Source organism: Ruditapes philippinarum, unplaced genomic scaffold (genome assembly GCF_026571515.1).
Source record: "Ruditapes philippinarum isolate M1 unplaced genomic scaffold, ASM2657151v2 ctg1358_1_1_1_1, whole genome shotgun sequence".
Lineage (NCBI taxonomy): Eukaryota > Metazoa > Mollusca > Bivalvia > Venerida > Veneridae > Ruditapes > Ruditapes philippinarum.
In genome coordinates, this window is record NW_026864503.1 from 43,239 (window position 1) to 115,327 (window position 72,089).

The 72,089-nt window shown below is 32.1% G+C and overlaps 3 protein-coding genes across 3 annotated transcripts in view; all 3 read left to right on the plus strand.

Annotated features, from left to right (window-relative positions):
- The first annotated feature begins 488 nt into the window (after nt 1-488).
- LOC132725819 (uncharacterized) lies at nt 489-35,954 on the plus strand. Its single transcript, XM_060711006.1, has 3 exons — nt 489-688; nt 26,290-27,068; nt 29,660-35,954. The coding sequence occupies exons 1-3, from the start codon at nt 489-491 to the stop codon at nt 34,447-34,449; spliced, it is 5,769 nt and encodes a 1,922-aa protein (XP_060566989.1). The 3' UTR covers nt 34,450-35,954.
- An 11,137-nt stretch (nt 35,955-47,091) lies between these two features.
- LOC132725818 (uncharacterized) lies at nt 47,092-58,081 on the plus strand. Its single transcript, XM_060711005.1, has 3 exons — nt 47,092-47,304; nt 51,260-52,083; nt 52,627-58,081. The coding sequence occupies exons 1-3, from the start codon at nt 47,105-47,107 to the stop codon at nt 57,447-57,449; spliced, it is 5,847 nt and encodes a 1,948-aa protein (XP_060566988.1). The 5' UTR covers nt 47,092-47,104; the 3' UTR covers nt 57,450-58,081.
- Nucleotides 58,082-64,882: 6,801 nt separating this feature from the next.
- The window catches only part of LOC132725820 (uncharacterized), a 13,245-nt gene continuing 6,038 nt past the window's right edge, over nt 64,883-72,089 (plus strand). The window contains exon 1 of the mRNA XM_060711008.1: nt 64,883-65,363. Coding sequence (XP_060566991.1) covers nt 65,164-65,363 — 200 coding nt within the window. The 5' untranslated portion in view covers nt 64,883-65,163. The remainder of the gene's footprint in view (nt 65,364-72,089) is intronic.

Here is a 72,089-nt window from a genome sequence, read left to right on the forward strand (position 1 = left end):
GAAGAGTACCGGAACAGACATTAGATGTCAAATATATACATTCGTTTTACATTATATCTGTTTCTGTTTACATCTGTAAATCACGTGGTAGAACTACTTTCAATCCTAGCTGAGGCAGTTCCGCCTGCACAATGGGTCCTTATCCGAAGACTGACGGAAAGGGCCGAAACGTTGCGGTTATTATAGCACATGGTACTTCCTGAAACCTTCCACCAAGAAATGAAATCCTGCAAAGATACATAAAAACTACCTTTAAAGTACTCAGAAATAAAACTACATTTACACATTCACAAAAGATATACTTAAAATGTAATCAATCTTACCAATGATGACTTGAAATGGGCCACTTTAAAATTTAAAAGAACTACTTTCTAGACTACGGGCTCGGTCTAATTCCGTACCTGGTCGACACCTAAATCTATAAAACGGCGGCATAACGGCTATACGATTACGAGATTTTAGACTATACATTTAACGTTCAAGTAACTATGGACGCGGAAATAAGGATAGATAGCGAACGTCAAAACTTTGTTTCTAATTATCGTGGTTTTTCATATGTTGGCGAAAAATTAGAGAGTTACACAAAAGAAGGACTAGAAAAAACGTATCAAGATATTTACAAGAAATTAGCGGGTTATCCTCCATGCACACAAAACTGCAGCACAAGTTTTAAATGTCAGTACGGCAAGTAAGTAGAATTTATCTGTTTATAAATTATAAGTGTTATGTTAATATTTCTAATTGCATTAATTAAAGGTTATCTAGATTAGATTATTTTATTGTCATCTTTGAAACAGACGTTTTGATATCTGAAACCAGGTTTCTACCAAAATAAAGAACAGCGAAAACCATAAACTGTTAAATCTACAGTAGTTAAATCTATGATAATATAGACTGGAACGGAGTTGTAATTTTGTTTCAACTGACTTAACTGTAAGAGATAAATAATCTCTACGGTTGTATAGGATATTTAAATCTACTGTCTTAGGATGATAACTTGAGCCAAAGATTAATAACAATGCGAAAATTAAGTAAGGCATATTGAAGCCTTATGAATAAAACACAAAGGAAAATGTCCTATAATCGTTTGTGGGTTGATGGCGCAATAGGCAGAGCGCCATGACTTGTTTTGTTTCAAATTGTTACAAACTGCATGAGATAGATTTTTTTTTGTACAAGTGTTATGTTATAAAGTTAGAGGGAACGTCAAACATCAACAAAGTCAATATTAGAAATGTAAAAAAATATAATGAAGTAAAGAGTGTTATCCTTATATTCAAATTATTAATGTTTCGTAATCTTAGTGTGTTTAAAAAAAGCTTGATTTTTATAATGTTAAATTAAATTTTTGAAAATTAATCGCTTGACATTTAGTAAATTTCTTCACAAAGAGGGGAACAAAAGTAATAGAAAAAAAAGAAGCAAAATAATAGAAATTTTGAAGAACAAAATATATTCCAATGGTTAAACAAAAGACAGACACAGTAAAAATGAACATCATCTTTTTAACATGCCTGAGCGTAGGATTGCAAATCATTAGAAAATGCAGTGACTGATCCACTACGACGGTACACATTCTTATTAGAATTTAACTATTGCACAATTTCAAGTTAAACTTGTGACCGTTAAGCATAATTGAATGTACAAATGTATTTGATTTTAATTCAACTGTCATTGAACAGATTGAATAGTATTATCAATTGTATTATCCCCCGCCGAAAAGGCGGCGTGGGATATAGAAATAGTCTCCGTCCGTCCGACATTTTTGTCCGGAGCATATCTCAAAAAGTATTTGAGGTATCAACTTGAAACTTCATAGGTTGATAGACCTTATAAGGAGTGCAGTGCACAAGAATGATAACTCTACTTTGCATAATGTTTGAGTTATTGCCCTTTGTTATTTTTCAAAATTAATTTTTGTCCAGAGCATTACTCAAAAAGCTTTTGAGATATCAACATGAAACTTCATAGGTGCATAGATCTCACTCAGGAGGTGTGAAGTGTACAAGAATGATAACTCTACGTTTCGTAATTTTTGAGTTATTGCCATTTGTTATTTTTCATACTTAATTTTTATTTTTCATACTTAATTTTTCACCTGAGTGGAGCATTACTCAAAAAATGTTTGAGATGTCAGCATGAAATGTCAAAGGTGGATAGATCTTATTGAGGAGGAATGCTGTGCGCAAGAATGATAACTCTTCGCTATATAATTTTTGAGTTATTGCCCTTTGTTATTTTTCATACTTTTTGTCCGGAGCTTATCTCAAAAGTATTTGAGGTAACAACTTGAAACATTTTAGGTGGATAGATCTCATTGTGGAGGAGTGCAGTGCACAAGAATGATAACTCTATTCTGCATAATTTTTGAGTTATTGCCCTTTGTTACTTTTCAAAATTAATATTTGTCCAAAGCATAACAATAACAATAGGTAAACCCCTATCAATGGACATGCTCTGGTGTGCGGGTAACTAATACCTACACTACAGTTCACGCACTGAGCATGTATATGTATACGATTTAATTCTCACACATTTTCAACAGAAATGTCCCCAAACTATGATACAACTAAATAAAATTTACTTATTCCGTCGACTAACCAGTCTAACTAACTTCAATAATGCATTATATTAGGGAGGAGTTAGAGGTGTGGTTTGCACTCTGAATTGTACAACATATTGGTTAGGAGGAATTTCAACTCAACACTCTGGTTTCAAAACAATGCCAAAGTAAAAAAAATCAGACGAGGTCAGGTGTTTCTAAATGTAAGAATACAATCAAATTAATTACATGGGGCACGCAGAGACACGTTATTATATAGTAACCTTCAGTTGATAGAAATGAACTGCATTAACAGTCTTTGGTATTAAGAATACAATGATTACATTTTTTGGCTGGAAAACTCATTGTTAATGGACCCCCTCCACCTGTAAACCTAAATTGACACACAGAAAAATAAAAAAAAAGTAAACTGTTTTTCAAATGATCAAATCAATAGGAATTTTAAGTGTTAGTGAATAACTTGAAGCTTATAACGAATTTGTATTTTTCTCACATTTTCCATTTATTTTAAAAGGATGTACATTTGTACACTTTTTTTTCTAAATCTACATGAAAATTTATACCGAGCAATTTAAAAGCTCTGCCACCCCAGTTTAGTTTCCACTTTGTTTTAATAGATCTAGTACTATATTTGTGTAAGCCTATCCATATAACATGTGTTTTTTCAAAATTTACCTTAAGTCCAGAATATTTAGAAAATGTATAGAGGGTATCTAAGGTGTTATTCAAAGAAGCTTCTGAACCATCTAATAAAAGAGAAGTGTCATCAGCGAGCTGAGATACTTTATATTCCACATCATTTATATTGATTCCTTTAATATCTTTAGAGTTTCTTATCTTAATTGCTAGTATTTCAGCACACAAAATAAAGATATACGGACTTATGGGGTCTCCTTGACGACAGCCTCTCCTTATTTCGAAGAAGTCAGAGAGAAATCCATTTAACTGTACAGCTGTTTTTACATTTTTCATAAAAAGAGATATCCATTGTTTAAACATTGGACCAAAATTGAAGAAAGAGAGTGTGTTTTTTATGAAATTAAAAGACAAGGTATCAAAAGCTTTTTCAAAATCTATCATCAATAGCATTCCAGGAATCTTATGTTTTTCTGTTTAGTTCATGACATCATATAATAAACGTATGTTCTCACCAATAAATCTACCTTTTATAAAACCAGTTTGATCAGAAGAAATTAATGAGTCTAAAACTGTTTTTAACCTATTGGCTATTGATCCTGATGCTAATTTATAAACAACATTTAAAAGGGTAATTGGTCGCCAGTTTTTTAAAAATTGTCTAGGCTTGTTATCTTTTGGAATGCAAGTAATAATTCCTTGCTTCTGAGTCACTGACAATTCTTCATTTCTAAATCCATAATTAATTGCTCTCAAAACAAAATGACCAATTTTTGACCAGAAAACATGATAAAAATCAGCTGTAAAACCGTCTGAGCCTGGACTTTTGTCATTTTTCATATTTTTTAAAGTGTTTGACAGTTCAGAGAAAGATAGGAGTCCTTCTAGACTATTTGATTGTTATCTTGATAATTTGTATATATCATTTGTATTGTCAAGAAAATCATTAATATTTTTTCCCCCAATAACATCAGCATTACTATATAAATTGCTGTAAAATTTTTCAGTCTCATTTAATATTGATTTTTGGTCATAGATAAAAGACCCATCTATATTTTGTAGGTATGGAATTATTTTACTAGCATAATTATATTTTTCTAAATTACAAAAAAAATTTACTTGGTTTTTCCCCCTCATCTATCCATTGTGCTCTTTATCTTATCATATGACCCCTTATTTTCTCAGTTCTTATACTTTCCAGTTTTGAATGTAAATCAGATAAAGTTTTCTTATTTTCTTCATTTATATTTGTCTCTATGTCTTGAATTTTGGAGAGGAGACTGTTTTCTTCAGAATTTCTTTTTTTGATTTTGTAACTAGAAAAAGAGATGGTTTTGCCTCTTATTTCCATTAACAGGGTTTCTAAAAAAAGTTGATCATCAATACTAAATTGTAAATCTTCATAATTGACATTTTTCAAACAGTCAATATTATATACTGGCACCAAATATTGCAATATTACATCATCTATCTTATCATTAATACAATTTAAATATTCTAGGTCACATAATAAAGAATTATTAAATTTCCATAAACCTTTCCCATGTACAATATTTTGTAAATCAATTTTAAGAATTATAATAGAATGGTCAGATCTATAGCTTACATCTATATCACAACCTCTAACATGTGGTAATAAATCTTCAGTAATAAGGAAAAAATCCAATCTGGCTTGCTGAATTGGATTTGTGCGTCGCCATGTAAACCTCCACCTGTAAACCTAAATTGACACACAGAAAAATAAAAAAAAAGTAAACTGTTTTTCAAATGATCAAATCAATAGGAATTTTAAGTGTTAGTGAATAACTTGAAGCTAATAACGAATTTGTATTTTTCTCACATTTTCCATTTGTTTTAAAAGGATGTTCATTTGTACACATTTTATTAACTCCATTGTTTTACCTAATTGCATCATTTTCCTCGCTGTTTTTTTCACATATTTTATAGAAACACGATAGTCTTATTGTAGATAAAGGTCATTGCTTGATTATATGTTGAAAGGGCCATTTATTTAACTTATCTAAATGTGACATGTCAGAAACTTGACAAGGTGTAGACATCTTGTTGACTATCGGTGATTTGAGAGAAATGCCTTGTTTTTGGTCGAAAACATAATGTTGATCATTAAATAGGTTGATGTTTAATAATACGCATTAAGTATAGGTTAGTGTTTAATAATACGTATTAACAAAAATAATTGGTCAAGCCTGCCGCAGGCAGGCGACCAATTATTTTTGTTAATGCGTATTATTAAATATAAACCTATTTAAGTATCAACATTTTTTTTTTCAACCAAAAACAAGGCATTTCTCTAAATCACTAATAGCTCCGCCCTTTGCTCTACAAGATGTCTACACCTTGTCAAGTTTCTATCAAGTCAAATTTAGATAAGCTAAATAAATGGCCCTTTCAACATATAATTAAGGCGATTTAAATGCACGAACTAGTAACCATAAAGATTATATTGAAAATACTTCAAACATCCCCATATTATCAGACTATGATGATATTTTGTCAAATTCTTTACCGACGCGACATTCGTGTGACTCAGTCATTAATAGGTTTGGCGTTCAGTTATTAGATTTTTGTAAGACATATTCTTTATACATAGCAAATGGTCGCTGTGGTCAAGATTGTGGAGAAGGTCATGAAACTTTCATTAGCAGTAATGGCAGCAGCTTAATCGACTATTTAGTTGCATCAGAATCTGTATTTAATCTTATGTCAGATTTTAAAGTTGGGGACATAACTGAATCGAGTCATTTACCTATTGAAGTTAATCTTTTTAGTACTGCCGTGTTCTCAAATTTACTACCCGGAAATAATAATAATAATAAAGAACGTGTCGTTTATAATTTCAGTGATAAAACAGTAGCAGATCTGAGACAAACTTTAACTTACACTTTCAATAATGCAAAGGTACATGACATAATTTGTGGTATTAAAGATTTCTCAAATGATATAGATTCTGTACTAGATTCCATAATGGATATTTTTAACACATCTAAAGTATGTGTGACTGAAACAAAACGGACGGTTCTTAAGGTATTAGCACCCTAATGCATTAACTCCGCTTTGAAGAGTATTCAAATAGGCTAGAACTACTGTTAACTTCATTGAAAATGAGGGCCATGGGTTCAATCCCCAGAAGGGTCAACTTTAACATAACTTTGTATCTTTTTAATGTTACAATTGTATATGTTATGGGCTGGTGGCCTAAATCAATAAATTCTGTTCTGTTCTGTTCTATTCACTAACATTTAAAATACCTATTGATTTGCTCATTTGAAAAACAGTTCTTTTTTCAGTGTGGGGGGGGGGGGTCCATTTTAAAGCAAAAAATCTAATCATTGTATTCTTGATAATGCAGTTCATTCCTAGCAAGTGAAAGAAAATGATGTTTTGGTTACTTTTTCTAGAAAATATAAAGTTTAAAACAGTCACAATTTATAACAGCCATTTTTCTTAGAGTTAAAAGGATATAAAAAGTTACTATTAATCGTGTGTCTCTGCGTGCCCCACATGTATTATCTGTGTTACAAATTAATTGATTGTAACCTCACATTTAGAAACACCTGACCTCGCCTAATTTTTTTTACGTTGGCAATGTTTTGCTAACCTAGATATTTTACAATTCAGAGCTAACTCCTCCCTTATATACGAATGCAATTTGTTAGACTGGTTAGCCGACAGATTAAGTGAATTTTATTTAGTTAGTACATATTAACCAAAGTTAGACTTAGCAGAAATTTGAAAAATACTACAATGTGATTGGACAAAAAATAATGTTGATCATTAACAAAAATAATTGGTCGCCTGCCTGCGGCATGCTTGACCAATTATGTTTGTTAAAACGTATTATTATACAATTACCTATACATAATGAAAGGAATAGCGAATTCGAGCTGTAACTCAGTCACTGCCAATAATTGACTGCAATAAACATACTTAGCAGCTCCATTGGTCAGACTGCCCATATAATTCGCCGATGTAAGCATAGCATTTATAAATCATACGACATCTGCCACTTTTTAACCAGCAAGTGCAAAAGTACAGCCTGAATCGGTCTAACCATTTTTGACAAACACTACACGCAACGTCACATCGTAAATTTGCATATTAATTAATACGGATAATTGGCTCAGTTCAGTTATGTGTGCATCTAGTAAAAAAACGGCGGCTTCTTTGATATTTTCGGAATAGCAGTCGCACATATACATACTGAAATTCATTTAAATGGATCATGGAACAGTCTGAAGACTCCTACTTTTGTTTGTGTTATATACCGCCGGAAGATTCAAATGTATACAGAATTATTAATTCTCTCTTATATGATTTTGATTCTTTTTGAGAAATTGAACTCGGACATACGGAAATACTGAGACCACGGAAACGTGTATCTAAATGGTTACCTAAATTCACAAACGGGTGAACTATTGGATTACATACCTGACGTTTCGTTTACTTACCTATGAACGATAATCTCGCGTCTATGTTACTTGTGCGAAGAAATTGTGATAAATAAGTTAATTCATTTGGAGCAAAACTATTAGCTATTTGCGCAGAAAATGATTTATGTATATTGAATGGTAGATTAGAAGAGGGGTTTTGTACTTACCATGCATTTAATAGAAACAGATCTGCATCAAGTATTGTCGATTAACTGATTACAGGCTGCGATAGTTATAACACAATCAATGAACTGAACATTTTAGACTTTAATAATTCTAACACTTCCCTCTACCTAGATGATATCCTTAACATGAATAATCCTTATTTCGATCAATTGGTTTCTAGAATATATCACATTGAGCTTAAATTGAATAAAACTAACTCTTAAGACGTTATAACATTTTTTTTTTATATAAACATTTCTATCAATAACAATACTATAGCAACTAAAATCTACGATAAAAGAGATGATTTTGATTTTAATATTGTTAACTATCCACATTTTCTGGAGATGTAACTCATGCTAAATCATATGGGGTATATAAGGCGTGCAGTCGTGTTGATGATTTTAATGAACGCAATTTATTTATTACTAACAAGCTTCTTAAATAAGGTTATCGCTATCATTTATGTATTGTCCATGTCAAGCAAATGTAACTGGCAAGACGAACTTGTTTGGTATGAGACAAAACACACCATTTAGGTTGAATGAAATAGGGCATTTATTCAATGCCATAAATTGCGTAAATATTTTACTAAGGTTTACCATCGTAGTTCAGATTTAGTTATAAAATTTAATGAAATTTAAAAACTCTTTTACGTCTAAGTATTAGCAAACCTGATTTCTATGTTGATGTGGTCAACAAACTTCGTAGGATCATGGGTCATAGTAATTTTTCTGCCGTCTTCACTAAAATTATCAAACGGTTTATTAAAAGAGGTTATGACCCAGTTATTTTAAGGCATACCGCATGCTTGGTGTTCAACCCTTTTACAGTTGGACGCTACGCTTTCCTCTTTTAATTACATCTGACGGACTAAATGGGAGACTCTATGATGGGCAGTTCTTAAAGCCCTTTTGGACCGAATTGTCTTAACGTTCATTTTTTGTTTTGCTTCGTCGGGCCCTTGTAGGTGATTTTCTTGTTGCTCTGCCTTCCTTTAAGGCATCAAGTACTTTGGTAATGGTCATTCAGTCGTACAGTTTTCTACGTATTAACATAATCTTTTATGTGTTTTATTTATTTCGTCATATGAAACCATGACCATTGTTAGAATTTCACTGGGCAGGTATTAATTCTATTTTCCTTTTCGTGAACATGTCGGGACTAAGAGTGAGGTTTGGCGCACCCAAAACCGATTTATAATCCCCAGTGATTTAACTACCACTGACCGTTCCAATACGGTATTCCTCCGTGTTCCTTCACGTGTTTTTCATGTCTGTATTGTTACTTGTTTTGAATGTTTTCATGTTTTGTGATGTCTGCCTTGTTGGATTGTCGTTTACAGTAGGTATTTTCTCAACCCCCACTCCCATTTTTCTACCCCTTTCCCCTTTTCACCCCTACAGCCCTAATCCCGTTGGTTCCCATGTGGACCTGTTTGAGTTTATATTATTTCACACATTACATAGAGGATATTTGTATATTTTATATTTCAGTGTAAGATCAGAATATATTTCACTGAGTGAGCACCAAATGATATATTTCACGAGTGGCCACGAGTAAAATATGAACTTTTGGTTTTCACAAGGTGAAATATATTTCGATCTTACACTTAACTAAACTAATTTTCTTTTTATTATATATGCAAAGAAACGTTTTAAAAAGACATAAGACCTGATACTGAATGAAAAGCGCGCCAAAAAATAATACAACGCGACGTCATTTACGACGCCACGTCATTAAGTTGGTTCCCAGTACTGTGCACAAACAGTGAAATTATCAAATTGATAATTTAACTGTTTAAAATAGTGAAATTATCAGTTTTATATCACTGATATATTTCTATAAACCACCGAAAAACATGTAATAAATATCCCTCTCCTTTCGTCGCCCTTATGTTCACTTAAGTGTTTGTTTGGTGACGTCTGGGTGCCATGCTTAGGTGTGTCGTGGACTGCGTCCTGTTAACTTTGCCTATGCATTGTTGATCTTTATTCTTGTTTTTCAAACGATTTTTTTCGGATCATTGTCCGGTTAAGTTTTCAATGAATTGTTATATTGAAGACACAGAAATTACTTCTCCTGTATGTGATGAAATTATATGGGTTCAAAGTTCGAGTATTTTCACAATGTTTTACACAGCAAAAATAACCTGTTTGATGATATAAATGAGAAACTTTTATCTGATGATTATTAATAATTTATATTAATTAATGTATGAACAATTTTTCTTAGATTATCCAGAATAACTCAGCTCAATGTTTCGGTAAAACTTTTCGAGCAGTTCGAAGTCAGGCAAACGTAAATCACCATGGTTTAATGAGGATTGTAGAAGAACTAAAGCTAATTTTGTAGCTTCGAAACGCTAATTTTTACTTAACAACAACAACAACAACAACAACAAAAATCCTTTTATTTGGTCAATGGTCACAATTACATGACAACAGACATTACAAAAGTACTATACTATTTTAACACATGTGGGTTAAACCAAAATGATTAGTACTATAAGAAATTAAGCGTACCAGTTACTATAAAATAAATACATGTACTGGATATTACTAACAGAATGACGGGATACCAGTGAAAAAAGTTATTGACACCTTTTTCCATACACAAATATAAATATCTTTTATCAACTGTTAATATTATTCGTTTGTTGTTTCTTTTTACAATAAGCAAAAATAATCTAACAGAGATGAAAAAATAACAACAATAATAAAATATGTCATTGGTATTAATAGTGCAGACGATCGAGCCCGTGTTTGTGTCGTATAAGTAGGTTAGGAGAATTGAGTCACGGGTAAAGCGTGAAGAGTAATAAATAATGTTGGGAGAATTAGCTCACGGGGAAAACGTGACGAAATATTAAAGGTATGCCATTGACTAGAAACTGTATCGTAAAGCAATTTGACATAGTAGACATGAGCAAAACAACGATGATTTTATATGATACGTAATTATCAATTATAGTATTTCATGATATGTGAAACGAATAAGCTTAACTTTTTTAGTGTTTCAAAATGTGTAGTGTTAAGAAGTTGATTATACTTGATGACATTTGGATTCTTATAATAATACTCTGGAATCAATTGTTTCCTTTTATTTCGAAACAATTTACACGACATAATTGCATGATATTCATCACTTAGTGTTTGGCATTCTATACAAATTCTTTCATTATATGGAGTATTGTTATTGTTTGATTTTATTAACCTGTCAATTCCATACTCATTATACGGTCAATGCACAGAATATATTAATATTCGAGAAATGTTCGGTAAATTCCGTGAGAGGTACGCAGTAAGATGTGATTAAATTCATCTAGTTTCTATGAATTAGTTACACTGACCGTTATAGCGCAATAGGGTAAACCACGGGTATATAATATCAAAATGTCCTACATCATGTAAGATCGAGACACTGTATGTCAATGGTTTTTTTCTTATTCGTAACCATTTTCAAAATTTTTGAAGTTATGATTGTTCTGTTTTGTACTCTTTTGTAAATACTATATTTTTGTATATAATTGATACTGAAAATTCATTCGGATTATAATCAATAAATGTTATTTCAGTGTCGTAAAATACAATACAAAATGTGACCATTCAGTTTATTAGTTGTTTCATTCCGTGTAGACAATTTTGCAAGCGCTTGACAATTTTCTTTAAAATATACCTAAAATAAAGAGAGAATAAGTCTAAAAAGAATGTCAAAAGAAGGGATCGAACCTCGGACCTCTCATACATTAGGTAATCACTTAACAGACTGTGCTATTGCGGATGTTACGAGAACCTTTATTAAGTTAGTGGGAGTTTCCAAACGTTAGTGATATACTCCATATTAATTCTCGTAAAATAAACGGACAAAACCGAAGTGGGATCGAATATTTAAATGAGTGCTATAATGTATTCATTTTTGACAGGTCAATAAAATCAGACTATATAACGGAGTTATTCTACCGGCAATCTATGATTTGACGTACGAAATTTCAGAAGTGGTAAGTAAAACTGTCTTGGTAAAAGTGTAAGATATTCTTCACGTTTGTGCTGCTGTTTGAAAAGATAATACAGTTTACCTTTGTTTGATACTTGTAATTTTGCATTCCAGTCAGCGATAAACTGATCTACGAGTACTTGTTTAATTAAGACATGTATACTTTTGGAAGTTATGGAAGATTGATTCAAAAACAAATATGAGTGACCAGTATTGTTCAAAATATTCTTAACAAATTCTGACCATCTAAATAGGTGTTCACTATGAACCATTATGTTATAAATAATACTTGAATACTTATTTTGATCGCTATGTATAATTTTATTCCAAAACTTTATGATTTTGCTTTGAATAATTATGTCTATTGGATAACATGTCTGATGCAAACAAATTAAACGTTTTGCAAAACAGAAGAATTTATATGAATTGTAAACGGAAAGCAAAATGTAAATTACATTATACAGAAAACTTAATGGTCACAAATGAGTAAATCGTCCCCTAGAAAATTTTGGAAATATATAAAAAAAAATCAATGCTCGAATTCGAACAACTATGATATGAACTTAAATGATTTTCTGTACGAAATCTGCTGTGATTATAGTATTATTTTTACAATAGGTTTACCTCTTACATTTGGTTTGCTATTTGTAATCATGGTCATGCAACTACATAGTTAGGTTAAGAAGCAGACGCTTGTTTTGGTTGAGTCAATTATGTTTTGTTTATGGGGTGAGTTGTCATACACAAATTAAAAATTTATATGCATTTATTTTTTTCCAATGATTGTTATTATCTTAAATGCTTCTGGGATTGTTGTTTTATCAATTCATTTGTAAATAAGATTGTTATATGTCTATTAACGGAATAACTTTAATGAACACGAAATTAGTTCACACATTTATGTGTATTGTACGTGATGGTTTAAGCCAATGAAAACACATAAATATTATTACAATCAGGCAGAGAAAAGTTTGCAAAGAGTAAATAGATAATCTTTATGTAGCAAACAAACTTTGAATTGCAAGTATTTTTTGATATCTTTTCGGCAGGATAAACTGTCCGAGGAGGGCCAGACATTTTCGTATCGTAAAATGGCTGCCATTTACAGTATCAAGTGATTATCCCAAGCACCACCGCGACTTAGCGCGGGAATTATAATGTAGGATGGAAAATAACTTTTTTCATTATTTTATTGTAATAAATATTTACAAACTGTGTCTTTCGGGTTTTTTTATCAATTGATGTTAATATGAATAAACAATCATATCTCAAATCTGCGACTATGACTTACAATGAAATTCTACCTTTAGTGTATTAAAAAGGTTTTTAATTTCCTGTTATTTTATTCTGTGATTATGCTTCAAAGTAGTCAATTGACCGTGAATTTTCTTTTCATATTTTGATTTCCTTAAAATCATTTTTCTTATCTGAAGGCATGCAACTTTAATATGATGATACATTAATAACATTCCATGAAAATGTTTAAAGATATAAAATATCTCATGCAATGTTTGTTCATTTTACATTGCAACTATAATGCAGCAAGAGTAAAAGTCTTCACAAAAAGTAGTATGCAATCGTACATGTACCTATATTACATACGAATGTATGTAATACTTTTCTTGTTAAAATTATTTTTCAACTATTTCAAATTAACCTCATGGTCAGGAGTGTATGATTAAAAGCGTGAAAATATTCATAGCGTAGAATTGTTAGATTATCATATAACATGTTATGAAATCAAAAGACTATTTCTTTGATAACCCGCTATAAAAGCGGCGATTTTGATGATAAAGATGCCGCCTTTTTTTTATAGACGCAAATAATTTAATTTCTCCATATTTAAGTACAATTTGTTATCATTTATTACATGCTTTTCGGTGGTTTATAGAAATATATCAGTGAAATAAAAACTGATAATTCACTGTTTTAAACAGTGAAATTATCAATTTGATAATTTCACTGTTTTGAATATTTAAGCCCGGTACGTTGTTTCAGTGAAATACAAGCGTTCACAATAATGGAAACCAACTTAATGACGTGACGTCGTAAATGACGTCACGTTGTATTATTATTTGGCGCCCTTTTCATTTAGCACTATGCTTAAATGTTTTTTTAAACGTTTCTTTGCATATAATAAAAAGAAAATTTGCTGCGCCACTCGTGAAATATACCTTTTGGTGCTCACTCGGTGAAATATATTTCGATCTTACACTGAACTAAACAAATATCCTCTATATATTTGTAACGTTTCGTGGTTCTTTGGGCGATGATTTATTAGAACTCAATGAATAATAACTCTCCTGTGTAAAATAAATGTATTATTCCACCAAATATCAAGTATTCCATATAATTTCAACTAAAACACACTGCCTAATACTGATCATAACATCTTTATATATAGGTAAAAACTATTCCTATTGGTCCAGATAAACCTTTACTTCTGTTATGCTGTATTTTTTCATTTGATTATTTCAAAATACAGTTCGTAAACTTATAATATTTTCTTGTTTATGTTATGAAATGTTGAAATTCAGATATATGTAAATTATCAATTAGCCAGACCGCTGACATGTTTATTGCAATTTACGGGTCTGACACATTTATGTTTATTTACATCACATGTATGACAACATAGTTATTATCATTACTTTTATCTAAGACATTTATTTGAAGTTTTCTTATCTGATTATCCGTTTGACTTAAAGAAAGGAATTAACATGCCGCTGGCTTTTGGCATCTAGCGTATAAATCAGTCTAAATCGAACCATTTTGATTGGTCAAAAAGAAAATTTTATAATTGATAAAATACTTTTTCATTGGATAATATTTTCTTGTTTAAGGGTCATTTTTTCATTGCTTCATTATCGAAACCTTTGTTACAATTATTCATGTATTAATAAGAGAGACACAATTTTTAAGAGAAAGATTCAGACAGCCAGACACATAACATGTAATGGTTTACGTTTAAAGTGTTAGTGCTGCGGTTTTCTGAGGTATGTTTTAATGTAAATGTACATATATTGTTGTTTTCAACTGGTTAGAATTGTTATTATAAGTAAGAAAAAAAACTATGTGTTAGGAAACAATAGACTTACTGAGTTGTGTGTTTATGATTACTAAAGGATTTTAGATAAATACTGAAGATGAATAACTATTACAAGTTAACGGACTATCATTACAATACAGAGAAAATTATAACACAGAAACATTTTTCTTGCATATCAGACAGGATTATCTACCGTTTTCACCGGTGCTAGAAAACTCTGTCTTACACCCCCCATGTAAGACAAGTCGCGTGCGTTAAATGACGTCATTGACGCGCGCCTTTTATGAATGAATCGCGTTCTTAGGATGACGTCATTTTTTTCCTTATGAATGAAGTTGTATGTTCATACGCTACTATAAGAAAAAAGTGCGTAATGAGAATATCAGTTTTCATATTTCTGTTCCGAAAATAATTGACATGCAATATGCAAGAAAAAGAATCAAACACTGGCTGTCGGTGCAGACGGGAATATCTAGCTCTCGGGTAACTGTTTAGCGGAAACTCGGCAGAGCCTCGTTACCGCTGTAAACAGTTACCCTCGAGCTAGATATTCCGGTCTGTACCGGCAGCCGGTGTAAGATTCTTATAGTTTGTTAAAAAGAATATCATGGAGACGGAAACATACCTCCCCCTGTACTACCTAAAACCCCCGCACACACTTCCTGTAAATCTATTTAGTCCTAAAAAGTATATTTGTCCAATTAAAATTCGTCACATATTTGATAATTGTGTTTATCCTTTAGCCTGGATCAAGGGTGTAATTGTCATAAATATTATATGTAATAAAGATTTATTTATTTTAATAAGCAGTGAGGCTACAAGAAAATCTCTAACTCGCTTTAGACTTAGTTCACATAATTTGGAAATTGGGCATGGGAGATATAAAGGGATTGATAGACAGAATAGATTGTGTAAATTATGTAATCAAAATGTTATTGAATCTGAGAAACTTTTTTTGCTTTGTTGTAATAAAAATGATGATTAAAGAAGACAAGACTTAGGAAATATCCCATTTGCCATGTCAAATGTTCATAAATTCAAGCAGCTTATGTCAACAAAAATAAATTTAAACTATTTAAGATAGCGAAATTTATAGATGAGTCGATGAAATGTCGAAACAATTACAATGTACATGTATTTGGAATTTCTAGCTTCTTAATGAATTGTTAAATCCTTATCTAAAGTATATAATTTATTGTTTATTAACTTGTATTTTTCTAAACATTTGTTTGATTGTACAATGTAAAATGTAAACATGTTTATAGTTATATTGATGTTAAATGTCTTTGACATATAGTGTATGTGTGTAAATGGCCAAATACATTGTTTATTGTCGATTTGCCAATAAACTTGAAACTTGTTAAAATCAGACAAAATAATTTACAATTAATCTTTTTTGCGATCAGTATTTTTTCCTATTGTTTTGTATACTTTAATTATGACATTAATATCAAAGTCAATCAGATTAACAATTAGTAAGTGTAAACTGAGAAGTTTTATTGGCGGCGCTAATTAATGCACTGGGTTCTCATATGTACTCGATTATGTCACGTATTCTGGCAAACACAAACAAGTAACCTACAACGATCAAGTAAGTTTATAGAATAGAATAAATTTTATTTCCAATCATGGGCCTTTACAGGCATATAATCACATAATCACATAATTTAATGATATTGTACAAGATGTACAGAGCTTAAAGCATAACATAAGTGAAGCTTAATTAACATAAACAAACACAATTGACATAACGCCAGAGAGGGGATCGCTCCGCCCACGGATTCACGTGACCTGGGGTGAGTAACCCGAAGCTTTCGTTAAAATCACGCTTACGAAAGCGTTAGCGATCGCGTAACGAACACGTTAGTGATTTTACCGATTGTTTTTGTTGGATAACCAGAAAGCATCGTTATGTTATCGCTAATCAGTCGTTAGTAAAATTCATTAACGAAATCGTTGTGTAATCGTTAAGGGTATACACAGCATTTTGGCACCACCTGTTATTAGCTTTTCCTGCATAGATTACATTGCAAGTACAAATAATTGTTTTTAAACTGTTTATAATTTGTTTAAAAATTGTTTGTGCAAATGTGCAGCCATATATATCTGTGAACACAGCTGCTTGAAAGAAACAATTGACACTCTGTATGAATTTGTTTGTTTGTTGTTTGTTTGTTTGTTTATGTATGTATGTGTGTGTGTGTGTGTGTGTGCGTGCGTGCGTGCGTGCGTGCGTGCGTGCGTGCGTGCGTGCGTGCGTGTGTGTGTGTGTGTATGCCATACGTTCGCCGTAAAACGAATCTAAAGAAAGCAATTCTAAGTCTTCGGATATACAATACAGAACAGAACATTATTTTATTTTGACATGTACATAGTACATAATCATACTAAATGTGATGATACATTGATAGAAATGCATCAACAATACAATTTCAATACTAATTTTCAATGATTTTTAAAATAAACTTTGAAGATAATGTCACGTTACATTTTAATGGCGTTATATATAGTACGAGCTTCAGAAATTATGCTAGAACGTTATTTCAAATCAACCAAAATTGATATTATAGTGTTGAGGATATACTGTTTTCACCGGTGGTGCTAGAAAACTCTGTCTTACACCCCCCATGTAAGACAAGTCGCGTGCGTTAAATGACGCCATTGACGCGCGCCTTTTATGAATGAATCGCGTTCTTAGGATGACGTCATTTTTTTCCTTATGAATGAAGTTGTATGTTCATACGCTACTATAAGAAAAAAGTGCGTAATGAGAATATCAGTTTTCATATTTCTGTTCCGAAAATAATTGACATGCAATATGCAAGAAAAAGAATCAAACACTGGCTGTCGGTGCAGACGGGAATATCTAACTCTCGGGTAACTGTTTAGCGGAAACTCGGCAGAGCCTCGTTACCGCTGTAAACAGTTACCCTCGAGCTAGATATTCCGGTCTGTACCGGCAGCCGGTGTAAGATTCTTATAGTTTGTTAAAAAGAATATCATGGAGACGGAAACATACCTCCCCCTGTACTACCTAAAACCCCCGCACACACTTCCTGTAAATCTATTTAGTCCTAAAAAGTATATTTGTCCAATTAAAATTCGTCACATATTTGATAATTGTGTTTATCCTTTAGCCTGGATCAAGGGTGTAATTGTCATAAATATTATATGTAATAAAGATTTATTTATTTTAATAAGCAGTGAGGCTACAAGAAAATCTCTAACTCGCTTTAGACTTAGTTCACATAATTTGGAAATTGGGCATGGGAGATATAAAGGGATTGATAGACAGAATAGATTGTGTAAATTATGTAATCAAAATGTTATTGAATCTGAGAAACTTTTTTTGCTTTGTTGTAATAAAAATGATGATTAAAGAAGACAAGACTTAGGAAATATCCCATTTGCCATGTCAAATGTTCATAAATTCAAGCAGCTTATGTCAACAAAAATAAATTTAAACTATTTAAGATAGCGAAATTTATAGATGAGTCGATGAAATGTCGAAACAATTACAATGTACATGTATTTGGAATTTCTCACAGCTTCTTAATGAATTGTTAAATCCTTATCTAAAGTATATAATTTATTGTTTATTAACTTGTATTTTTCTAAACATTTGTTTGATTGTACAATGTGAAATGTAAACATGTTTATAGTTATATTGATGTTAAATGTCTTTGACATATAGTGTATGTGTGTAAATGGCCAAATACATTGTTTATTGTCGATTTGCCAATAAACTTGAAACTTGTTAAAATCAGACAAAATAATTTACAATTAATCTTTTTTGCGATCAGTATTTTTTCCTATTGTTTTGTATACTTTAATTATGACATTAATATCAAAGTCAATCAGATTAACAATTAGTAAGTGTAAACTGAGAAGTTTTATTGGCGGCGCTAATTAAAGCACTGGGTTCTCATATGTACTCGATTATGTCACGTATTCTGGCAAACACAAACAAGTAACCTACAACGATCAAGTAAGTTTATAGAATAGAATAAATTTTATTTCCAATCATGGGCCTTTACAGGCATATAATCACATAATCACATAATTTAATGATATTGTACAAGATGTACAGAGCTTAAAGCATAACATATGTAAAGCTTAATTAACATAAACAAACACAATTGACATAACGCCAGAGAGGGGATCGCTCCGCCCACGGATTCACGTGACCTGGTCAGTAAGAACCTTAGACAAAATACGGTACGGATGTATTTGCAAAACTCTTATGCCACTAATGTTACCAATGACTTTGCCTTATATATATTTTTAAATATATAAAATGTTGATGCTTTGAATTTCAAAATTCCGTTTTATTTAGTTCCACGCATTTTTTTCCTTGGGGACCATATGCCGCTTGTCATGGAATGTTATATTTCCGATCGTTCAGCACGACATTATTGTTGTGCTTGTGGTATTTTAGTTCTATCTATTTGGCATCTTTTTTGTTGGGTGGTTCCAGAATTCTTCACTTGATTCTGTTGAATAACCCTTTATCTTTTGACGTTATATCTGTGATATGCAGGCTTCATAACCTCAGATCCCCTTTCAAAATTCCATTTTATTTTGTTCCGCCAATTGTCTTCTCGTTTAGGACACACACATTTTTTTCCCTTGGGGACCATATGCCGCTTGTCATGGAATTGCACTAACGTGTCACATTGAAGGTTCCATGATAACCGCCATATGAACACATCTGCGGATGTTTCAAAATTAACAATTTTACCAGTTCATGTGAAATGATGAATTCTGCTTAAGCCGGTGCTAGGGGCGTGGACATTAGTTTGCACTTGACAGTACCGTCCATGAACAGGCTCTATCAAACTGAGCCTGCAACATTTTCAATTTTGCCGCGTTGGGCTTTCTTTAGGGATTCTTATTTTACTCTATTTTATTGAATAGTATTATTCTTATTTCACTCTATTTTTTAATTTATAAATGTATTTTGGTATTTAAAATAAGTAAAAATAAATATCTGCATTCACGAATTAATAATTCATGAAACGTTTTGCAAAGATCGTGTTATTTCTTGTTGACTTCAATGAAAATATAAAACTGACAAAATATCACTATATCTTACAAATTCAAAGAGAGACTACATGTATAAAAGTATATGATTATGTTATGATCGTTTTATTTTGAATTTGAAGTAGCGAAACAAAAACAGTAACATGGTATGGCATGATGGTCTTCTCTATAAATTAAAAATGCTGGATAAATAGAAAATTGCTGAACTGGTTCTACAAACATCAATGTGTCGTTCTTTCAGGAGCTCATTCTAATTGGTCAACTGTAAATGGAGGAGTTCCTCAAGGATCTATTCTTTGGCCTCTGTTGTTCCTGGTATACATTAATGATATTGTTGATGATTTAAACTCAAGCATACACCTCTTTGCCGATGATACTAGTTTGCACATAATTGTTGACTATCCAATAGCTGCCGCGACGAATCTTCAATCTGATATCGACAAAATTTCAAGTTTGGCTGATAAATGGCTTGTAACATTCAACCTTTCTAAATCGGAAACTATGATCATGTCACGCAAAACAAATAATCCTTATCAACCGCCACTTCTGATGCATGATCAGCCTATCTCATCAGTAAATAGTCATAAACTTGGTCTTAACTTTTCGAAGTATTGCTCTTGGCATGTACATATTAATTTTATCAAAGAGAAGGCTTGGAAAAGAATTCATATCATGAGAAAACTTAAATTTACACTAGACAGAAGATCACTAGAAGTTATATATCTATCATTCATAAGACCTCTCATTGAATATGCAGATGTAGTCTGGATCAACTGTACACAATATGAAAAACTTGAACTTGATAAAATTCAACACGAAGCCGCCCGTATAGTTTCAGGGGCCACTAAACTTGTATCTCTTCAGGAACTTCAAAGAGTAGAAGTACTTTGGGAATCCCTCGAAAGCCGTAGACAGAATCACAAACTTAATTTGTTTTACAAAATAAAAAAACGGTCTCACACCAGATTATTTATCATCCTTAGTTCCACCATCAGTTGGAGAAACGTCTATGTACAATTTACCAAATGCTTCTGACATGCAAACAATACGTACAAGAACTTCTCTTTACCATAATGCATTTCTGCCATCTACTTTGAGAGATTGGAACTTACTATCAACAGAGGTACAAAACTCAATATCTCTGTCCTCTTTTAAAACGCAACTTAAAGGTAATATAAAAAAATGCCCCAAATACTATTACATATGAGAAAGAAAATGGCAAGTCATGCACACACGGCTCCGAACAGAATGTAGATCTTTAAACCATCACTTATTCAGAAAAAATATGTCCCCCTCGCCAAATTGTCAATGTGGTCTCCTGGAAAGTAACCACCACTTCTTCTTTGAGTGTCACTTCTTTAATGATATCAGACTCAGACTATTTGATGCTGTTTCTAACATCTGTAATTTAATACTTCATACCTTACTAAACGGAGACCAGAATCTTAGCCATGACATTAATTCTGAAATTGTTCTAGCAGTTCATGTATATATACGTGAAAGTAACCGATTTTCATGAGATTATATTCACAAAATAATTTGCCAACTTGACCTATCCGAATGAATCTTCTTTACCTTCTTTCTAATTCTTTTCAATTATTTATATTCTTTGAACAATAGCTAAAATCTTCGTTTTTTTTTCGTTTCAAATATGTTCAAAATTAACTTCATTGTTTCAAACAATATTGCAAACACTGTCATAAGTTAACTCCATTGTACACATATGTAGTTTTATTCATGCTATTTACGTTTTAAACGAACAAATGTCATATATTCTGGATATTCTTGGACCTTATAATATGTAATGTAATTGTGAACAGATAGAATGGAAATAAAAAAGTGGCTTTGTTTAAACCTTTTACTTTTTCAATGCATTGTGTTATAGCCAGAATGAATATTCGTACTTATTATTTCCATATGTAGAAATTTAATAACTTTTTGTATAATAAACTAACTTACTCGTTCTGTCAATATGTCAGTATATTTGGTTACTTAATTAATATAAAGAAAAAAACAACTTTAAATTGACAGACAATTGAAATTATTTCAATCTAAATTACATTGGCACCATTGTCTTAGACAAGTAGCTTGTCTAAGGAAAATGGTGGACTTCGCAGGTTTCTTAGCGTAGAACTGATAACTGATAACTGTGACCCCTGCCAGTTTGATTGACAGGCGGCGTAATGTCAATTAACAAAAGAACAATAACAATCTAAGGCATATTAAATGACAAAAGTTAATAATAAGAAAAGTATATACTAGTAGGCCAAATGTTCCACTATATAGGTTCAACTAGATGTTACTGTGACCCCGATGTCTTTTTGCCTTGTATAAGTAAAGAACAAACTGAGGGTTACTGGTTCATCAATTTAATTTGTAGTGGACACTAGCTTTATATATAATTCCAATTCGGTACATCTCAACATTAAACATCATATGTCATACATCATACAACATACACAGCACATTTACATCACAGTTACATCACATCTACATCACATCTACATGTCACAATGACCAACAACTTCTTTAACACAAAGAGTGACCTCAAGTGACCCTAACTTTAGCAGGGAAACGATATGGTTGAGCAAATAGCAAATGTGGTCCAGGGGACATAATCACACAAAGTAAAGATAAAAAAAAAAACAAGGCCGTCAGAGTTACCTTTCTTGAAAAATAGCCTTAAATAACCTTAAAAATAGCACTCGGTTACATTACCTTCTTTAGAAATTCGATTCTAGATGAAAACATTTATTTGCTACAGCATTAATAGTATTTTCATTCTCTCTAAACATCATATATACAAACGGTTCTGAAATTTTTAGAGTTTTAAAATTTGTACCTTTTCAGATAAACGATAAATTAGTTCTTTCAGATTCATATAGATAACATCTCAGCATAAAGTGTTTAGACAACATTTGCAAATTGTATCATTGACAGGAATGTTTCGATATCTTCCCATTTGTATTTCTAGATTATGGGCAATTATTCGAAATTTAGTAAGAGACGCTCTAATAACAGGATTTTAATAAACGTACAAATAAGGCTCATATATGAAACTTTTTAATTTTTTTTAATAAGTTCCCAATTTTCCAGTGTGTTCTTTATATCATGTATTAAATCGTTCTGCCCATTTGATTTTAAACTCACTTACAGCTATTTTATTAACAAGTTTCGATAAATTCTTACTAGGTAATTACTTTTAGTTTATCTAAAACAAAGATTATATTTGGTACCTAGCTATATTTGTTGTTTGCATGCAAGGTTAAATTTTCTTGAAATGCAGAGTGTATCGATGAAGTTGGTTTTGAGTATAGAAGCCTACTAAAGTATTTTGTTGATTGCGTAAATGTGTTGTAGTACGGATTTTCTGTTTTATCTTATAGTTAAGACCCACATGTCATGCTAATATAATACGTATTATAACCCTTTTAGTAATTTTGTTCTGTTCATAACATTTATCAGGCAGAATGGGCTATTGTTTACGTGACACTTAATTACTAATGACCGGTGGGTGTAATGTGTTGTAATACGGATTTCCTGCTTTATTTATAATTAAAACCCGTAGATTTGCAAAAGATAATTGAGTACTTAGGCGGACAGCTCGTTCGGCCATTAGTTATTAAGTGTCACGTAAACGATAGCCGATTCCGCTTGATAAATGTTATGAAAGAACTAAATTACTAAAACGGTTATAAAATCTATTATTAGCAGTACTTTAACGAACAATTCATTTAATACAATGGCGGACAATGAAAAACTACTTAACTTCGTAAACAACCACTAAAATAAAGTTATCAAATTTATTGTGTAAGCATATCCGTTAAGGAAAGACTTATTGTATAATAAATCATGATTAATTATTCATATCTTTTATATCATATCGTAAAATTGAACTATCCGTAAATGCATAACATGTATTAATATGAATTTCACATGTTAAAAGCTATAACACATGCTCAGATTATGATCTTTTGTTTAGGTGACTTATAGGTGACTTAGAACTAACTAACTAAACCATTTATTTCACAATAAAATCACTTCATGTCAGGAATACTATCTTTTATAATAACTCTGATTAATGTCTTCCAGCTATATTGTACCAGGCCCCTTTAATCTTCTTTAAAATTTTGTTAAGATGCTCAAGACTTGGTGACAAATAATCGGACTGGACTGTAGAGAACGATATTGTTTTTACGAACAATGAAATGATCACAATTATAACAATGTTCTTTATTAAATAGAAATTGTTAGGGTTAGAGTGACTGATGATACTTGTTTAGGACAACTGTCAAAACCTATAGATCCGTTTAGCTGAAATATGCTATTATGACATCTGCCAATAGTGGGCTACTCTGTAAAACTCTGTATGGCTAGGACACTGTAATCCACAGTACTTGATAATAATTCCTTACTTCTGGAGGTACGCCAGTTTAAGATTAGAATTGAGTCACAAAAAAGAAAGACTCTTCACGGTTTACTTATTTTAATTAGTGTTAAACTGTTAATGAATTCATATGCGAAATATTCAAATAACAGTATGGTATGTAACATCAACACATGTTCCTAATTCAGTCTTAAATATCCGATAGCTATTTCTTACATAGACTTCACATAAATTATATTACCGCGACTGCCGTTTAATTTCTATTCAAAACTATCAAAACGTTCATAATATATAAAGTTTGGTCGAGTCAGTGACCCTATTAATGTGAAACAAATTTATAAAGTTCTTATCAATTATTCTTAGACAATAATTGATTAAATGTAAAATAATAATCTAAAGACTATGTTTTATTTTGCCTTAAAAATAAGTAAAATCTGCCGTTCAGAAGAACACGACAGTAATGTAGACTAACCGAAAGTTAAATGAAAACTGACTCAAGTTGATCGTTTTCTGGCCTATTTATACCAAATCTGAGAAATTGAACATAAAAAGGTTCGCAAAATGTTTTGGTCGGTTGACAATGTTCGAAGTTCGAAAACTGAACATTTGACGTTCGGAAACGATCATTTCCATACACAAAGAACGCTGTCAACCAACCGAACGTCTGAACATCAACAATTCTTAGCCAAAGTTCTATGAAAGTTTACGTAAAAATACGATATATTGATACATATAACATTTATAAAAATGACTAGTACCATGGATTGGCTATAAGTTTGTTGCTTTTGATGAAACATAACTTTGATACGGTTTGTTAACTGAGTTTAGGCAACAATTGCTATTGACAACGGAAGTCACAAACCCATAATGCATCAGCAAACAACAACAACAACACCTGTCAAAGTTTATCGAGTAAAATTACAATAAATGTTAGTTTGTAGCTAAATGTACGCTGTTTATAAGAAAATATGTAAATAATTAATGCTTTATAATTATGACATTATTTATAGTAATATAAAGCGTGTGTCCTAAACGAGAAAACAATGGGCGGAACTAAATAAAATGGAATTTTGAAAGGGGATCAGAGGTTATGAAGCTTGCATATCACAGATAAGACGTCAAAATACAAATTTAAAAAGCAGGCAACATATCCTAAGGGCGATTCAACATTATTCAAGTAGGAATATTGGAACCACCTAACTAGAAAATGTCGAAAAGTAGAAACTAAAAATACCACAAGCACAACAATAATGTCGTGCTGAACGATCTTTAAGGATCGGAAATATAATATCTCTGATTGAATGTACGGACTGTAACATTGTTTATTTTTTAAACGCCTTTAACGAACAGGAAAAGAGGCTCAACTGGTCATTTACTTTTATAAAAGTTTCCTAACATAAGGGACTTACGTTTTGCAGATTTACTTTTTCTAGGCATGCATAAATAATGTCGGAATAAGTGAAAAAAATACGTTGGTCTCTAGATTTCAATTTCTTAAATCGTCAAATCTGCACATTTATGAGACAACCTAGAAATAAATCTGCGGTGCAGGGTATGAATAAATAAGTGACTAGATACCGGATCCTGTACCTAAGAAGCAAAGCACAAAACATCTTTTAGAAACTGAACTACTTGTAGTATGAACCGGAACAAAAATCAACTACCTGTCCTTCCCACAAATAATCCTCCATCTGTAAAATTCTATACTGTAACCGGAAAACGCGATACTGTAACACGTTGCCTACGGTGAAAATGGTGTGTGTTTTACTAGGTTAAGTTTATTACACAAAAGAGTTTTCATTTATCGAAATTGTGGACTTTAATGCTTAGGTTTCTGATTCTTCTCGTAGGTTATATATGAAAGCAATATATCATTAGAACATTTGCAGTTAACTGCGTATTGGCTAAACTGATTGCAAACGATTAATTCAATTGTTAAATCAAAATAGATCGAGCACTTGCATTTGATTGATATTTATATATTGTTTACACCTTTCAGGTGGTGCCGAACATGCAGTTGCTGGCGAAATGAACTACTTAAAACTAGGAAATCACCAAATGTACGTTGGGAACTCACACATTCGTGGGAATGGCCTCGCTCTTATACAAATATAATTGAAGTTTATATTCCAGCTAACTGGCCAAATGGTGACATAGACATAAAGGACGTGTCAACTGCATGTTTCATCTGGGAAAACTGTTCTGAACAGTTTAAGATAAAACCGTTCATAATTAAGAACATCCGACAGTTCAGGAATAAGTATTTTGGCCACAACATGTCCATGAAAGCAACTGATTTAGAGAAAACAAAAGTGTTTGATGTTTTAAAGGATCTGTTTAAAGAACCAGATGTGCAAGGCCATATTGATGCTCAGGACTGCATTAACCATCTTTTAAATATTGAGCAGGGAAAACAGATTGAAAAATGGATGATTGCAGTTCAAAATTTACTTGAGCATCATAGGTTTAAACTTGGTGATATTGCAACAAATACAGAACAGCATCATCACATTCTAGAAGACATTCAGACCAGCCAGAACGTCTCAGTTGAAGGGCAAGAAGATTTACGAAGAGAAGTTAAAAACATTCGGACAGATTTTACAATATTCAGGAGCGACTTTAACACGATATTTAAAAGAAATGATTCAATTTTTTCCAATATGGCGAAAGGATTAGACATTATAGTTTCACTACTATTAGTCATTTTTGTCATGTCAGGTATATTTGTCTTCAAATATTTTGAGTACGAAACAGAAATGGACAAATATCATGATCGAGGTAAGTTAGATATAAGAAATATTTGTACTGGTTACTTTTCATTTATATTAATAATTTAGACTGTGCTTTCTCGTTTTTCTTAAAACATTCATTCGTTGTATTACATTTTCTCACTAACTTTATCTAATTTGTTTTGGCTTTAGTTTGTATTTTTCATTATTTTGTATTTTCATTTTCGGATGATAATTATGCACGGTTTGTTTGAAGCATATTAATTAATAAAGTAACATCGAAAATAGATCTTCAATAGCACTGTTCCGACTAATCCTCTGGCTTACGAAAGAAAGTATATTATATCACATTTTAGGCAATGAGTCAGAATTTATAGAATTTCCATGGCAATGTATATTTTCTTTCATATTCTTCTTCTTCACTTCCTTCCTTCAGTTCCTCCGTCCACAAAACTGGATCCCGTGATAATGTAAAAAGTACTGAAAATATTTTTACTTAATTTGATTACGGAAACATAGTAGCCTGAAAGTTATCCACATCCTTCTCTTTTCTTATTTTCTTCTTATATTTAAAAATTCGGTTGCTATGGCAACATATAGACTGAATATATGGCAAATTTAACACAAAACTGGATCCTTTGATAATGCAAGAAGTACTGAAATATTTTCATGCAACTTGACAAATGGGTAGCTTGCAGTCCGGAAATTATGCACGACTTCTTCTTTTCTCTTTGGTTGCTATGGCGACAAAAAGAGTGAAAGTATGGCCTTTTAACAATATTTGTGATGACATACTGAACATATTTGTATGGAACTTGAAATGTTGATGAATGGCAGTATGGAGATTATACGCATCATTGTAATCTTAACTTTAGAGAGTATATCGAGAGCTGTCCTACTCACCAAGCGTTTGTGACCTCGTCAAGATTCTGTTTCAAGTTTCTACGCTTTTTAGCTCGAATATTTGCAGAATACTCGAGCTAATGTTGTCACCAATTTGTCAGCTTCGGCGTCCCTGTGGTAAAGGTTATAAATGTAAGCTGGTATCTCCATAACTACTGAATATGGATTGAAACTTCACACAGTTGTTCTCTGTGATTATCTTACTTGATAAGCACAAGTCCCATAGTTCTCATTTGCTTTTTTGCATATTTATGCCCCTTTTTGACTTGGTTAAGTTTTTACGTGTAAGCTTGTATCTCCATAAGTACGGAGGGGAACGGATTACAACGTCTTACACTTATTCTCTGTGATTGAATGGTACAAGTACCGTAATTATCTCAATATTTTTTGTATAATTAAGCCCCTTTAACAACTTAGAATTTCTTGGTTAAATATTTTCGTATAAGCTGGTATCCCCATAACTACTGTAGGGTTTGTGCCTTTTTGTGACATTTTTTTTTTTGCATTCATGATAACCAAGCAGTAATTTACTCTTAATAACATGCCTTTGTACCTTTTTGTGACAATTTTATGTATTCATATAGGTAAGCATTATTATACTCATGAAACATCCTTGTGACAACTCTTTCGAATTGTCGAGCGTTGCTGTCCTCTGACAGCTCTTGTTCAGTTAAAGTTCTTCATTTCTAAAGGTAATTACTGCAAACTTTAAATATATGCTTCTGATCATCAACCGCATCATATGTGACAAGGTTTACAACTCTAGCACACAAATTATCAGAATAACCCCCGTTGAATTAGGAATTTTCATGAAAAGAATGCTTTTTAAACTTCTTTATATTTCAAGATCTTCTTTATTTGTCTTGTTTGTTTGACGAGTGCAGATATTATATGGGATATTTATTCTACCAACATGTTGCGTACAATTTACTTCATATAACATCAATAAAATAATAATTTATATTTCCATTTGTTTTCGTTGTATATAACAATGCATTTAGTATAACATTGTTATTTCTAAAGAAAGCGCGGTTAGTGTGGCAGTTGCATGGTATAAGCGGTTACCATAGAAACTGCCGTTTACAAAAAGAATCAACAGATCAACATATTTTTTTCCTTTTTTATTTCACAATAGGATTTTACCTTTTATCTCAAAAATATAGAAAATTATATGAAAGCATTTTTCAATATCTTCATTTTTTTACAGAATTCATGTCAGTTTTTTGTAGAAAACTCATTTTGTAAAGAAATGTGTTCAGATGATTTATTTTTTCCAAACAGAATGAAAAGCTAACATTTTCTATGTATGAAATCATGTTTGCTATGTGTATAAAGTTGCCCAATACTTTTTATTATCAATAAGAAAGCTTTTTTGACAGTTTTGAGAAATACGGTTACCTTACCATGGAAACTGCCATTTTACAAAAACATCGAACACGTCCACATAAATTTTCCTTTTCTTTTTGAATTCGTCATTAAATATCACCTGTCGTACAAAAAAAATAAAAAAATTCTATGAGAGCATAAAATTTTCCAGAAAATTTAAGAACTCTACAGATTTAAGATCTTGTCATGTCATGTCATTCATTAAGTCATTACTTCATTCATTCATTCATTCATTCATTCAATGGCATAATTGAATGACCAATGGCCCTTCAGAATACTGCTGGGGTTCTCACCGGTGAGGGACTTAATAATTGCCTGCAATACAATGATAATTGTTTTTCTTTGTTGCAGCATGCATGTCAGAACAGTACAGTGTACCGTTTTCTCAAGATCTTCCACTCCTGGGTTATTTGAATGAGCACAAGGCACTTGTCGGTCGTCAATGGTTAATGGAAAGTTTGCACCACGATCTGTTCAATTCTAACAACAGTAAAAACCATGGTATTGTACTTGTTGCCGAAATGGGTTACGGTAAATCTGCATTTGTTTCAAAACTATTATGTCCGGGGTCGATGAATATAGCCAAAGATATTAATAAACACATTGTTGCATTTCATGTGTGCAAATTTGATGTACAAAGTACTCATTTGCTAGAACGATTTATACGCAGACTTGTTGGATTTTTCGCAAAGAAAAGTGCGGAATATGGTAACATAGTATCAATGTTTCCCGAGAGTCACATTTTGTTTAACAGAGATAGTTGTAACAAAGAACCAGAAGCTTGCTTTGACCAAGGCGTCACTATACCACTGAAACAGTTATCTAGTGTCACAGATACACCATGGGTTATAGTTGTAGATGCCATTGATGAGTGTGGGCGGTCTGGAAATAATCCAGTTTTAAACCTTTTGTCAGACAGAATTAGACAGCTTCCAAAATGGCTCAAGTTTCTTATTTCTTCCAGAGATGTCCCACAACTAACAATGCTAAGAAAAATGAAGCTTAATTATCTGTACTCAAATGACTCAAGAAATAAAGAGGACTTAAAGACTTTTATTGAAAAATCATTTCCAAAACATACTCACAGAGCCATGATAAGCAATCTTGTTTATAAAAATGAAGGAAATTTTGTATATATCATCCAGGCATTAAAATGGATTATCGATAACAATGACAATGAAACCGTCCCAGACTTTCCTGCAGATCTAGGCGAGATTTTTGATATCAATTTTGGTAGACAGTTTGGTTATACATCTTATATGATCCCAAAATTAATATTGGAGATCATTTGTTCCACGACGAATCCACTTTCAAAATCAGAAACTTTTGCCATTCTAAAATCTTCAAACATTTCATTGACAATAGACGAGTTTGACCTGTATTTTAAGTCCTTAAGCTTCTTCCTAAGAGAGGGTGAAGATGTTGGCATATCTCACAACGCTTTATATTTTTGGCTTATTGATAAAAACAATGAAAATTATCGAATTTCACTTCAGAATGGCCATACTCTTATATCTAAATATTTGTTTAGTAAAATGTCTGACAATAATACGAAGAATATTGTTGATTTAGCGATTCATGTTGCAAACTCTGCCGATATGTCTTTAAGAAAACTGTTTCTCTCATCAAAGTTTTTGATAAGTAACGAGGTACTTAACGACTCTATTTTACATAAATTGATTTGGAGAACGCCATGTGTTGAGGCACTAGAGCTATTGATACATCATTTCCCTGATGTGAATGCTTTTAACGAAGGTAATGTCACACCGTCATTTGTTGCAGCAGCTAAAGGACATACTGACCAGTTAAAACTTTTATTTAGCAAAGGGGCAAATTTAAACTTTATTGTTAAAGGTCAAATGTTGATAAATTCTTATGATGTATTTAATAAGTTAGAAATGATGAAATTGTATTTTTATTCTGGGTACAGTCTATTGCACATTGCATCACAGCACGGCTATACATCAACTGCAATATATATTTTGGCACAGAACCAATCTTTGGTTTATGTAAGAAATACTTTGGGTTTGAATGCCGGTCATGTTGCATGCGAGAATGGACATTTAAATGTGGTCAAAGAAATGAGAACCCTTCATACTAAAGTATTCTTTTATGAATGTATGTATTATGCGTCTAAAAAAAATCATAAACATATTGCAGAATGGCTTGTGTCAATTGGATTTACGTTTGAATGCATTTCCAACCAACGTTCCTTTGAAGCTTTTCAAAACATAACAAAGTTAGATCATTTTCATTTGATTGAGCATAATATTGCTACTTTTCCAATTGATTCTTTAACATTACACTTTATTGTGCCATTAGATATTTGGTGGATTGTTTTAAAACATAACCCACTTATGATAGCAATCAAAACTGGTTCAATGGATGTAGCTAAATACTTACTCAATACGTTTTATGAAGCACGCAAGTGTTATGACGCATTTGGGTATACTGCGGCGCTTGCAAGTGTACGCTTTAACCGTACCGAGCTTTACCCTTTATTAAACGACGAAATAGCTTCCGACAGATGTGGAAAAACTCCAAACCATTTAAATGATGTAGAGGTTATACAGACGTACTTATTCGAAGGATGTCCAGAAGGTGGGTCACTATCACATGTTGTCGCTTTATATACTCAAAGTGACCAAATTTATGTTCATGTTATTAGAAATAAACTCGATGTGAACTGGGACCATCCCGATAACTTTGGAAATTACCCGATTCATTATGCTGTTGCCAATCGAAATTTTCTTTTTATGTTTTTGATTGAGGAGGGCACATTATTATCAAAAGGTAACGCACATATTTCATTGATAGATACGGTAGTGTCAAATGGCTCAACTGCATATCACACATCCGCTATTTCTGGCCAATTCATAAGCATGCTATATCTAACAGATTCTTTCAAGAAGCCAGTTCCAGACATTAAAGACAACAACGGTCGTGGGATACTACATTATTTAGTGTTAAAAAAGTTTGATAGTGTTGTGAGCAGACCAGACATGGAAATGCATGCGCAATCATTACATACTCTTCGCTATTTGCTGGAAATATCAAACCATTCTCTTTTGACGCGTGACAGTTTTGGTAGAAACATATTACACTACAGTTTTAGAAACGGTCATTGCCAAGTAGTTTCATACCTGCTTGAAAATCAGGAGACGCACTTTTACACTATGTTAACAGATATAGATCACGAAGGAAATAATCCATTTGACTTTGCTTTGAAGAAGTACGAAAGAAAGAATTACGTAATGATGGTACCAAAAGATGATTTGTTTTCTGACATATACTTCAGTTCCGCAAATATCGAATCGAAAGACTTCCTGGACATTATGTCATCATGGGAGCTTACAATGCAATACTTGATATCAAATTTATCTGCTCAAGAATACCACCTCTTCGTTGAGCCAAATTTGAATTTTATAATCGAGAAAAGTCCTTATCTTCTAACTACTGTATTGGCATATCATAAATATGTAAATGTGAAAAGTTTGCAACGTTTAATTGTTGAAAGTGAGGTCAATGCTCTGACAGGTTATATGCATTTTGTCATTGCCCGCCATAAACCATTAGCATTCATTTCATGTAACCAACCATTATCATTATCACCTTTGCATTATGTTTTACTTACGCATGATCATAGAGTTTCTGTGTTTAAAGATTTGCATGATTTCCTACACATGATTTTCAAACAAAATAAATCGTATGCGTTTGAATGTCCCGATGAAAATGGATTTAACATATTTCACTATTCTTTAATCGGCGGAAATGTTCAGTCAGCCAGAATTCTAATGGGAGCAAATATTTCCATAACAAATGAATACGTAACTTTAAAAGACGTTTTCTTGATGACTATGCAAGCTCGTTTAAAAAGAGACGAACGTGATTATATTGAATACAATGACAAACCGTCCGATCAAATACAGCAAAAATGCATAGATAAGTTTCTATTAAATTTTTTCTATTCGAAATGGAAATTGTTTAATCATAATTTCTTCTGTGGGAATAAAACCAAGGAATTATCTCTGGTGCATTTGTTTGCAATTAATGGAATGTCTCTAACGATGGCAGCTGTTGCACAAATGTTTGGGAAGGAAATTTTGAATTGTCAAAGTAGAGACCGATTTACCCCCTTGTACTTTGCAAAACTATTTCAACATGACGACATTGTGTCTTTAGTTGGTAAGCAGTACGGTTTTACACGTCCAACTGTCCAGGCAGAAGAATGGTTAATCTGGTCTATGTTAAATAAGTTCCCACAAACAAATATTTCTGAACCATTATTTCATTTTTTAAATTATTTGCCCATTTCTCCACATTCTTCAAGACTCTTATTGAAAGAGTCAACTTTGGTTTCTAATAATTTTGAAAATTCATTTCTAAACGGTGCCGGAGATTTTTCTCACAATTGTGATAAGGTATTAGTTAAGCTTTTATCATCCGATGTACCTGATATTTTATCTAATATATATCTTTTGGAATCATTATATTTTAACGAGGGATCGGTTTCTTGTACTTCACGAGAAGCTTCACTTATACAGAACAACAAAATGTTTCAAACGACCATAACACTTCTATCCTCTTTGAAATATATAGAAAACGGATGTGATGTTTCTAAAAAGCTTGTTAGACCATTTCTTGTCAAATGCTTTCACTTGAACAAGTTATTAACAGAGATGAAAATTATGACAGTAAATGATTGTATCAACAAATCGAGTTTCAGTTTGAAAGGAGTTATAAACTATCAATTGATAATTTCAACAAGGAAGTTATGCTTAAAACTACATCGATTTTATAAAAGTGTAGCTATTTCTTTTTTGATACAGTATGGAAAAACATTTAAAATTCGACTACCAGAATCATACAAATTCATGCTATTAAGAATGACAGAGCTTGAATTCAATGTTGAAGAAAAATTTAGTGTGTTATTAAAACTTCATCCACTTGTTGCTATAAATGACACTTCTTTATATAGGCATAGATATCTAAACATTGTAAAGTCAACAATCGCTTATAAACATTTAAAACCTCGTCTTGTTGTAGACAAATTTAGTATGAAAAGTTTGTTTGACAAGTGTAAGATTGAAGTTGATGTTATTAAAAGTGTCCTATTGAAACCTTTTAAAGATTTAGACTAGTTATATCAATTGTAAGGATCTGACATTCTAGCATTATTCTGAAATGTACTTACAACAGAACTTATAATGAAATCCAAGTGGCATTGTGAAATCCTATAGCTTCATCTATTGTTGACTTCTACAAGATAAAGATTCACTTACCTGATTGATCTGAAGGAACACTGTATTGACACTTATTGACTTTGCAATTTAGCTGATAGAAATGTTAAACTTACCTTATTGTATAGCAGAAAACTGATTTTCTCTTTATATTTTCTGTGTAGCAGACGTCCAATGCCAGACATCTTTGAAATCTGTCACTTCATACTTTATATTGAAGATTTCTTATTGTTAATATCAATTTCAGTCAAATTCAATTCACGAACGTAATTTATGTAAAGTTTATGATTGATTAAGGTCAGAAATCCTTACGTATTCACTACATGTTTTTGTATATTAACGATTTTCGTATCTAAATCTTATATGAGTTTTCAATATAGCCGCCATTGAAATCCAAGATTTCAGATTCAGAAATCCGGCCGTCTGTCCATTGGAGGATTTCCGGATTTCTGTTGTTTCATTGGTGGATTTCAAACATCGAACCTTATAAAAGTCGGAATCCAACCAATGTCACTTCGGTCTTGACCTCCAAGTAATGTAAATAAAGTTTTAAAACCGCCAAAGTTCAAATTCAGTAAACATCTTACAAACGTTATTGTTATCCAAACTTGTAAGTTGGTATGTACTTAAATCCAATATTATTAACTCACTAGACACTGTTGTTGCCGAAATACTTGTTATAAACTTAGAAAACTGTATAAGAATTGTATTTATTTTCCCCATTCTGACATACGTTTACACAATATATGATAATATGTAATAACTAGTTAAAACATGGCAAAATTTATTGACTTTTAGGTCGTTAAAATAAACAGTGATTATTTTCTTACTTAATCTTTATAGTTGTTCTTCAAAATTATTATTTTTAGAAAATCGATGTTCTGTGCACGAAATAAGTGATAGTGTTGTTAATTTGTAAATATTTACTTTATGATATTTTATCAGAGTTGTTGTATACATGTAGTTGTAGCATAGCCGTTTTCTACTTTTCAGGATTTTTTTTTTCAAATTTAATTGTTCACTTCATGTCATTTTATCTTGATCGATGCATTTGTAGTGATGTACATACACTATTTGAAATTATTAAAATATGATAAACAAGATCAACAAGGAAAGTGCCGCGTTCAGTAAATTAAGCCTCTTATTTACATGTTTTATTTTTATAATATAATGATCATGAACCGCAATGATTGATTCGTTGGTTGATTGATTGATTGATTGATTGATTGATTGAATTTAAATTTAAGCTCTTTAGTATTTCGGATCATAGCTGTTTTTATAAGAAACAATTGTATAATATGAAATGTATTTATAGAAAACAAAAACTGCAACACCTACATTATCTCAATATTACATTGTATTTTGTATTACCTTATTTTATAATTGAATTTATTGCTTTTTTATGTATGAACATGTTTTATGTAATTGTACATAAATAATTGAAAAAGAGTGAATGTATGGATTTTTACTGTTCCGTTGTAACGAAAAAAAAAAATTTACAATAGCATTGAATTTAAAAATAGAAACAATTACTATATGAAATTCAAAATACTACTTTGTTTACATTTCGATACTTTAAATTCACATTCAATGTTACCGTCTTGACTGATTGATTAATAAGCATCTTACATGCTCCAAAACCAATATTTAAACGTTATAATACTCATCTTTGCCCTAATGGGAGAAAATATTTCCATAACAAACGAAGATGTAACTTTAAAAAACGTTTTCTTGATGACTATGCAAGCTCGTATAAAAAGCGACCAACGTAATTATATCACATGCAATGTGCAACCGTCCGATCAAACACAGCAAAAATGTATAGATAAGTTTCTTCTAGAATTGTTTAATTCGAAAAGAGATCGTTAAATAATCACTTTTTTGTGATAATAAAACCATGGAATTATCTCTGGTGCATTTGATTGCAATCAATGGAATGTCTCTAACGATAGCAGCTGTTGCACAAATGTTTGGGAGGGAAATGTTGAAATGTCAAAATAGAGACCGATTTACCCCCTTGTATTTTGCAAAACTATTTCAACAAGACGACACTGTGTCTTTATTTGGTAAGCATAACGGTTTTACACGTCCAACTGTCCAGGCAGAAGAATGGTTAATCTGGTCTATGTCAAATAAGTTCCCACAAACAAATGTTTCTGAACCATTATTTAATTTTTTAAATTCTTTGCCCCTTTTTCCATATTGTTCAAGACTTGTATTGAAAAACCCAACTTTGGTTTCTAATAATTTTGAAAATTCATTTCTAAACGGCGCCGGAGATTTTTCTAACAATTGTGATAAGGTATTAGTTAAGCTTCTATCATCCGATATACCTGATATTTTATCTAATATATATCTTTTGGAATCATTATATTTAAACGAGGGATCGGTATCTTGTACTTCACGAGAAGCTTTACTTATACAAAGCCACAATATATTTCAAACGACCATAGCACTTCTATCCTCTTTGAAATATATAGAAAACGGATGTATATAACATTTCTCTTATGTATGCAAAATATAGAAAACGGATGTGACGTTTATAGAAACGTTTGAGACCATTTATTGTGAAATGTTTTCTCTTGAATAAGTTTTTAACAAGAATGAAAACTATGAAGTTAATGATTGTAAAAACAAGTTTGGAGGGAGTAATAAACTATCAATTGTTAGTTTTTGCCAAAATCTCCATCGATTGTATAAAAGTGCAGGTAATACAGTGTGGAAAACATTCGACTACAAGAATCATACAAATTATGCTTTTAAGAATGACAGCGCTTTAATTCAATTTTCAAGATAAATTTTGGTTGTTATTAACACTTCATCCTCTTGTTGCTTTAAATGTCACTTCTGTATATAGTCGTTGATATTTGAAGATAATAAAATGCTTATAAACATTTAAAACATCAGTTTTGTAGTAGAATATCCTCTTACCAGTCTAAAATTGAACCCCATGTTATTGAAATCCAATTAAAAGACCTTTTTGAAGATTTAGAATACTAGTAGTTATAGCAACATAGGGTAATGTACAATAATCATTAAAACATGAAATTTATTGCCCATAATAATTCAACAGTATTTTTTCTTACTCATCATGATCTTAAAATTCATGGTTATAAATAAAATCTATTTCAACGTGCTTTGTGCTGGAAATTTTTTATTTTATTATTAGAAAATATGTATTTTGTGGCGTCCACTTTTGTTCGGGCATAATAGTGGTTATAGGGGCCATTTAGTTATCATATATTGAGGGATTGTAACACAAATGGTAATTATTATGACAACATCTGTGAAACTTAAAATTTAGGCAATATATGCAAGGTCAAAGTTACCGAAGATAATGAAGTATATCCAGATATTGTGCAGGGCATATCTCTTACATGAATAGAGGCATAATTATAAAACTTTAAATTACATACTTTGCGAGTCAGTTTGATCTATTTGGCTACGCAGCGTGCCTTAATTTGTCAAATTATGTTGAATGTAATATTCTTTTTAATTTTATCTTAGTACAATGCATATTCATTAGGATGACTCTGCAGGGAATGAGCGGCCTGAAAAAATACAGAAATGGTCTACTTAACAATAAAAGGGTAATGAAGAGTACTTACTAGGAAAATTACATTTAGGTGTAGGAGCCCAAGTAAAATCTTGTAGAATTTTCATAACCCAGTTACTATAAGGGGAAGTTCATGATACAAATTGCCATATTTTTGTCAAGACTGCAGAGGAGTTCAAGAAAAATATAATTTGCCTTTGTAAAATGGTGTGTCATTGATTTCTCATGGTAATTGTTCAGAGTCTAGAGCAGTGTTTTTGTTAGATTCCTGTTTAGTTTCTCTCGGTGGCTTTTGGAAAGGAAATCGTTTCCATACCATTTTCTATTTTTAATTTAATAAAGAAATGTGCAATATGGATTGCTGGAAATGCTGTTTTCCTGTATTCACTTCTATGAAATTTTCTTTAATATCGCCGGTCAATATGTGATCTTCCGGTGAATATCACATCATATCCAATGGCATAATAGTCATAAATCGTAAATTCTAACACGACCCGCATTTTTCCCTATTGAACATAGAAGAACAGAAAGTGTGTGTTATTATGCAACAGATGCACAGTTTGACGTTCTATATTTAGACATGTGACGTAATCATTATACACGTGACGTAACCACTAAAAAGCCGACGCGCTGAAAATAAGTACGGAAACAAATCAGGCGCAATTTTGCTTAACTATCAAGTAAGGCAACATTTATTTGTTGATGTCGTGTTAGAATCGAAATAATATATCCAAATCAGTGATTTTATCGCTTGATAACATCACGGTTTGTCGTTCGGATGCGCATCATTATATCACTCGGGCTACGCCCTCGTGATATAATTCCTCGCATCCGAACTCCAAACAGTGATGTTATTGAGCGATAAAATCACTGTTTGGGATACATTATTTCTTAAGTAATAACAACTTTTCTATTTGATCAGGATAACGTTTTTTTCTCAAACTAGTTATGTACGTTTTACTGGAAATAAGATTTTAAGTTTTGACAATTATATTAATGAATTAAAATAACAAGTACTAGTATTTGTAATAGTAGTTTTATATGTAACCAGAAGTAGTCAATCACTTAATTATTGATAAAATTGTTTCCAGACCTTTGTTGACTGAACAGTAAGAAAGGTCTAGACGGTCTTGCCGAGTGTACCTAATATTTTAAAAGAAAAACCCCGTCATGTAATTACAGTAATTACAGTATCATATTTAAAAGCAGCTTTTTTCATTCCAATAAAATCTATATGAAATCTACTTTTCCTGAATTGTCATTTTCAACAAATAACAGAGTTATAAAAGAGAATGTTATAGCTAGTATCTAGAGGTTTTCCCGAAAAAAAAACCCACAAGAAATCTTCATGCGGTGGCTCCTTGTGTATCTTAGGTGCAAATTAAAAAACTATAATTATTTACATATTTTTCTCAAAAATTCAGACTTAAGAACATGCAAGCTATAGTAAAAAATCTCTGAAAAAAATCTAAAAATAAACTGTAGGTTTCTGTGCATTTCACGTTCATAATTCAAAATTCATGTTTCTACAATTTCAAAGAAGATATCAGTCTTCACACATAGCTTGACAGCTTCTGATGCAGTTTTAGGTATATATTTTATAATAAACCTTTCTCAGAAATCTTCAAACATGCAACATTGATAAATAACAATATTTGAAATATGGAACTTTCACTTAATAATTATATAAATGACCAGGACTTCCTTTAGATTTGGTGGAAAACAACATGTCATTTTTTCAAAAGTGGAAGAAAAAATGGGTGTGGTAAACTATATGATTTTAAAAGATATTTCCAGATGGGAAGAGGTCTGTAAATTGCCCTTACTTTAAAATAGAAAAAAAAACTGACAATGTTTGATACAAACCGTTATAAAAGGGTGATTCTTACTGGTTAAAATGCTTCCTCATTAGCTCAACTTTTTTCAAATAAAAAAAACAAATACAGGTATCCTTGCAGCCATTGCGGCGTTCCCGTTGCCGTCCGCAAACTTTAACATTGGTTATATCTTTTTAAGTTCTTGGTAAACTGACTTCTTACTTGGCATCAACAACCCGTAGGACAAGACCTTCAAGTAGACCAGACTAAACTTGACCTTTATTCATCAATGACTTTGACCTTCAAGGTTAAATGTCAAAATTTTCTGCCATAAGTGGCTATAACTTTTATGCCCCCACCAGTGGCTGGGGCATATAGTGTTACCCCGTTCCGTCCTTCGGTCCTTCCGTCCTTTCGTCATCATTCTGTCATTCGTCCTTCTGTCATCAACAATTTCCGTTCATTATTTTAGTAATGGTTGCACGTATTCAACTCAAATTTGACATATAAATATATCATAGGAAAATACAGGTCAAGTTCAAATTTGGTTACGGTCCAATTATTTTTGGCAGAGTTATGCCCCTTGATTAACTTTTTAGTTTCCGTTCATTATCTTCCCAACAGTTGCACACATTCAACTCAAATTTGACACATGAATACGTAAAAAGAATGTCACAAGTTCAAATTAGGTTACGGTTTAATGATTTTTTGCAGAGTTATGCCTCTTTCACTTTGAAAAAAATAATTTAGTTTCCGTTCATTATCTCCGAAACATCATTGCACATTCAACCCAAATTTAAGATATGGATATGCCATAGAAATGTCCAGGTCAAGTTCAAATTTGGTCATGGTTCTATGATTTTTGACAGAGTTATGCCCCTTTAACTTTGAAAAATAGGAAAATGTTCAGTTTCTGATCACTATTTTACCGACAGTTTTATATATTCAACTCAAATTTAATATGTGAATATGTCAAAGGAATACGCTGGTCAAGTTTGAATTTGGTCATGGTTTGGTGATTTCTGAACTTTGAAAAAAAATGTTTCCGTTCATTATCTCCCAAACAGTTATACTCAAATTTGACATAAAAAACATCTGACATGCTTTAGGTCTTTCATATCAGTTGACCTAGACAATTTAAAAAAGTGACCTACTTTATTGTCCTGTGCTGTACAGCTGTAATATTTGAACCATGTGCATAGTGTAAGATGAAAAAAAAACTGAGCTTCGATATTAGCTGACCTATTTAATTTTATCAAGATTTTTACTAAGTAACTAATTATTTTGTCCAAGCTTGGTCAAAATGTAAGGCGGTTTCCCTTTGGCGCCAAAGTTCCAGGAGATGCGCTAAACTCGTAGTGCAAGGCATTTACAATTTGATGGTCCTGACATAATTGGATCTTTTTCAGGGATTTGATAATCAAAGCTATTCTCTTTAGTTTTGGAGGAGAACAATTGTCAGCTTATTCAAGAAAATGGCAAGTTACATCCCCTCTGTTATCTATCGATGTTTGCAATCAAGAAAGGCACACCAAGACGGCTTCTTACGGTTAGTTGATTCGTAACTTGTAATATAGATAAAAGAATATATGGAAACGAAACAATAGTCTAGAAATCTACTCTGCTGTCTTATATAATATGATTTGTTTTTTTAATTTTATAGCATAAAAGAAAAGTAGTAAACAAATAGAGCTTGTATCTGGGACAAAAAGATACACTTTTACATTTTTAGTCCCACCTTGAATGAATGCCACAGTCGCTGTTTGACAGTTAGAATATCATGGAACGTAACTAAAATATCAAATAGAACAAGAGAGGTTTTACGCACGCGTAAAATGGCTGCGAAGGAATAGTCAGCTGTACGCTGCATACTTTTAGAATAACCGAAAAAAATACTAAGTAGACAAATGTCTGTTTAGATATGCGCAGTTACTGAAATTAAAGGAGTAGTGACACGAAAATTTAAAGTTCATTACGTCGAACTAGTAGTACTCGTTTTATAATTTGACATGACGCGTATGATTTGGTCAGTCTCGTATTTTGCCGCCAGGAATCCGACAGACAGACAGAGCAGTCACGCTCGCAACAGTTTATCCTAAGGTCTTGGATATTCATTAATTTTATCCCAATAAACGATATATAAACATTTAATCTGCAAATAACCAATGATAAAATTTTAGCATAAACATAGTATACATGTATTAGACATCAAAGTCATCAGACCCGTTATCAAATCTAACCAAAATAAAAAAAACACGTGTGAGTTCACTTTATTATATAAAAGGCTACTTTTAAAGTTTTTAATCTCGCACTTCAAAAAAAAATTACGAAACTTTTAAGTGGAGACAGCACACTCTGTCTGAGATGTATAGACGAAACGTGTTTTTGCATGATTTAATTTTATTAATTTGGTTTCACGATATTAAATCTCGGTAAACTACAGACAGATGCAAAGTTCATTATTTGTATACGGAGATAAGAAAACATTGTATTTCGATTGGAGTAAAATGTAAATCAAAAATGTTTTGCAACAAAGCAAGACATTTTGAATTGGCCCTGAAGTGTTAAGCTGATAAATGAGAATGTTTTTATGTAATTGTGTTTTTACTGACGACTCGCAAAGTAAATCGTGTCATTCTGCAGTATATAATGCCTCTTGTTCAAAATCCATTAGAATAAAAACACACACGTTTTGAAATAGTAAAATTAAATATATAACAATTTTTGGGATATTATGATCGGGAAAATAGAATTAAAAAAAACCCGATAAATCGATTGCGTTGTTTTATTTCGTCTGCTAAGATAAGTTGATCAGTGCAAAATATATAATAGTATTATAGTATTATTTTATAGATAAAGAAAATTATCGACAATGAAGAGATGATGTCATTCATTTTTAATATGGTGGCAACGACAGTTTACTTTTGCAGATTTAAAAAAAAAAGAACGGAAGACAAATGGGATGAATCACTTTTAGATCTACGTTTAAAATTATCGCAAACAAACGTTATGTACAATTATAACAAGGTTCTTATTAAAAAAAAATATGGATCTTCCATAACGACAGTGCTGCATCTCCCTTGAAGTCATATCATGCATGAAGATAGGAAAAAAAGTTTCCACTTAAATGTTACATGCGCAAAATCCTTAAAATATAACGTAGATTACAATAATTAGAATTCCATCATCAAATCCGAGTCAACGCATTCCTTTTCTGTTCTTACAGCACGCTAGATAACAATGAAAGTTCTATGATAACCGCCATATGAAATTCAAATGTTTTAAAATTCATAATTTCAGCATTTTCATGTTTAGATGTTGAAATCTGCTTAAGCCAATGCCAGGAGTGTGAATGGTAACTTGCACTGTCCAGTACCGTTCATGAACACAATGAGTCAATCAAACTAAGTCTGCAATAAATTTGTCCATACTGTAAAGATCAAGGAACTTCCATTAATTTCAACTTTATGCCATGTCTTGAATAGAGTGGAACCTAATTTTGAAATTTAAATACAGATTCTATATATTTAATTATTTAAAAGCCTATTTTTCTTAAAATAGAGATGTAGATAATATAATATTATCTATGTTTCTGCATAAACTAGATTTTCATGAAATATATTATATTAAGTCTGAATGTTAAATATAGGTGTAAGTAAAATAAGGATACAAGTGTATTAAAATTAACTATGCTTACATCGGCATTAATTTCATTGGCGGTTTACACTTTGGTAAGTCATTGCAGGTGTTGAACAGGAAATTAAGAGGGGTCAGGAATTATGAAGCTTATGTATCACAGACAGGCAAAATAAATTCGTAACATGAGTATATCTGAAATTTTCAGTTAGTATATGAAGACGCTGGGTATGTTTAGTTTTACGGTACACCAACACAGTATAAGTCATATGACACCGAAACAGAAAAGATAATTTTGGCTAACCTCGGGTGTTACAAACTTCAAAGCAACACCAGGGGTCAAACACCTCACCTGCTAGAGGTTAGAGATGCATTGACTCCAGTTATTTGAACCCATTTAGTCTTCTCTTACAATCACGCAGGGATAAATGGTCTGCAATTCTTATACCTCAACCATTAAAGGCAATCCATTCGTCACAAGGGGTACCAATACACAGATAATTTCGAAGGCGGTTATAAACTGTGGAAGTAATCATTTTAAGGACGAGCGCAATGTCCGTAAGCATAATCAGCTCCACTGAAATAAATGGTTTCCTTAGTAACGTTCAGCTACTTTTTAAGCGTTACGACTCGTTTATCACAAATAATGCGATACGACGCAGTCTGTTATGATCAGGATACAGAATGATCATACTTGATCACGAGGTATATATTCAGTCTGGCCAACCATATACTGCATCTATCAAACATATTGATGGCGTAGGTGACAACCTAATGTTGCAACGTTATATTGTTTTCATTATAGTTTCATTAAAGTGATTTACTGAATTATAACCACCAAAGTAAGTATCCAATTTTTTTCTCTAAGTTATTTCTCATAGTGCTAAATCATCTGTATTTTCTAGAAAAGTCTGACTTGACTTAAACATGAGTAGGGATATCGATTTTGAAAGCGTCGCAGTCTTTTCCTCATACTGTTTGATGTTATCTCTCAAACTGTACAAAATGCTATATACAGTTGACAACTGAATGTGTCAATGAAAGAGCATCGGTCAATATTCGTACTGAGTCGCGTTTAGTGGTATGTTTCATTTCATTTGCATCTTTCCATTAATTATCATTTGTGTCAAGCCTTCTTTTTGATTTCTGTTTAATCCGGTGCTAGGGGCGTCGATTAAACCGAATGTTTTGCTTTCTTGGTTGGAGAAGAATGATTTTTCCTTTTCAGTAGTGGAATCCGACATAACGTCTCAGTTTCAGTTTGCAACAAATAGCATCACTGTAACAGGTCTGTAACTAAGAATACGATCATGATGGAACTTGCGAAGCATGATTGTACAAATATGGATTAAATTCCTTTGTGATCTTAACACACGCGCCTTATATCCATGGTATTGAAGTTCACACCTACGCATGGTTTGAGCGACTTTAACTAAGAACATAACGTAAATATTACCTTTTCTACACCCTTCTTCACCTATATTTATTTATTTGGCATTTGAATTATTTAAAAGAAAATTTGTTTCTTTGTTATACGTACTTAATATAAGTCTCTCTCTATCTTTCTTAAAAAGGTTGAAATTATGCAACATGTAATCAATCACCTTTGTTGAAATTTGAAAAGTATAATATCTTAAGATATTTGAAATACTATGTCATCTCGGCTATATGTATAATATATATAATTTCACACTTTTACATTAAGTATTAAATTACAATCTTTATGCTATAAGTACGTTTCGCACATTTTATTTTTCTCTCAAGCAAATCTAAGATTCAAATATGAAACTTTCTGTTTCATTACAAACAATTGATACTGAAATGAATGTTAAATTGTTAGAACCTATTTATAACCTGGATATTCTTTCGTGTTTGTTTTTTTCGATAGGCTTTTCGTTTCGTTTTGTTCAGGTTATTATGAAAGGTGTAAACATTCTATTTGATCCATTAGTCATACTAAATATTTTACTATAATATATATTTTTTCTCACCAAATTGTAACTATATATTACTATTATCCTAAAAATGTAATATAGCCGTTTTCCATTATGTATTTGTATATGTTTATGTATGTATACTGCTGATGTTTCCCGCTATTGTGGGACTTGTGCATTTTGTAAATAAATTGAATTGAAATTGAATCTTTTGCAAAAATCGCACTGACATAAAAACTTAAATATCCTATATTTTCATTGACGCATAAAAGTTAAAAAACGATCAAACACTTTTGAAGAAACGTTAAAAACAAAAAAACTAACAAATTACAATAGTGCAGGCGTGGTCTGGCTAAGCCTTTTCCTGGACGGTATGATTTCTTTTTTACTTGGAATATGATATATATTATACGGGTTGACCTATAAACGTGACGATGATACGACATTACGCTCTAAACGTTTAGGCTAATTTCAATTTTTTTTTATATTGTTCATCCATATGGATTGAGTTAATGGTAGAGTTACTTTCTGTTAATATTGAAATTGGATACCTGCGCGATTCAAACGCGGACGGACGAACCAGATCAATTAAAAATAGCCAGCATCGTTAAGGACTTCAAAAAAGTAACACAAAGATAAAACGAGGAATTATATTCCTTATTATTTCAAAAAAGTGGTATTATATAGCTATTTTCATTGGACAGGAGGTAGATATAAAAATTCAGGAAAGAAAATTGAAAATAAACTCTTTATTGATACTGTCTTAAGCAGTTTACAATTTTTGTTAAACATTCAAGTGTTGGAATCAATGATCCTGATTAACTAGAAAAAAAATATAAAAACATTTTAGATGAAATTTTGGGCAACTTCAACAGGCACAATCAAACCGAGCTTGCAACATATTCAATATTATGTTTTTAACAAATTTAAACAGAAGATTTTCATTAACTTAACTTTGAAGAGCAAGGTCAATTAAAGGTCATTGTCACTTCCAAATTATTTCATATATCTTTCTTCATATGGTCACAAGTTTGCTTGTTCGCTGTTTGTTGTTTATTTTGTCAGGCAAACTTGACAAATTACTAGGATGCAGACAAACTAAGAACTCAAAAGATTTAAATTCATTCATGTCCTACACAGTCGTATAATTGATGGGCCAATAGAATGTTGCAGAGGTTCTAACCTGTAGCTATACGGGACTGTAGCTATACGGGATGCACTGTCCCCCATCTTTCTGTCTGTAATTGATTGCTAAATTGTCCATGTCGTACATGAATCACTATAAGCATTGTCATTAATCTTAAAACTTCGTCGCCAGCATTTCAAACCTGAAAAAAATCTTCAGGTACTGACCTAGGTTTAAACCCCTGGCCTCTCGATTGCAAGGCAGACACCAATTCACGTCGCTTAAGGGTTAACCCAACAGCAATTCTGTTGGAAACGGCGTACGTATACCTGTTATCAATAGAATAGTAACATTGTTAAAAACAACACTTACACTTATTAACTAAATGCATTACAAATCTATAAAACGGTTGCATAACGACAATATGAATACGAGGTTTTATACTATACTAGTATGTTCGACGTTGAAGTTTCGATTTCAAGCAAAAATGGACGCGGAACTAAGGACAGATAAAGAACATCAAAACTTTGTTTCCATTTATCGAGGTTTTGCATATGTTGGTGAAAAATTGGAGAGTTACACAAAAGAGGGACTGGATAGGACGTATCAAAACATTTACAAGACATTGGCGGGTTATCCTCCATGCAGACAGAACTGCAGCAGAAAGTATAAATGTCAGTATGGAAAGTAAGTAGAATGAATCTGTTTATAAACTTTTAGTGTAATGGCGTTGAGATGTAATCTTAATAATAATATTGCACAATCCTCCGTCTAGATTATGGGATTTTAATATCATCTTTAGGGAAGTATTTTTTTCTGATAAAGAAACACAAAATACATATATCTTTTGAAAGTGGATCGAAGTTTAAATTTGTTTAAACTTTCTTAACTGTACGAGCTGAATGTAATCGATCGCTGCATAAGATGTTTACTAAAGTATGTGTGCATAATGCGTAACAAATGAAATGCAAGAGTACTTTGATATGTAGTACTGCTGCTTTTATATATACGAAAAAACATATCTGGGGCAATATACTCCTAGATGTAAATTTGTTTGAGTCGTTAAATTAAAATAGAGACACAATAGAAACTTTTTTTTATTCATTCTAATTATCCTTATACATGACGACCTCCAAGGTACAGACATTTTTTTTCTAGTGCATAATTCATAAATTGTTCATAGAGGTTTACTAGGCAATGCTTTATGCTAAATATAGAGTCAAAGTATTTATCCACAATAAGACGTGCCAGTCTACATAAGGCAAGTGACTCGGAAGTACTTTTGTATTTTGCAGAAATATACAGAAAGATGCAACATGCCAAATATCTAAGCTCTGTGCTTTCACATAATAAAATAGGGAAAAACAGAATCCCTAAAGAAAGTCCAACACGGCAAAATTGTATAATGTTGCAGGCTCGGTTTGATTGAGCCTGTTCTTGGACGGTACTGAAAAGTGCAAGTTACCGTCCACGCTCCCTAGCACCGGCTTAAGCAAGTTTCAACATTTAAACACAAAAATGGTGAATTTTGAATTAAATGCTCAAGACTTAAATGCATTTTCCTATAAAAGTTTTTTTATTTATAAAAAGTGACCCGGGCGGGCCAATATTGAAATTAGGACATGATTAATAGAGTTTTGCAGAAGTTCACAAGCCAATGCTACATGCTTAAAACTTATAATTAGCTCTTAACATTGTAGTTTATCAAACTAAGACTTGTAACATTAGTTTCCTTTACAACACTATATTATATAAGTGACCCCAGGACAAGGTCAATATTGATCCAAGCTTCACTATTTTATACCAGTTAGTTTGTAATCCACAAAGTGATTTTACATGCCAAATATCTAAACTCTGGGCAAAGTATTTTCACAAATAAGTCTTAGATGTGTTTTAGCTCACTTCCGCACAATAACGTGCTCACAAAGAGCTATTGTGGTACCACTGTGTTCGTTCGTCGTCCGGGCGTCTGTCGACCATCTATAATATGTTTTTACTTAAATAATATCTCTTCTTCATAAACCCCTGCACCAATGGAGATGGTCCCCTCAAACATTGCTCAAATGGTTTCGGTCTGCTAAACAGAGCCAGAGCTTAAGATAGAAAAATGTTTAAATGACTTCTGGCGGGATAATCAGTACCTGCGGGTTCCGACCATTAAACTTCAGTTATCAGAATTTCGAGAAACAAAGTGATCCCTCGGAAGCAATATAAACAGCAAAATTAAATGAATATTACAGATTCGGTTTGATTGAGTCTGTACATGGGGTAAATGAAAACGTGCAACATCCCTCACGCCCCCTAGCACCTGATTAAGCGGTACTCAATACTCAACACTTAAAAGTGCTGGACTCAATTAACCAGAAACATATAACAACACTGAAGTGAAGTACGGGGCAATTTCTACAGTTGCCACACAGCACTTGACACCTGCAGTTGTGATGTATGATATTTGAGAACAAATGATTTCTCTGTAGCATTAAAAACAGTACAAGTCTCGTTTTACGATCATGCAGGGATAAACGGTGGCTCTTAACCATTAAAGACAACTCTTCAGCCACAAGTGTCTTGTTACTTAGTAAATTTGCATATTTTAATTTTTTACCAGTTTAATCAATAAGACTAAGATTAAATCATATAAACCCATGATCTCCTGAATAATTTTAATCTATATACAGAAAATTAGTTTGGTAAAAAAAGAATAACTTAAAAAGTAATAGATTTTTGGAGAGAACGATTTATTGGGATAAAACATATTAATAAAAGTCATACAAATTAATCTCCCTTTGTAATATTGTGACATTGACCTTGACCTGAGGAAGCCCATACATGCGCTCTGTACATCTCTGTATTTCTGCATAATAAATTTAATTTCCTATTGTCGCTTGAGGTCACAAACATTTGAAATAAATACATTATGACCAAGTGTGGCCCTGACCTGAGGAGGGTAAAAAATGAAAAACAAGAAAAACAAGATCAACAAGGATGGCGTTGTTCAATGAACGCAACCCCTGCAATCTGCACATCCCCTCACTATGGTTAACACTTCTCCTAAGTAGTTTCAATTTCCTTCCACCGGTTCGAGAGATTCAGACCGGACACAAAACTTACATGTAGTTTATATAATTCATGTAAAAATAAATGTAAAAAAATAGTTAATTTACGGAGGAAGATAAAAAAATGACTCCATTTTTAAAGGAATATTTGAAAAAAAAACGGAGTGATCTGATGATGAGAATTCTCGCATGAGTCAAGACCAATATCAAATTGAACATTAACATCGAAAAATTATTTCCAGTCCCCTCATGTCAAAAACCTTAGTGGAGTCCCTTTAGCAATAATAACACCCAGTTATATTAAAACATGACAATAACGTGATATACATCAACTTAATGATGATATTAAAAAGCAAAAGCTTAAACATAATGTGATGATGACTTACATTCCTGCACATTTAGTATAGATGATTCAGTACCGCTTAAGCAAATGCTAGAAGATGTTGCACAATATTTCACCTAAGTGTTGTTTTTCATGTTCTTCGGGATCATTTATTCCAGCCCATTTGAAAATCGAATACCGATTAAGCTGCTGCTTTGGAGCTTAAGAGATGCTACATATTTACCTTATCTCATATCACCAGATTCAATCAAACCAAGCCTGCATTAAATATCATAATGTTTTTATCATCCATTCCAGGGAATCTTCCTTATACTTCAGAATAGCGGCTGTAAAACATGGATTCGTACCTTAGAGCTGTTATACTTTTCTGGCCCTTCAGTAACGTTAAAAGAACTCCACTGAGGTTTAAAAGCCTAAAAACATAACATTTGAACTTCTTACATAAATGAGCTGGGGGACTTTAAACAGAAATATATGCAAAGATAATTAAGAAATATACTTTATAATAAATTGAAAATCGTATTTTGTATGCTTTTCTTTGCTCGATTTATCTTTGCACATAAGTTACTGATCTAGACCTACATCAAACGGTACATTTATCTGGAAAAAACATTTATAGTCCCGTCATGTCAAAAACCCTCAGTGGACTCCATTTAAATACCGCTTAAGCCGGTGCAAGAGAGTGTGAGTTTGCAATTCTTATGTAATTTTATGTTTTCATTCTTTGTTTACACATTTGTGGAGTGAACAGTCAATGTATCAAACCACATATATTACCATCTATTCGATTCAACACTTTTTTAACAGTGACTACCTGCTGCAAAATTATAAATGCAAAAATCAAGAACAATGTGCATGACAGATAGACTTAAGTGAAGTAAAAAGGAATTATATTTCTGAACCATCTTGATTATACAACACAAAGGAGTAATCCTCGAACCACATGAAAACATGTATTTACATTTCAAACAACATAAATATTGTTCACATAAAATGTAAACGTTATAACCATACAATAACCTTTTTTCTAAATCGCTTTGCTTAAACCAAAATAAAACATTTATTACCGAACAAGAGTTATAAGTCATACATGTATAGTTTAGGACATAATAAACAACAACACTAAAGTATGATGAAGACCTTTGCATTGTTTCTATATCGTTAAATATACATCAATACAAAATATAATAGCACTTTATTTCTGTGCATCTGACTTACATTTCATAATATTTACATCTTTCAGATGGTGCAGAACATGCAATGGCTGGCGAAATCATCTACTTAAAACTAGGAAATCACGAAATGTACCTTGGGAGCTAACTCATTCGTGGGAATGGCCTCGCTCTTATTCAAATATTATTGAAGTTTATCTTCCAGCCTCATGGCAAACCGATGACAAGGACATAAAGGACGTGTCCACTGCATGTTTTATTTGGGAAAATTGTTTAAACCAGTATATAATAAAACCGTTCATAATAAAGAATATCCGAAAGTTCAGAAATCAGTATTTTGCCCACAACACATCACTGAAAGCAACTGATTCCGAAAAAGGCAAAGTGTTTGATGTTTTAAAGGATCTGTTAAAAGAACAACATGTGCAAAGCCATATTGATGTACAGGAATGCCTCAACCATCTTTTTGATATTGAGCAGGGATACCAGATTGAAAAATGGATGGTTGCAGTTCAAGACTTAATTGAGCAACATGGGTTCAAATTGAATAAACTTGAAGACATTGCAACAGATATAAAACAGCAGCATCACATCCTAGGAGACATTCAGAACGGCCAGGACTTCTTAATTGAAGGGCAAGAGAATTTACGAAGAGAAGTTGAAAATATTCAGACAGATTTAACATTATTCAGGAGAGATTTTAATAAGTTATTTAAAGACAATGATTCAATTTTCTTGAAATTGTTTTCATGGGCAAATAGATGCATCCCAAAAACACAGATAATATTAGTTATCTCAGTTTTTCTATTAATAGTCTTTTTTTCTACGCTATGGATGTTTGTTTTCAAACATTTTGTGTACGAAACAGAAAAGGACAAATATCATGATGATCGAGGTATGTTATATATTAACGATATGAATAATGGTTATATTTTGTATACATCTATACATTGCTTGAATACTTTGGGCATTTTCTCGTTTTCTTTAGAACATTCCTTGTCATACATTTATTGATAGGCCAATCTAATTTGTTTAATTTGTCTAGTTTGGTTTTTTCATCTTTATATTATATGCACGGTTTGTTTAAAGCAAATTTGTAGAACCATTATTGTGGCTCACGTTTAGGTCTAAAATGTCAAATATACTTCTTTGTTTGATTATTCTCACATATTACAGCGTTTCGCGTATATGAACGATGTCTATCAGAAAATACAACTTAACTAGCAATAATCAGACTAATCCTCTGTCTTACAAAAATTTATATTTTGTCACATTTTAGCCAATGAGTCTGAATATATGTGATTTGCATAGCAATGTAAATGACTGTTATTTTTCTTTTCATTTTAACATACGTTTTTATTATTTATAATTTCATACAGATTTTACACTTCAATGCTTTGATAGCCATATAATCATTTTCTGCGATCTTGTTTTACAGCATGCATGTCTGAACAATACAGTGTACCGTTTCCTCAAGATCTTCCACTCCTGGGGTATTTGAATGAGCATAAGACACTTGTTGGTCGCCAATGGCTAATGGAAAGTTTACAATACGATCTGTTCAATTCCAACAGTAAAAACCATGGTATTGTACTTGTTGCCGAAATGGGTTACGGTAAATCTGCATTTGTTTCAAAACTATTATGTCCGGGACCGATGAAGTTTGCCAATGATATTAATAAACACATTGTTGCTTTTCATGTATGCAAATTTGATGTACAAAGCACTCATTTGTTAGAGCGATTAATACGCAGACTTGTTGGTTTCTTCGCAAAAAAAAGTGCAGAATATGGTAACATAGTATCAATGTTTCCCGAGAGTCACATTTTGTTTAACAGAGATAGTTGTAACAAAGAACCCGAAGCTTGCTTTGACCAAGGCGTAACTATACCATTAAAACAGTTAACTAGTGTCTCAGATTCACCATGGGTTATAGTTGTAGATGCCATTGACGAGTGTGGGCGATCTGGAAATAATCCAGTTTTAAACCTTTTGTCAGACAGAATTAGACAGCTTCCAAAATGGCTCAAGTTTCTTATTACTTCCAGACATGTCTCACAACTAACAATGCTAAAAAAAATGAAGCTTGATTATCTGTACTCAAATGACCCAAGAAATATAGAGGACATAAAGACTTTTATTGAAAAATCATTTCCAAAACATACTCACAGAGATATGATAAACAATCTTGTTTATAAAAGTGAAGGAAATTTTGTATATATCATCCAAGCATTAAAATGGGTTATCGATAACAAAGACAATGAAACCGTCCCTGACTTTCCTACAGATCTAGGCGATGTTTATGACATCAATTTTGGTAGACAGTTTGGTGGTACATCTTTTAGGATTCCAAAATTAATATTTGAGATTATTTGTTCCACGTTGAATCCTGTTTCAAAATCAGAAATTTTTGCCATTCTAAAATCTTCAAACATTTCATTGACAAAAGACGAGTTTGACCTGTATTTTAAGTCCTTAAGCTTCTTCCTAAGAGAAGGTGAAGATGTTGGCATATCTCACCAAGCTTTATATTTTTGGCTTATTGATAAACGTAATGAAAATTATCAAATTTCACTTAAGAATGGCCATACTCTTATATCTAAATATTTGTTTAGTAAAATAGCTGACAATTATACGAAGAATATTGTTGATTTGGCAATTCATGTTGCAAACTCTGCTGATATTTCTTTAAGAAAAATGTTTCTCTCATCAACCTTTTTGATAAGTAACGAGGTACAAAAGGAGCCTATTTTGCATAAGTTGATTTGGAAAACGCCATGTGTTGAGGCACTAGAGTTATTGACAAATCATTTCCCTGATGTAAATGCTTTTAACGAAGGAAATGTTACACCGTCATTTGTGGCAGCAGCGAAAGGACATACTGACCAGATAAATCTTTTACACAACAAAGGTGCAAATCTTAATTTTATTGTTAAAGGTCAAATGTTGATAAATTCTTATGAGGTATTCAACAAGTTAGAAATGATAAAATTGTATTATTATTCAGGATATAGTTTATTGCATATTGCATCACAACATGGACATCATTCAACCGTAAAGTATATTTTAGCATTTAACCATTCTTTGGTTTATGTAAGAAATACTTTGGGGTTGAATGCTGGTCACGTTGCATGTGAGAATGGACATTTAAATGTGGTCAAAGAAATGACATCCCTTCATACCAAAACATTCTTCTATGAATGTATGTATTATGCGTCTAAACGAAATCATAAACATATTGCAGCATGGCTTGTGTCAAATGGATTTACGTTTGACTGTATTTCCGACCAGATGTCCATTGAAGCTTTCCAAAACGTAACCAAGTTTGATCATTTCCATTTAATTGAGCATGGTTTTGCTACTTTTCCGAACGATTCTTTAAATTTACACCTTATCGTCCCATTAGATGTTTGGTGGATTATTTTTAAACATAATCCACTCATAACAGCAATCAAAACTGGTTCAATGGATGTAGCTATATATTTACTAAATACTTTTTATAAAGCACGCAAATGTTATGATGCATTTGGATATACCGCGGCACTAACAAGTGTTCGCTTTAACCGTACCGAACTTTACCCACTATTAAACAAAGAAATAGCATCAGACAAATGTGGAAAAATTCCAAACCATCTAAAACTAAAAACAGAGGAGCCAATGCATGCTTTAATAGATACTTTCTTATCAGACAAATGTCCTGAAAATGGATCAGTATCACATGTTGTAGCTTTATATGCTCCAGATGACCAAATTTATTCTCATGTTATTAGGAATAGGCTCGATGTGAACTGGAACCACTCTGATAGCTTTGGAAATTATCCAATTCATTACGCTGTTGCTAACCGAAATTTTCTTTTTATTTATTTGTTTGAAAAAGTAACACTTTTATCAAAAAGTAAACATTTTTCATTGCTAGATATATTGACTTTAAATGGCTCAACTGCTTTTCACACATCTGCCATTTCTGACCAATATTTAATCATGTTTTTACTAACTGATTCTTTTGAGAAGCCAGTTCCGGACATAAAAGACTACAACGGACGTGGGATAATGCATTATTTAGTCTTAAAAGAGTTTGATGGTGTTGTTAGCAGTCCGGAAATGGAATCGCATAAGCAATCATTACATACTCTCCGCTATTTGCTGGAGATATCAAACCATTCTCTTTCGACACGTGACAGTTTTGGTAGAAACATATTACACTACAGTATGAAAAACGGGCATTACCATGTAGTTTTATACTTGCTTCAATATCAGAAGACAATCTTTTACTCAATGTTAACAGATATAGATAACGAAAGAACTAATCCATTTGACTTTGCTCTGAAGAAGTACGAAAGAAAGAATTTCGTCATAGTGTTACCAAAACATGCTATGTTTTCTGACATATACTTAAGTTCCGCAAATATCAAAGCGAATGACTTCCCAAACATTATGTCATCATGGGAGCTTACAATGCAATATGTTATATCGATATTCTCTGCCGAACAATACCATCTCTTCGTTGAGCCAAATTTGAAGTTTATAATGGAGAAAAGTCCGTATCTTCTGACTACTGTATTGGTATATCATAAAAATGTAAAATTGAAAAGATTACAACGTCTGCTAGTTGAAAGTCACGTCAATCCTCTTACAGCTTATATGCATTTTGTCGTTGCTCGCCATAAACCGTTAGCATTTATTTCATGTAACCAACCACTATCCTTATCACCTTTGCACTTTGTATTACTTACACACGATTATCACGTTTCAGTTTTTAATTTACGTTTACATGATGTCGACTATCATAATTTCCTTTACATGATTTTCAAAGAAAATAAAAAATCTAATGCGTTTAAATGTCCCGATGTAAATGGATTTAACATATTTCACTATTCTTTAATCGGTGGTAATTTTCAATCGGCCAGAATCCTCATGAGAGAAAATATAACCATAACAAATAAATACGTATCTTTAAAAGACGTTTTCTTGATGACTATGCAAGCTCGTTTAAAAAGCGACCAACGAAATTATATCAAATGTAATGAGCAACCGTCCGAGCAATCGCAGGAAAAATGTTCAGATAAGTTTCTTCTAGAATTGTTTAATTTGAAAAAGAGATCGTTTAATTATAACTTTTTTTGTGATAATAAAACAATGGAATTATCTCTTGTGCATTTGTTTGCAATAAATGGAATGTCTCTAACTATAGCAGCTGTTGCAGAAATGTTTGGGAAGGAAATATTGACTTGTCAAAATAGTGACCGATTTACTCCCTTGTATTTTGCAAAACTCTTTCAACAAGAAGACATTGTGTCTTTGGTTGGTGATCATTACGGTTTAACGCTTCCAATTGTCCAAGCAGAAGAATGGTTAATTTGGTCTATGTTGACCATGTTTACACAAACAAATATTTCCGAACGGTTATTTCCTTTCTCAAATTCGTTGGTCTGTCCACACTATTCTACCAGGCATTTATTGAAAGATTCAGTTTTGGTTCACAATTTTTTTAAGGATTTATCACTAATGGGTGTCCCAAATTATTCCCACATTTGTGATAAGGTCTTAGGTAAGTTGTTATCGTCAGATATACCGGATATTGTATCTTTCATAAATCTTTTCGAATTATTATATTTGAACAATGAATCGATTTCATGTAATTCGCGAGTAGTTGCACTTATGCAACAACACAAAATGTTTCAAACTACAATAATAGATTTCATATCTTTTCAACATATAAACGGATGTCACGTTACTAAAAAACTTTTGAAACCATTTCTTGCTAAATGCTATCAAGTAAATAATTTATTTACAAAGATGAAAACTAGAATATTCAATGATTGTGAAAACACATCTAGTTTCATTTTGGAGGGAGTGATAACCTATCAATTGGTAGTTTCAGCAAGGCAGTTATGCTTTAAACTACAACGATTGTATAAAAGTGTAGCTATATCTTTTTTTTTACAGTACGGAAAAACATTTAAAATTCGACTGCCAGAATCATACGAGTTTATGCAATTTAGAAGGACAGCGCTTAAATTCAATGTTCACGAAAAATTTAGTGGGTTATCAAAACTTCAACCACTTGTTGCCATGAATTACACTTCTTTACATAGGCATAGATATCTAAACATAGTAAAGTCAACAATCGCTTATAAATATTTGAAACCTCATATTGTTGTAGACATATTCAGTGTAAGAAAGTTGCTTGACCAGTCTAAGAATGAAGTTGATGTTATTAAAAATTTCCTATTGAAAGAACCTTTTAAAGATTTAGGATAGATATATCAATATGATTATATACACTAATCAGTTAAAACAGGACAAAATTTAGTGCCTTTTGGGTCGTTTTAAGCAGTAATTATTTTCTTATTGATCTTAATATATCTATGTCAACGCACTTTGTTCTGCAACATTATTATTTTAAGATAATCGATATTCTGTGCATGAAATAAGTGACAATGTTGTTAATTTGTAAATATTTACTTTATGATATTTTATCAGAGTTGTTGTATACATGTAGTTGTATCATAGCCGTTTTCTTCTTTTCAGGATTTTTTTTTCAAATTTAATTGTTCACTTCATGTCATTTTATCTTGATCGATGCATCCATGGTGATGTACATACACTATTGAAATTATTTCGCCTCTGATGTACATGTTTTATTTGTATGGTATTATGATCATGAACCGCAATGATTGATTGATTGATTGATTGATTGATTAATTGATTGATTGATTGATTGAATTTAAATTTAAACTCTTTAGTATATATAACAAACAATTGTATAATATGAAAATGAAATGTATTTATAGAACATTATCACAGTATTATATTTTATTTTGTATTACGTGTACTATTGGATTCATTGAATTGTTATGTATGAACTTGTTATATTGTAAATAAATAATTGAAAAAGAGTGAATGTATAGGTTTTTACTGTTCCTTTGCAAGGAAAAAAAACAACAACAAAAATACAAAGAATAGATGAAAGTCAAAACACTACTTTGTTAACATTTCGCTACTTTAATTTCACATTCAATGTTACCGTCTTGACCGACTGACTGATAAGTATCTAACATGCTCAAAAACCAATATTTTAACGTTATAAAACTCATTCTTGCCCTTTATTAAGACAGATCTGAGATATAAGAGATATAATGTGTCTTTAAATCATTTCACATTACATCAAAAGTGGTTTTGCAGTGAATAAACTTATTCACATAACTTATAATTTTCCAAACCATAGAAAAATCTGGAGAAAGAGTGATCCATCGGAAACTTTAATCGAAGCAAAAATCGTAAAAATTGCCGACTAGGTTTTAATGAGTCTGTACGTTAAGGAAATAACAGGTGCAAAATCCCCCACACCCCTAGAACCATCTTAAGCGATACCCTCAATCTCTAGATAGTAACTATACTAGTTAAATTTCTTGACTTTTACAGCAGCTTACTATTCTAATGATAATTAATTGTTAATTAAGTCTAAGAATATCATTTTCCAGCGAATTTTAATGTGCATTGACACAAGGTACCACATTTCAAATAAAAAACCTTTAGCAGAAATGTCTATAATAAAAATGGATGCATTGAATTATCGCCTGCAATATGATCATTCATATTTTTTTATCCTTTTTCGAGTAACAGGATGCAGGTAGTTTAATCCTTGCTATTTTTATGAATTTTGTTGAAAATCATGAGTCTTCGTGAATCATTTATTCCAGCAATTTTCTAAAATTCAACAGACAGCGCGATGCTTGCTTTATTACCTGAGGACTCCAGCCGCAGGAATGAAATTAATTTTGAGTAAGTAATTTTAATGAAACACTTATAAAAACATATAAAAATGTATACAAATTTTTATCTTTAAAACATAACAAAATATTGTGTCGAAATATAAAAGTAGACCAAACGGATTAATGTCGTGTATTTGGATATGGATTAACTGACACTACGTTATACTATTGTATAAGTTCGCTTATTTCGACGCATAATTATGCAGCTAGACTCAATGTTTCGAGTTCCATTTTTTGCCACATTTGTAACGTGGTTGTGAGCAATTTTTTCTCCATTAAGTAACTAGCAAAGATAGGCAAAATATAAATGACTGATATTTTAATGCAAATAAGAAACTACTGTCAAACAAAATTTTATTTGTATCAAAATCAAACTAGTGTATGAAGTTTTTCATATGTTACAACTAGTTTATATATCTTAGAAGAAACTTTTGATTTAAAAAAAAAAGCGAAAAACAGAATTCCTCAAGAATGCCCAAAATGTTGCAGGCTCTGTTGGATTGAGCCTGTTCATGGACGGAACTGGAAAGTACCGTCCACATCATCTGGCACCGGTTGAAGCAGAATTCAACATTTAAACTTGAAGATGTTGAATTTGAATTAAGAAACATCCGAAGATGTGTTCATACGGCGGTTTATCATGGAACCTTCAATGTGACACGCTCGCGCCATTCCATGAAAAACTGCGTATGGTCCCAAAGTAAAAGATGCGTGTGTCCTAAAAGAGACAGCAATGGGCGAAACTAAATAAAATTGAATTTAGAAAGGGGACCAGAGGTTTTGAATCCCGCTTGCAACATATCTTTAGGACAATAATAAAGTATTCAAGTAGAGATACTGGAACCGCAAATCTAGAAAAGGTTCGAATAGAAAGAATAAAGGATACAACAAACCATTATATTTCTAGAAAAGAATTAAATTGAAGTAAAGCTGATTGCCATAAATCCCAACAGGATCTGTTTTTCTAAAAGTTTAAAAATAATGTCCTCTGCAGGAAACTTTTGAACTTGTTCAAAATGTAATTGAAAACTAGAACTATCACTAAATGTGATTAATACCCCCACAAGACTGCTTCGGAAATGAGGATGTTACTAGTAACAGAATACCTTGTAAACGAATTGAAATATAGAGTTATGGTTGTGGGCAATTAAAGATAGTTGTGGTTCTTATGTGTTGCATTTCCTTTCAATGTTGCATTTCCTTTCAATGTGGTTGGCCATTGATGAAGTTTAATTGAATTAGTCTGTAATAAGTCCAGAAAGACAAAGAAAAGGAACAAAGGGTAATAACTCTATAAATACAGAAGATAGAGTTATAGTTATTGTGCACTGCACTTCCTCTTATTGTGCTTGACCATTGTATGAAGTTGTTTTGAATTCCAACCAGTACGTTTTAAGTTATGCTCCTGACAAGAAAAAGTATCAAAGGGCAGTAACTCTGTATTTTGTCAAAATGGAGTTATTGCTCTTGTGCACTGCACTTCCTTTTAATGTCCTTGACAACTGTATGAAGTTGTATTGAATTTCAAACAGTAGTTTTCAAGTTATGCTCTGGACAAGGAAAAGTAACAAAGGGCAATAACTCTGAAATTAGTCAAGATGGAGTTATGGTTCTTGTGCACTGCACTTCCTCTCAATGTGCTTGACCATTGTATGAAGTTATATTGAATTCAAACCATTAGTCTTCAAGTAATGGTCCGGACACAAAGGCAATGGAAAAGTAACAAAGGGCAATAACTCTGTAATTACTTTAGATAGAGTTATGGTTCTTGTGTACTGCACTTCCCCTTATTGTGTTTGACAATTGTATGAAGTTGTTTTGAATTCCAACCAGTAGTTTTCAAGTTATGCCCTGGACAAGGAAAAGTAACAAAGGGCAATAACTCTGTAATTAGTCAAGATAGAGTTATGGTTCTTATGCACTGCACTTCCTCTCAATGTGCTTGACCATTGTATGTAGTTATATTGAATTCCAACCATTAGTCTTCAATTTATGGTTCCGGACAAAAAAATAAATGGAAAAGTAACAAAGGGCAATAACTCTGTAATTACTTTAGATAGAGTTATAGTTCTTGTGCACTGCACTTCCCCTTATTGTGTTTAACAATTGTATGAAGTTGTTTTGAATTCCAACCAAATGTTTTCAAGTTATGCCCCGGACAAGGAAAAGTAACAAAGGGCAATAACTCTGTAATTAGTCAAGATAGAGTTATGGTTCTTATGCACTGCACTTCCGCTCAATGTGCTTGACCATTGCATGTAGTTATATTGAATTCAAACAATTAGTCTTCAAGTTATGGTCCGGACAAAAAAAGCAATGGAAAAGCAACAAAGGGCAATAACTCTGTAATTACTTTAGATAGAGTTATGGTTCTTGTGCACTGCACTTCCCCTTATTGTGTTTGACAATTGTATGAAGTTGTTTTGAATTCCAACCAGTAGTTTTCAAGTTATGCCCCGGACAAGGAAAAGTAACAAAGGGCAATAACTCTGTAATTAGTCAAGGTAGAGTTATGGTTCTTATGCAATGCACTTCCTCTCAATGTGCTTGACCATTGTATGTAGTTATATTGAATTCAAACTATTAGTCTTCAAGTTATGGTCCGGACAAAAAAAACAATGGAAAAGCAACAAAGGGCAATAACTCTGTAATTACTTTAGATAGAGTTATGGTTCTTGTGCACTGCACTTCCCCTTATTGTGTTTAACTATTGTATGAAGTTGTTTTGAATTCCAACCAGTTGTTTTCAAGTTATGCCCCGGACAAGGAAAAGTAACAAAGGGCAGTAACTCTGTAATTAGTCAAGATAGAGTTATGGTTCTTATGCACTGCACTTCCTCTCAATGTGCTTGACCATTGCATGTAGTTATATTGAATTCAAACAATTAGTCTTCAAGTTATGGTCCGGACAAAAAAAAGCAATGGAAAAGCAACAAAGAGCAATAACTCTGTAATAACTTTAGATAGAGTTATGGTTCTTGTGCACTGCACTTCCCCTTATTGTGTTTGACAATTGTATGAAGTTGTTTTGAATTCCAACCAGTAGTTTTCAAGTTATGCCCCGGACAAGGAAAAGTAACAAAGGGCAATAACTCTGTAATTAGTCAAGATAGAGTTATGGTTCTTATGCACTGCACTTCCTCTCAATGTGCTTGACCATTGTATGTAGTTATATTGAATTCAAACTATTAGTCTTCAAGTTATGGTCCGGACAAAAAAAGCAATGGAAAAGCAACAAAGGGCAATAACTCTGTAATTACTTTAGATAGTGTTATGGTTCTTGTGCACTGCACTTCCCCTTATTGTGTTTGACAATTGTATGAAGTTGTTTTGAATTCCAACCAGTAGTTTTCAAGTTATGCCCCGGACAAGGAAAAGTAACAAAGGGCAATAACTCTGTAATTAGTCAAGATAGAGTTATGGTTCTTATGCACTGCACTTCCTCTCAATGTGCTTGACCATTGTATGTAGTTATATTGAATTCCAACCATAAGTCTTCAAGTTATGCTCCGGACAAGGAAAATGCAACGGACGTCTTGACCGACCGACCGACCGCCCGACCAACCGACCGACCGATCGACCACCGGGTGACTCCTATATACCCCCCCCCCCAAACTTCGTATTTGGGGGTATAATGAAAATGTATTTTCTTTTAGATATGTCATGCTGTTTGCAATTATAAAGATCACCTTGATTATATTTACTAATTACTGGTAAGCTTGAATGTATACATGCATACAAGTATTAAAACTGCTAGGAATCGCCTCGCAGCCGGGTATTTTTGTTATTTTCATTAAATAGAATCACTCCTAAACATTAGAGCATATGTTTCTACCTTTAAGAGAAAAACTCTGAATCCTGTTAGCCCTATAGGGGCCTTCACTGGTTTCGAGATTCGTACATGAAGATAGTTTTTCAATTCTTTATACGAGGAAGTCAAAGGCCGGGACCGCGAAGCCCAGCTAAAGTCTGCGCGTGTATATTTAAAAGAAATTAAATAAAAACAATTAAAGAAAATATAGAATTTTATACCAATCAATGAAATTTTCAGTGTCAGTCCTTGTCGGACGCCGCCATTTTCAATGTAACTCACTCATAATAGGCGGGATATTCCGATAACGAACAATCGCTACTTTTCGGATTATTAATCGTCAAGTATTCCAAGTGAAAACGGAAGCGGTGCATAAAATACCGAATGACACCTTGATACCGGAAAAAATGAAAGAATTGTTTTAACGGACTTCTCCGTACATAGGCTTTGCCTAAATTCACATTTTAGGTTATCATACAAAAAATATGGCGGCTGGCGTGCCCCATAGGCACCCTGTTCTGGTATATCCATTGAATCAACTTCATCTATCAAGTATCTTCAAACCACTTGCCCCTCACCGCTGTGGGTTCGAATCCCGACAGGGACTTTGGATTCTTTCATGTGATGAAGCTATCCAGCTAGCTTACGGAACGTCGGTGGTTCTACTCAGGTGCCCGTTCGTGCCTGAAATAATGCACGGAATGGCATCTGAGGTCTTCCTCCACCAGTAAAGCTGGAACGTCGCGATATGACCTATACTGTGTCGATGTGACGTAAAACCCAAAACAAAACAAACAAAACAAAATCAAGTATCTTGGGATTACTATAGACCAAAATCTGTCATTTTGAGCCATGGCCGAGTCTGTTCTTAAGAAGGCCAACTCTCGGTTAAAATTTCTTTACCGCAAGAAAGAGTTTCTTACTCAGCATACCAAGAAACTTCTGGTTGTGTCTCTTATTCAGTGTCACTATGTTTACGCATGCTCTGTTTGGTATAATAGCTTGACACAGTCTTTAAAAAATAAGTTACAAACTTGTCAAAACAAAATAATGAGATTTGTACTTGACTTGGATTCCAGAGCCCATATTGACCCATCCCACTTTAAGTCCCTTAACTGGTTACCGGTCCACAGAAGAGTTGAACAGATAATGTTGTGTCATGTTTTTAACAAAAAAATGGCCTGTCTGCGGATTACATGTCTGAACACTTTATTTCGCAAGATTCCGTACATAATTATAGTACAAGACTTAGTCAAAAGGGTGGGTATTGTCTACCTAAGGTCAAAGGTCAGGGTTCTAAATCCTAGTTAACGGAGATCAACAGGCTACAAAGTTTTAAGGTTGCCATCAAAAGTCATCTTATGAACAGTATTTAATTTTTTTTTACTATGTTTTTACATATTTCGGCTCAGGATTTTAAATTGTCTGCTATTTATCTTTTTACAATTTTAGTAAAGTGTTTTAAATCCTAGCTGTAAACAGGAGTATCATTAACTCAAGATTTGACTGTGATATACATATTTATGATTTATTAGTATTTTTAAACATGATTATATTTAGGTCTGACTCTATATGTCATGCCGCCAATACAAAGAACCACAATGGAAATAAGAGCTTTTTTGCCCTTTTTGTGTTATCCTTGGTTTTGGTGAGCATGTCATAGTTTTCTCGTATGTGATATAGTATTTAATAATGCTCATTAGTTTATCCTATGTTATGTTGTCAACTATGTATATATGCTTCCTTTGCCGAAATAAATCTATCTATCTATCTACCACCCCTTTTTGAGGTCTTCGTCGTCCGTTTTGTTATCGTAGTAAATACTCCATTCTGATTGGCTTAGAGCAGGCTGTGAACGGACAGAAATGGTCAACTTACTTTTCGTTTCGGAATTTTCAATCATAGCCATGGATTTGTTTAAATATTCTAAAATTATGTTTGACAATATTTTTCGTCCTCTTTTGAACTACATTGAACGTACACATTTTTCTATTTCCCGTATGGGAAATGGGTTTTTTTTTAATTTAATTCTAATCTTAGTTATTTATTTATTATAATTCATATTTCATTCAGTTGGCTGGTCATCTTTATCATATCTAAACGAAATACTCTACATTTCGGTTTTCCAAAATTTAATGTTACATCATAGGCAATGATTTAATTTATGTCGGTTTTCCAAAATTTAATGTTACATTATAGGCAATGATTTAATTTATTTTGGTTATCCAAAATTTAATGTTACATTATTTGCTATGATTTAATTTATACACCATTTTATCTATATAACCGTCACGTGTTCACGTCATTGTTCATTTTTGATAGGTAAGTTGATCCGAATGTATAAAGGACTTTGTACATTTGATTATTGTTATTTCGTTTTTAAAATACAATGGACACAGAACTGATGACAGATAGCGAACATCAAAATTTCGTTTCTATTTATCGAGGTTTTGCATATGTAGGGAAAACATTGGAGAGTTACACAAAAGAAGGACTTTGTAAAACGTATCACAAGATTTATAAGAATTTAGCCGGTAATCCTCCATGCAGTCGAGAGTGCAGTAGAAATTATAAATATGACTTTAATAAGTAAGTAAAATTTATTGTTCTTTCAACCTTTCATTTTGAAAAAAATAGATTAATTCCTATCTGAGGAGTTTATTCTATTTTAACGTAATTTTACAATCCTTTATATTTATCTTAAACTTAAAGGTTTTATGTTACACATATGATAGTGATCACTTTTTCTACAGTGGCCAATATTGACATAATAGATAACCATTTTCATAAGTTTTCACAAACAAGTATAAAGGGAATGTTATATAACTTGTGATGAATTTTTTAACATCGTAAGGTAAAATATTAAGGTCCTTTAAATCAAGGTCACACTAAGAAGAGATCAAAGGATCAAAGGATAATATGAAGAAATAAAATACAAATTAAATTGAATACTGGTCATTTAGTTGTAATGAATGGTGGCTTTTAATGAAATGTTCACTATTGTGAATTGTGATTATGAGCATTTGTGCCGGGGTTTTTTTTTGTTGTTGTTGTTGTTGTTGTTTTTTTGTTGTTGTTGTTGTTTGTGGGTTTTTTGTTGTTGTTGTTTTGAAGAAAGGATTTGGTGCTGCATTTGTGCAAGTCATTCTATTGTAAAGAATATCGTACAAAGCTAAAATTGTTGTTTTTGTATGAAGCAAGGTTAATTGAGTAATTGATTGATAATTGATTACAATCAATTTTTGGTTCTAAACATTGGTTTAATGATAAATGTAAATCTACTAGACGTGATTTTCACAGAGCTAAATATTTGTATAAACTGAGAAAAACAAATGAAAACAAAACAAATTTGAAATTTAAAAGTCATGAGTAAAAAAATGCATTAAAACAAAGTCATAAAGAATATAAAATACATAACATTGAAAAAAATAAGGAAATTGGGTAAATCTGTCATGTGTACGTGTTAATGGTAATATGAATGATTATTTCATATGTAATATTGGAGTACGTCAGTGTGAAAATCTTTCACCGATTATATTTTCATTGTATTTAAATGATTTATATGAATATTTTACTTACAATAATGTTTCCGGTGCAACATGTAGCAATCACGATTAGAGGATAGTGCTTTTAACTATTTAAAACTGTTCTTTTTATTGTACGCAGATGATACTGTATTTTTTGCTGATACAAAAGATGACTTACAACATGGTTTGAATATTTATAAAAACTATTGTGATACCTGGAAACTTACGCTCAATACAACAAAGACTAAAATTTTCGTTTTTACAAGTGGACGACGCATGTCATATAATTTTGCTTACGGAAATGAACTTTTAGAAGTTGTAGACGAGTATAAGTATCTTGGTATTCTTTTCAGTAGAAGTGGGTCCTTTTTCAAAGCAAAATTATGTATTGTGAAACAGAGGTCCAAAGCTATGTATAGTCTTATAAAAATTTGTAAAATGTTAGAATTGCCAATTGACATGCAAATAAATTTATTTAACAAAATTGTAAAACCTGTCCTACTGTACGGATGTGAGATATGGGGTTTTGGTAATATTGATTGTATTGAAAGAGTACAGTTTAAATTTTTAAAATATATTCTAGGTTTAAAGTCAAGTACATCAAATTGTATGGTTTACGGTGAAACTGGTATTAAACCACTATCTATTGAAATTAAATGTAGAATTATATCATATTGGTCTGACTTAGTCATACCACGACAGAACAAGTTACCGTGTTTAATATATCGTATTTTTTAAATAATTTTAATAACTCCCAGACTGTATCTAAATTAAGATTTCAGTGGAAAAAAATTTGTTCAGAATATTTTGTATGAATGTGGACTGTATAACATTTGGCATAACCATGAATTTCATAGCCATAAATGGTTAACGATGTCAGTCAAACAAAAATTATCAGATTTATTTTTAAATAAGTGGTATTCTGATATTGAGAATTCTAGTAAATGCACAAATTATAAACAATTCAAACATAATTTTTGTTTTGAAACATATCTTGTAAAAATTCCATCAAAATTTTTACAATACATGATAAAATTTAGAACAAGAAATAACAAATTGCCAGTAGAAACCGGAAGTTGGAACAACATCGAACTTAACAGGTGTGTCTGTACATTGTGTCATAGATCCATTGGTGATGAATTCTATTATAGTTTTGAGTGTGTTTTGATATCGGCAGGAAACGTTTTTTGAAACCGAAACATAATATACATTCTATTGATATACTTATGAACACTGATGTTAACCTTCCAGATTACAAAAAAAATTGTTTATTTATTAAAGAAATTATATTCAGATTCACATGAGCCAAAAAATTTATAAATTTAATGTTGTGAAGATCCCTATTGAAGTATTTGTTTTAATACTGACTCTCCCACAATATTTATTTTAACAATTTATATATCATGTTATTTTGATACTGTCTGATTCTGAAGCCTCATTTATTATGTACACGTAATTGTATTATTACCTCATGTTGTCATGTTTGTATGATCTGAGTGAATAAATGAATTGTAAAATTGTGAAAACGGACAAAATCCCACACGTCAAAACACCCACACCTCAAAACTTTATAGATTGAACAAAACCCCACACATGAATTTTATAGAGTGGACAAAACCCCACATCTTTGATTTTATAGAGTTGACATAACCCCACACCTTAATTATTAATTTGTATAGACTTTTGATTGACAATAAAATAATCAACATTGTTGACACTTAGATTAATGAATGTTTACCCTTTGATTTTTATTGAACAGTTTGAAATATTTTAGTTTACTCTTTGATCTTTACTTAACAGTTTGTAATATTCATTAAGTATAGTGTTTTATCATGCAATCATATTGCATTGTATACTGAAATAAAATTTAAGATACCATTTATTTTCATGATCAGAGGAGCTATGTAAAATAATTAAAGTAACTATATTAAACTTTAGTAAATCTTTTCTTCAAAGTCATATGAATTGTATGGTGACAAATAAGTAGAAAGTGTAGCGCTATGTCCACTCTGGAAAATTAAAGGTGTGGGACTTTGTCCACTCTATAAAATTCATGTGTGGTGTTTTGTCCACTCTATAAAATTTTGAAGTGTGTGGTTTTGACGTGTGGGGTTTTGTTCTACATTCTCAATGTACAGTAGAATTCCTACTTAAGGCAACATTGGAACCAAGATCTCCCCTTCTTAAGACCATTTTTAAAAGGTTATTTCTGTCAATGGTTACATGATCCAGAATTAAGACCACCCCTCTTATCCACTTTTAGGACCACCAGATTCAGTCATAAGTCTCTGTTTTATTCTTATTTTGACCCAACTATTGAGACCTCTGATATTAAAGTCAACACCTATCTAGATCTTAAATTTGCTGTTATGATCTGCGTGACTGCTCTTTGGCATGGCACTTGATTTCACAAGGTGTGAAAACTGTTATTATGCTTAAGGTATTTAAGGTTAGCTTTTAAAAAAGCTAGTAGTATATATGAAGATGCATGTAAACAGAGTAAATACATACACTAAATACCGGTGGGGGAAAATCCCGGGATCGCCTATAGAAAAGCCCGGATCCAGGATCGTATTAAACATATAGTAATCCCGGGCATTGACAACCTGTTCTCGGTGTCATCGACACAGAATCAGACTTGTAATGTTCAAATAATTTTTCTCCTATCAATATATGAGTATATTGTACCTTTAAAAATATTAAAGCAAACGTTTCAATAGGACAGATTATCATTTTCCCTATGAAATCATTACCATACGTGTACACTATTTTAAACAGGATATCTTTGATCTAACATATCACATTCAGAAAAGCCGGGATGGTATTAGATATATAGCGATCCCGGGAATTAACCACTGCCATATCATATTCAGAAAAGCCGGGATCGTATTAACCCATAACGCGATATACACGCCTTTTAACGCCTTTTTCATCCCCCTTTTTCTCCCTTTTTTTGTTGTCTCAAATGGTGAAAAAATGCCTTATTTAGGCCCCCAACACTTGTTTTTGGTTGAGAAAAGTTGTTTAAAAAAGTGACCACTTCTTGCGCGCGGCCCCCAACCAAAAGATACATCAGGAGGGTGCCAGAAGTGGGATGTGCCCCCTTCTGTTTGTGGGGTTTGAAGGGGGCGGCAGTCCCCCTCATCGCCAAGAAAATTTTGGACTTGTGACAGGCTAAAAATGACCCCATATCGATCATAAGGTAACGTGTAAGAAACGCTGAAAGCATTTGACTCTATCTCACTCCATTAAGAAGCTGCAGCACTTTGAAATCAATTCTGATGGAAAAATCTTTTTTGTTATCAATTATGTTAAGTATATCTTATGATCTTTTCTAAAACTAATATTTAAATACATTAACATAAAATTTAGCCAAATATTATATTAACAAAAACTTTGATTTTTTTCAATTAGGCATATAATTACAAGTATTGCGATTTCCGCATTTTAAGTTTGTTAATAAATAGCTCTAAATATATTTAAATCTTAAGTTAAATTAATTTACCATTCATTACATACAATAAAAAATAAAAAAATATCGTTTAATCGCCTTTCATTACGACAATAATCAACACAAATATAGTTTATTCCTTTTCTCTATATATCTAATACTATCCCGGATCCCGGGTCCCGGATCCCGGGATCCCCCCCCCCCAACCCTAAATACCGGAAAGGATAAAATGACCGGAAAAAAAAGAAAAAGAAAAAAATGCACAGAACCAGATGTACACTTATGTTAACTAACCAAACGAAAACTTACTACAGAGAAAACAGGTGAAATCGCTAAATCAAAAGTCAGTGTAAATATGATTTATTGAAAAGAATTCATGAAAACAAACATTTTAATCATCATTATATCTTTGCACTCAAAACAATACTTGCTGCTTTTTAAAAATGGCGTGAAAATTTAAGGTTTTTTGACGCTATGTAAGATTAAATTTGATTGGCTAAATAATTTTGGATTCCAGTCCTGACAGATAAATTTTGTAGAAAGCTGGAAGCCAAGCTTCGATTAAACTTTTGGATGGATTCGGAGTTTTAGGTTGTTTCTCAGTAAAATCCTAACGTAATACCGGCTAGCCGTGGGCTTCACGAATTCGAAAACCTAGCTAAACGCCGTTTTCCGGTACTTTCTGTACATAGCTCTGAGGAATTCACCTAATGGAGTGTAATAGCGAACTCGATGTTTTCGGCATTTTTTTAAAAAAATTGAATTGAAATAAAACAGTTATTTCTTTATAAGATAATAAATAAATATATTGTATGGAAAATTCCATACAAAAACTAAAGTAAATACACAAGTTTACGCAGAAAATAACCTTATTTATTATGGAAGATTCCACTATGTCTGTTTTAATTTAATCACGGATTTATATTAATTGATTTTCATTATAAACAATTTATCTTTTTGAAAAAAATGCAATAGATATTAAAGGAATATTGATAATTTTCAAAAACATCAATTTTTTCACATTAAACGGTAAAATAATGATAGAAAAATAGAAATATCATGTAACTGTGTTATGTACTTCATTTGGTGTAATTCCCCAGAGCTAAATCCGTAACGTACCGGAAAACGGTGTTTAGCTAGGTTTTCGAAAAGGTCAGAAGGTAAATGTTATAGTGGTTCCAGCACATTTATCTTGTGAATAATTATTTTTTTATTTAATAGGTGGCTATGTAAATAATTGATATTGAAAATTTGAAGTCAGACCAAAGAGATTTTTTTAAAAATATGATAGCATACTTTTATAGTGTCTTTTATATTGTATATGTAGGTCACTTTTATAGTGTCTTTTATATTGTATATGTAGGTCACTTTTATAGTGTCTTTTATATTGTATATGTAGGTTAAAATACATATTATTTGTTCATACTAAATGACTAAAATAGACCATGGACATAATATATGTTAGCAATGATAAGAATATTCACAAATAAGGCCAACTCGCAATAAAGACCACTTTGGTCCAGCCCGATGGTAATTTTATTTGAGGGTTTTTTTACTGTATAACTTTTATACAAAATTTAAACTGTATCATGTAAAGGAATGGCATTCTTTCAAATTCAATAGTTTCCTGTTTAATCTGAAAATAATCAATTTCAATCAAATTGTTATCATAATATCTGACTGAATTTAAGCTGTAATTGATTAATTACAGTTAATATAATCAATATTGGGCAAGGTAATCAAATAATGATCAGGCAATCAATTAAAAATAAATGATAACAATTAATGATTTCCCCAGGCCTGGTGTTGAGTTTTTTAAACATAAGATTGTACATAACTTTAACAGAAAATTAATTATAGCATTGGTTTATTCACAAGAAGTTTATCTATACAGCTGATATTAGTTATGTGCACCAACACTGTTATTATGAGATAATGAATGATAAGAGCAAAATTATCAAATATGATAAAGGGAAGTTACACAAAGTATTAATTATGTTGGATAAATGCATAGATATTTATAGCACATTACTTATTGAAATTAAATGAAGGCAGAAATTTATCGTTGACCTCCGTGGCAAATTGAGTAGACACATTTAGTACATTTCAAGGCCAATGCCAAATAGGTTAGAAAGTAAAGCTTGTCATTACATTAAGGGATTGAGATATAACTGTGCACAAAAGTTGAGGCATAGTGTTCAGCTCAATATTCAGGTCTCTTTGGCCAAGATCAACCGAAAGGTAGATGAATAAAACGAATATGAAAATTAGGAATTGATCATTAAATCATTGTAATTATAAATTTTTACTATTTCGAGACTAAGCAATTAAAACGTG

Bases quoted from the DNA above. Each gene is read 5' to 3' on its own strand.
- LOC132725819 (XM_060711006.1), top strand. From the start codon at position 489: ATGGACGCGGAAATAAGGATAGATAGCGAACGTCAAAACTTTGTTTCT. The intron at 689-26,289 runs GTAAGTAGAATT...TACACCTTTCAG, and splicing joins TTTAAATGTCAGTACGGCAA to GTGGTGCCGAACATGCAGTT. The intron at 27,069-29,659 runs GTAAGTTAGATA...TCTTTGTTGCAG, and splicing joins GGACAAATATCATGATCGAG to CATGCATGTCAGAACAGTAC.
- LOC132725818 (XM_060711005.1), top strand. From the start codon at position 47,105: ATGGACGCGGAACTAAGGACAGATAAAGAACATCAAAACTTTGTTTCC. The intron at 47,305-51,259 runs GTAAGTAGAATG...TACATCTTTCAG, and splicing joins TATAAATGTCAGTATGGAAA to ATGGTGCAGAACATGCAATG. The intron at 52,084-52,626 runs GTATGTTATATA...CTTGTTTTACAG, and splicing joins CAAATATCATGATGATCGAG to CATGCATGTCTGAACAATAC.